Source organism: Plecotus auritus (assembly GCF_963455305.1).
Source record: "Plecotus auritus genome assembly, chromosome: 6".
Taxonomy (NCBI): domain Eukaryota; kingdom Metazoa; phylum Chordata; class Mammalia; order Chiroptera; family Vespertilionidae; genus Plecotus; species Plecotus auritus.
The window spans coordinates 153,941,598-154,012,759 of NC_137773.1; the positions used below are offsets into that span (position 1 = coordinate 153,941,598).

Below are 71,162 nucleotides of genomic sequence, written 5' to 3' on the forward strand. Positions count from 1 at the left end.
AGCTCCCTAGCTCTGAGTACCCAAGTGGAAGCCACAGTTGAAGCCTATTGACTTTTGTTTTGAGAGATCTTATTTTCCCCCATGTTGGGCAGATGATCAATAATGAGAAGCTCTTGCTCTTACTATTCACTGGGAATGTTATTTTCCTTTCCAGTCCACTCTTTGAGAATATCCTTGACTACTCCCCTTGTACAAAGCTCTAGGTGGTGAGTTGGTTTGACTGGTAGTAGAGTCCCTGACAATGACATCCCCTCACAGATGGGTTTGGGCAATGGCCCTCCCAGTTGACCAGGCCTCCAGCACCCTCTTCCAGCCCATCTGCCACTTCCTTGCATAGCCTCCTTACCCAGCTGGCCCTAGCCTAACAGGTGTGATCCAGATAGAAACGTGACATATGTTGCCTTAAGATGACTCTTGTCCTACATTGTATTCAATATGGCTTATGATGGAATTATATTCCAAACTAAGAAACAGGCTTTTTTTTTTTAAAGCGAAGTTTCATGACCCATACTTCCTTGTTTCCCCTTATTACCTACCACAGGGCTGGATGTTTCATTCTATGGATTCTATCATGAAGGAGAAAAACAGGAGTTGAGATAGAGATGAATGACATTTCAAGAGCTGGTGAAAAATCAAGTTGAAAAAAACTTTGAACACTAATTGGGCAACAGACAATAAGACCGGTATGAACAAACATATGTACCCACCAACAGAAAGAAAAGTAATAACAAGCACAAGTGTTGAGCCCTTTACTCACATTATTTCTTCTTTTCTTCACAATAGGCCAATTAAGTAGGTACCAATATTATCCTTGTTGCATTATCCCATTCTATAGTTGAGGAAAGTGAAGCTTACCTACATAAAGCCATTTTCCCAAGGCCATACAATGAGAAAGTGATGTGCCTGGGTCACAAACACAGGCCCATCTGGTTCCAAGGCCTTTACTTTTCATCTCCACAGGTTATTGCCTCCTGGTGTTTGAGTGGAAGAAATAAAGTGAGACAGTGACCTTCCTAATAAGAATGAGTGAAAATAAGGGCCTTATTGTTTTAGGATCTGCCAATATTAGATGCATCAGTTCAGATGAGTTTAGGTGCAAGTAACAGAATAACCAATTCCTAGAGGCAGAGGAAACACTGATCTTTAGCTCTCCACATGCCCTCTTCACAGCTAGGTAGCTCCATATTTGGTGTAACAGCTCAGACATCATCCATAACCGGGCTCTTTTTAACCTTCCAGCCACCATCCCTGTAAGCTCTGATTCTGGTACCTATCTCTTCCTGGGTGCAAGATGGCCATCACAGCACCAAGCGTCACATCATTGCCTCAGAATCCCAAATAGGAAGGGAGGCAGCAGAAGGAAGCTCTGCTCAGACATCTGTCTTTATTGAGAAAGCATGCTTTGTTCCTGAAGCCCCCCAGCAACTTCCCCTACTGTCTCATTGGCCAGAACTGTGTCACATGGTCATCTTTAGCAGAAAGGGAAGCTGGGAACGTGTCTAGAAAGGTACCCTAGCAAATGGGGAGAGGGATGAACACAGCGGGTTCTGTGAGCCAGGAACATGGGAGGTTGACTGAGGTTGGCCAGTAAGTGTCTGTATACGGGGATGACTCCTCTCGCAGGCAATACTGGGCTCTGCTTCTATTTTTAAAAAATATTATGAGATGACAATGGCAGGACCCTGAGACAGAGAACTATAAATTCCCATGCTAACAACTCCCAGATGTTATCCAATCAGCTCCCACCCTCTGCTCAAAGGAGGAATCTTCAACTACCCCAGAACCAGCTCCATTTACACAGGGAAGGTATAGAGTGCCTGCCATCTGGATCTCATCCACTACCACCAGCGTTGGTCAAACATTCTAAGAAGCAAAGGTGTTTTTACCTCTTTTATTATGCACCTTCTGGGAAAAAATGTGACCCCCAAGTACCATCCAATAAAATTATTTTTCCTTTATTTCTGTGAAAAAGCTAGTAAGTATGGTTTCTAAAAGCGAGAGGAGGGAACTTCCCATGGGATCTAGAATGATTTTTCTTCCTTTATTGTATGTCATATGGGAGTATCTGATATGGGAAGTTGTTTGGGAATTTTTCTTAAAACAACAGTTGCAGCCTGTTAACCCCATCTGCTTCCCATAAGCGGGAGAACCATTGCATGACAGTGTCAAGGGGCCTCTGAATTTTCTCAAAGCTTTCCCATAGGGAAGATGCTTAAAACAAAATCCTCCAACCTCTTGGTTCTAATCCGCCCTCTCTTAGTCTGGTCAGTAACCACAGAAGGTGACAGAATCTGGCTGATACCCAGGAGAGCTGAGTTAGAAGAGTGACCAATTCCAAATTTCAAGCTGATCTTGAGGAGGCCTGCAAAGTACAAAGTCAAGTTCCTGAATGATATGCTTACTATTAGCAACCCAGATGATAATGCTCTTTCTAGAGTGAATTCTAGACTCTGAGGGCCACTTTTCAAATTAATAAAAAAACAACAACAATAAACATTTATTGAACATCTATGATATTCCAAGGATATTTCTAGGTCCTTGTCCCAAGTGTTTTCTGAGCTCTTAGCTTGGATGACCTTGATGAGTCACCCATAAACCATAAAAATTGCAAAATATCATCTTCACTGCATTATGTCAGCACAGACTCAGACAGAGTTGGATATGTGCACTCCGGTTTCTGGGAAGGCAAAGATATTTCAAAAACAATTCCAGGAAAGCCAACGAATATGTCTTTTGATACATTTTCCAAATGGGACACAAAATAGGCCTAAATTTGTAAACAACAATTATTTTTCTAAAATTGCTATGGGAACATGCCCAGCATTCAGTGACCCTTAAAATACGTATTTGTGAAACAATAACCCACCTATTTCCCAATAATTGCTAGCCTTGACTCCTCCCTTGAACCTCAGGTTCATTCATTCAAGCACCTTCAATCTACAATCAGAGCCCAAGGGATCTGGCTAGAGTGCTCCCCTTCCAGAATCCCTTCCATGCTCCCCCCATCACCTTCAGAATGATGCCCTGGCTCCCGGACACAGCCTGCCTACAAGGTCCGTCCTGGCCTGGCCTTCACCCTCTGGAGTCACCTGCTGCCACTCATTGCACATCTCTAAATACCTAGTCCCTAAAATAACACTCTTCTTTTTTTTTTTGGCCAATCGTTCCCCATTATATGTGGGGATTTATTTATTTTATTATTATTATTATTTTAATAAATCTTTATTGTTCAGATTATTACAATTGTTCCTCTTTTTCCCCCCCATAGCTCCCTTCCACCCAGTTCCCACCCCACCCTCTGCCCTTACCCCCACACACACTGTCCTCATCCATAGGTGTATGGCCTTTGTCCAGTCTCTTCCCACACACCCCACACCCCTTTCCCCCCGAGAATTGTCAGTCTACTCCCTTTCTATGCCCCTGATTCTATTATGTTCACCAGTTTATTCTGTTCATCAGATTTTTTATTCACTTGATTTTTAGATTCACTTGTTGATAGATATGTATTCGTTGTTCATAATTTTTATCTTTACCTTTTTCTTCTTCTTCCTCTTCTTAAAGAATACCTTCCAGCATTTCATATAATACTGGTTTGGCAGTGATGAATTCCTTTAGCTTTTTCTTGTCTGTGAATCTCTTTATCTGACCTTCAATTCTGAATGATTGCTGGGTAGAGTAATCTTGGTTGTAGGTTCTTGCTATTCATCACTTTGAATATTTCTTGCCACTCCCGTCTGGCCTGCATAGTTTCTGTTGAGAAATCAGCTGACAATCATATGGGTGCTCCCTTGCAGGTAACTAACTGTTTTTCTCTTGCTGCTTTTAATATTCTCTCTTTGTCTTTTGCTCTTGGCATTTTAATTATGATGTGTCTTGGTGTGGTCCTCTTTGGATTCCTTTTGTTTGGGGTTCTCTGCTCTTCCTGGACTTTTAAGTCTATTTCTTTCACCAGCTGGGGGAAGTTTTTGGTCATTATTTCTTCAAATAGGTTTTCAGTATCTTGCTCTCTCTTCTTCTGGTGCCCTCATAATTCGGATGTTGGTACGCTTGAAGTTGTCCCAGAGGCTCCTTACACTATCTTCATATTTTTGGATTCTTTTTGCTTTTCCAGTTGGGTGTTTTTTGCTTCTTTGTATTTCAAATCTTTGACTTGATTCTTGTGATCCTCTAGTCTGCTGTTGTATCTCTGTATATTATTTTTTATTTCAGTCAGTGTATGCTTAATTTCTAGTTGGTCCTTTTTCATATCCTTGAGGGTCTCACTTAATTTATCGGCCTTTTCTAGAAAATTCTTAAAAAACCTTATAACCGTGGTTTTGAACTTTATATCCAGTAGTTTGCTTTCCTCCATTTCTTTCATTTGTGACCTGTTTCTTTGTCTCCACATTTTGGCTGCTTCCCTGAGTTGATAGAGTGGCTTTGTGTGTTAGGTGTCCTATAGGGCCCAGTGGCTCAGCCTCCCCAGTTACCTGAGGTGGACACTCTTGGTGCACCCCTTTGTGGGCTATGTGCACAGTCTTGTTGTAGTTAAGCCTTGATTGTTGTTGGTATCACTGGGAGGAATTGATCTCCAGGCCAATTGGCTGTGAGGATCAGCTGTGTCTATGATGGGAGAACTTCTGTGCTGGAGATACCCTTATGAGGCAAGACTTGCTTCAGTGGGGCTTTGGTGCTCACTGAGTCTTCCCCCTGAGTGTGTCCCTTATAGATCCGAGGAGCTGTAATCTGGATGGTCCTATTCTGACCCCTGGGTACACTGGCTCTTGGATCTCCAAGGAGGTGCTAATTTAGCCTCTGCCTGAGGCCACCCAGCAGGAGCTAAGGAGAGATCTGCAGATTCCTCTTCTTTGTTTGGGTTTTGGAGGTGCCCAGATGAGGCCCAGCTGTGAAGCAATGCAAGCTGCTACGGGGCCTTGGGCCTTCTTTTGGATGTTTTGGGTCTCACGACTCAGCTGCAGTTTGTTAGGTAAGTTTAGATTTCAAAGGACCAGGTCATTCATATGCAAAAACCTCCGAGCACAGTTTGGATGGGGCGGAGTCTCAGGGCGGAGCAAACAGCAATGGCTTCCTGTCAGCCCTGCCCTAAGAGGCCTGGGGTCTCAGTGTCCCATGGTAATTGCTGCAAGCACCTCTGAAAGAAAGCCGCCCTCAAGTTCCACCCGCTGCCAGACAGTCCAGTTTCTCCCCATATGAGTTTGGGTCCCCAGAGTCTTGCCCTGAACTGGAGTTCAGAGCACTCGGGAGCTTTTGTCTCCCTCCTGCTTGAAAAAGACAGCCGTGTACTCAGTTGCCAGCCCTCTCCGCACGTGCCTCCGTACCTCTGCCTTCCGTAGCTCCTCTGAGTCTCAGTTTGCTTTTCTCTTTCCTTCCAGTTGTAGAATTTCCACTTAGCCAGCCTTCCTGTGGTTCTGGATGATGTCCGTTTTGTCTTTTAGTTGTAGTTTTGAAGTTGTTGTGCGAGGCAGCAATTACAGGTGTTTACCTATCCCGCCATCTTGGTTTCTCCTAACAACACTCTTTTTATGGTCTCTGCTTTTGCCATGCTGTTCTCGCTGCCCAGAATGCCTTTTCTTCTTTCACTATCACACAGGAATTAGTTCATGTGTCATCTCTGCAGAGTCTTCCCTGAACGCCCAGGCTGGCCTAAGTGTCCCTCTTCTGGGATATGTGTATGTAGGTCTACTGAGCATGGACCACTCTCGATTAAAACTATCACTCACGTGTCTCCTCCACTAGACTAAACAAATTCTACACATCTTTCTACCCAGAGTTCCTAGCACAGTATTGACACTTGTTAGACACATAAAACATGCTTCTTGAACTTGAACTAAAGAGATAACATTTTTTGGCCTCAAGTCAAGTAGAATGAAAGCAAGAAAAGTTACAAACTTTAAATTCAGACACGTCACCGATCTTATTTGAGGTCAAATTTAGGAGGACCTGGTCACTTTTCCGTCTTCCAGAGTTTTTAGACTAGGGAAGGAGAATTCTCAGTAAGTTAAAAATCATTTTTTAAAAGAATGTACAAGTCTAGTTCATTGAGATCAAAAGTAATTTTTTTTTTCAAAAGCAGAAGCAAATATTTAAAAAATTATGCATAGACCCAAATCGTGTAAGCCTGAGTGAGTTGCTTAGAAATGGACACTGTACAATTCATTACATAAGGAGACTAAGGGGAAAATGTGCGCAGTCCCTGGAGCCATAGCCATGGAAGCTAGCTGTGTGTGCAGAGGGCAGGGAGTAAGTCCCCACCTCCCACACAGAAGGCTCTGCATTCTACTGGAGCCTGTGGGTTTCAAAGCAAACCAGGAGGTGGGGGCATGCTGAGGACATTGGTTAAAATCTGGGAGGAATGGATTCAATATGAGGTGTGAGGTCTTTCTACTGCAGCCGGAGGGAATCTAGTCCCCAGATTCAAAGACATTTTCATTTTAAGCTCCCCAGTGGTAGGTGGCAATGCAGAGCTCCTTCCCTGCACTGGGTCTGAGCCTGGGGCTTGGACAGGGCCATGGCATCAGGGGCTGCGTGGGCACCCTACTCAGGTGCCAACAGAACATGTTCCAGATCTGTTTGCCTGGGGAGCAGCAGTCTGGGGCACTTTCCCACCAGCTCTCCTCCCTCACTGGTTGAGGGTTACCCTTGGGGGCATTAACTCTCTCCAGCCCACCCTGCAGGCTGTATTTGCAAGAGTGACCTTGTCTGATGTTGGTGTTCTGTGAAATTGTGTGTTAAGTAGGGAGGGACTCAGCAGCCTAGGTGCGGGTGCCAAGCCTAATGGTGCCTTTTTCTTTCTCAGGCTTCCTATGATGCAGGCTCCGTGCCCTCATAAGAGTGACAGGTGCCCTCATTAGCCCAGCTGCATAGTTCTAAGCAACATTCAACTCGGGAGTGCAAGGGGCAGAATAGGCACAGACCGATAGGGCTCTTCTGTCTCGTGGATGCTCCTTCTAAGTGTGTCTGGAGACATTTAAATAGATTTTCTCTACCTCCTTAGTCACTCAGGTGAAGTCACAATTCTCTTGGTTGGACCTTGGAGTGATGCCAGGAGCAAGGAAACTGACAGGGCTCCCCGATCCATTTCCTGTCATTTGTTTGAGGGTGACCGAGCATGGTGGTGACAGCTCAGATAACCTTCCTTAAACCACACGGAGCTATCAGGGCGGAGAGTGACAGGCATTGCACATATTGCAGACCCTGCTGCTGGCTGCACCCATCACAGGAGAGTTTTTCTTTCTTTCTTTTTTTAAAATATATATATTTATTGATTTCAGAGAGGAAGGGAGAGGGAGAGAGAGAATCATTGCTTGGCTGCCTCCTGCACACCCCACACTGGGGATTGAGCCCAAAGCAGAGAGGGGAAATTGCCATTAAAGTTCTGTCAAAAAAGAGGTGGTTTGGGGGAATAATGGTGGGTTTTCAGAAGGGACAGCAGGGTAAAATAATAATACTTTCTTTAGGGAGGAGGCATCTACCTCCCATTTTCCTCTCCTGCGCACGTCAACTCTCCGGACATTCGCTTTAAGTAGGATGCCCCTTGGGAAAGAGAACACAGAGGCCCGGAGAGGTTTTAGCAGCACATGCCCTTCTGCAAGCTGTCCTGCGCTGGGGCTGCCAACAGTCTGCCTAGTGGCGCTCTGGCTCCCCCTACAGGCCCGGAACTGTCAGTTCACAATCATTCTAGAGAGGGGTCCTTTCTCCTCCTTCGCCTCCCGGTCATCTCTGGGTTGCCCCTTCAGGCAGGCCAAGCAGGACAACTTCATCAGAAAATAGGAATAGTCATTTGCTGCTCAAAGTCACATCAGAAAGGAGCTGAGAGAGACCTTCAAAATGATTTCCTCAAACCCTCCTGCTTTACAGATGAGAGACCAAAGCCTGGAGAGTGACCAGTTCCATCCTTGGCCTCCTTGCCCAGGGCCCTGACCCACTGAGCCCACAGATGGTGCAGGAACACGTGTGCAAGGCACAAATCCCAGAGCCATCTGGCGAGGTCAGGTGCTCCTTCTGCCTCGTTATGTCCACGTAGTAATTCCTTAAAATTAATGATGAATAAGGGGTATGTTTGGCAAAGAGAACAAAGTTGCCAGTCATTAAACTGCCAACACATACATTTGGGTCACTTATTGATTTTAAAAAATCCATCCTGTTCTTATAGATTCTCTGTAATATAACCCTGTATTTTAAAATCCTCCCTTCCACAGCCAGGCCCAGCTTTCATAAACAAAATATTCTTGGACCATATTTGCTGATTGAATGACACTGCTTATCCATCTTTGGGGTGAGTAACTATTAATAATCTTTATAATTTTCCAAGCAGAAAGTCCTCCTTCACGTCTAACTTTCCTGGTCCTCCCCGCAGCCGCCTCCAACACAGCATGGTGTAGAGAGTAATGAGCCAAGCCAGATGGGCAAATCCCGAGTAGGCCACATTTTGCTGAGAACATATAAGCTATATTTGGCAGACTTGTTCAAGGTCCAAAGTTCAAAGTTCCAGATATGGCCATGCAGACCACATCAGATGTGGAGTGAGGGCTGCTCACCTGATTTGAAATAGTCTGCCTACAAACTGTTGGGTACCATTGAAATGTATTAGAGAATTGCCATAAAAACACTCACAACGAATCATCACAAAGTTCAGCAACCTGGAAACAGACATGCAGTAAGGTGGGTAGTCAAAGTTCCTATGGGCATCACATCTCACTTTTAATGACACCGTGTGAGCATCTGGCCCCATTTCTCTCTATAATTAGAGCTAATAAATATCTTCAAGTGGGTCTTTTTGACAGACTGTGGAAATATGAACCTATTATTACTAGAGTTGTGTGGTTCTGAATTTGAATATGAAAAACATAGTCGAAGCCTTCTTCAACTCAAAAAGCAAATGTAGCAAAAATTAATCCCACGGGGCTACTGTCTGATGCTTGGCCAGCAAGATGAGGGTGGCTGACTTGTTTTAATGTTTCTACTGCTTCCATTTTATCATTTGGGAAGGTTTTCTGTTATTCAAACACTGCCACACAAGGAGAAAAAAAGGGATTTGGAGTCACAAGTGTTAGGATGAGATTCAAGTGTGCCATTTAATGACTGGAGTGGTAAGGTTACTTTTCAGAAACATTCACCCTTTCCTCCCTCCACTTCCATGCACCCTTGACTTTGGGCCACGTGACTTGTTTTGGCCAATGGAACGTTGGCAGACATGATGCACAAGCAAAGACTTGACATGTGCCATGTACAGTGGGAATTGGTTCTTGCACCTCTGTTCTGGCTAGTCCGCTGGTCTGAGGAAGAGGGAAGGATATGTGAGACCAGACCCAGGCCCAGACTGCAATTTAGAGCCACCCAGCCAAACCCACAGACACATGAGAGCATTTTAAAATAACTACTGTTTTAAACTTCCGGGTAGTTAGTAATGCAATGCTACCTGGTTGACACATGGGCAGAGACTGGGTTTCAGTTAACCTGGGCATAAGAATATTAGCATTGCCCTAACCAGTTTGGCTCAGTGGATAGAGCATCGGCCTGCGGACTGAAGGGTCCCAGGTTCAATTCCAATCAAGGGCATATACCTTGGTTGCGGGCACATCCCCAGGAGGGGGTGTGTAGGAGGCAGCTGATCGATGTTTCAAACTCTCTATCTCTCTCCCTTCCTCTCAGTAAAAAATCAATAAAACATATTTTTAAAAAATGAGTATTAGCATTAGTGTGATCTAAATGATGTCATGCTATTATCACTTTCTGTGTTTTAGAACAAATAGAGTGTCCCAGCCCTTCTTCGGTGACAATTTAGCTAAGCTTGGACTACAGAAGATTTTCCAGAATCCCTTTCCCTGAGTGGTTCTGGGGTAGCTTTGACCACCAGAGAAATTCTGTGTGGTTCAGAAGACAGAAGCAAAGCCGCAGATATTTTACGCTCTGAAGGTTGGAGCAGGGCACTAGAAACTGGGTGCTTAAGCACGTTGTGGTGGATCCGCTCGCTTGCCTTGTTCTGGGTCAAATACTTATTTATACAACTCCAAGGGGAGGGCACCATCTTCCCCTGGACGTCACACACATCAAGGAAGTGGTGAGAGACAGATGTAGGTTCCAGTTTGTATTTTCTCTCATTCACACACGGAGCTTTCTTTCCCAACTATCAGTTCGGCTGCCCTACAGCTACTTTAGGCTCAAGATCAGATGTAAGGATAACAGCCTTGCCTTAAGGCCACCACTGGCTCCCACAATGATGCAAAGTTTAATCCTTCAAAACAAATCCTTCATTGTCTATCACTTACGGTTCTTCTTCTCTGGACTAGATTCTGACTCATATGGCTGAGTCCATTGTTGTCTTAACCTTTAAATTCAGGCAAGTTCTCCAGACCATAATCTCGAGGCATTTCTGATGGAGCAAGAAATATGTAAGATTAAATTATTGTTCATTGAGCCCTCATTATGTGCAAACATTCTTCTGCTTTAATTCTTTATCTCATTCGATCTCATTAAATGGCCCAATTCCCCATCCATGCTCGTTCACTCTTGTCATCATTACCAATTAGTAGTTCAGAGATACCTGCTAGCTATAGTAATAGTTCAAGTTCTTCCACTGGGGATTGTAGACTTGGACCCAGTCCCCTTTGGGGTGACTCTAGGTGGCCTGTGCTGCCCTCATGTAGAGTCTGAATCACAGAAGGTGCCCGTGAAGGGTGTGTTTTCCCCCCTTCCCCACCCTCAACCTTGGCATTAATCTTTGTCTAAAGGTACATCCTTTGACCCTACCCAAGAACTCAGTTCCCCTCTAAGACTGAAGTCTGGCCCTAAATCTTTGCCTAGTGACTGGGTCCTGCTGCCATTGTCAGGTCTCAGATAGGCACTGCTTGTCCACCACAGTCCCTAGTATTGACCCTCCTGGTCTGAAGCAGTGCCACTTACTAGACATTCACCCCTAATTGAGAGCCACTTCATATTGAACCTCTTGGTCCATTCAATGCCCTTCATTTGCCATCTAGGACCAACATAGCTGCCTTCTTTGGCTTCAGCCCAATGGACCCACCTGTGCCTCTGCTCTCTGCACTGGTGGCCAGGCCAGTTTCCCAGCGTTTGTCCTTGCTCAGGAAGCAGGTGTTATAACAAGGTTTGCCAGGTTGTACAAGGATAGTTTGCTGGGGCTTCTAACCAAAATCCTCAAGTGGGTTTGGAGGTTTTTCAATATCAATAACTCTGGTAGTTTTGTGCTGCATCAACTTGGCTAAGCTGGAACAATGTTTCCCAGCATTCTCTTCCTACATGGTCTGGGTTGCATTTGGCTCAAAAAGAGAGATTTGTGCAAAATTTGGAAGGCAGAAGGGAAGCAGCAGCTGAGACTCTGAAGATTGCTGAGGTTAGAGGTGGTAAGACAGCTGGTGCCGGTGGTTACCTTGTCCTCTTTCCTGCTGCAAGTTAGCTCTCCTTCCTGTCTGCCAGCCCTCCTGACCAACAGCAACCGCTGTTCATCACCAAATGCTTGGCTGTGAGCTCAGAGGTAATAGCAACATAGAAGCAATGACCTCCCCAGACTTCTTCCTAGCCCTTCCCTGGCTTCCCCTCCAACAGCTGGATGTGCCTAACTCAGCTTTCCCTGCCAGCTCAAACTTGTCCCCCAGCACCAGCGCTTGGGGAAGACTGGTTAGTGACTTTTCTTCCCTAATTTTAGGGGCAACCAATTTTCTTTTGAAAAATGCTAACATGCACCCAGCTGGTGTGGCTCAATGGTTGAGCATTAACCCACAAACCACAAGGTCACAGTTCAATTCCCGGTCAGGGCACATGCCCGGGTTGTGGGCTTCATCCCGTGTGGGGTATGCCGGAGGCAGCCAATTAATGATTCTCTTTCATCATTGCCGTTTTTCTCTCTCTCTCTCCCCCTCTCCCTTCCTCTCTGAAATCAATAAAAGTATTTTTTTTTTAAAGAAAAAATGCTAACATGCTTTCCTAGAATTAGACCAATATTAATCCTGAATTCTACTAGGAATTGTGTGTTTTTGTCCCCTGAGTTATAGGGCTCTTCTGCTAGTCTTTAAAGAAAGGTGGAGATTTTGCTGCCTCCCTACCCCTCACCCCCCATTGTATGCATTCTGTGAGCTGGGGTTAGTATTTTTAACTCTGGTTTCTTTTTCCTATGTCCTTTGTTTTAAACCCTTAACAAGGAAGAATTTGGAAAATCGTTTCCCAGTCTAAGACGTAATCATGAGCAATTTGTTTTATAGGAAGTAGGGAATGGCAGGCATCCTCAAATGGAGTTAAAGAAATCCTAATTACTCACACCTGCAGAAGCTGTCACTTTTGTAAGGTGTGTAATTAACAGCCAGCGTGTGTTGTTAAGAGTGTGATTGCCTGTTAAATAGGGGGCGTAGCCCAGAGGCTGCCCATATTGGGGCTCTCCCACTGTGTTCATTAGCCCAGTCCTCTGGTCACTCAAAGGCCGACTGCATGACTGAACACAGTGTGCCACCAACTGAACCCACACACTGCTCCCCATGCAAAGCAGGTGTGACCACTTTAAGAAAATTGAGTCTTTTTACTTTGTGATTATGAATTTTCTGCTTTTCTAGCCTAGTGGTTCTCAGCTTTGACTGCACATTAGAATCACCAGGGAGATTCTTTTAAAATCCTGATGCTCACACAGCACCTAGGCCAATTAAATCAGACTCTCTCTGGGGTAGCAATCGTTTTAAAGCACCCCAGGTGATTCCAATGTGTTGCCAAGTTCGAAAACCAGTTCTAGACCAGTGGTTCTCGAACTACAGCTGCATCAGAATAATCTAGAGCAGCGGTTGCCAACTGGTGGTCCGCGCACCACTGGTGGTCCATGAGGTCCAAAAGGTTGGCGACCACTGGTTTAAGGAAACCTTTGGGGCAGCGGTCGCCAACCGGTGGTCTGCGGACCATGGTGGTCCGTGAGGTCCAAAAGGTTGGCGACCGCTGATCTAGAGGGCTTATTAAGCCCACCCCAAGATACTCAGTAAAGGGTGGCGGCTGTCCAATACTTCACACTTCTCATACTTATTCTAAGAATGCTGTCAATGCTCAAAGCAATGTTGAGTTCCTTTTGAAATTACAATGACCTTTTTCTGCACATATGACAGGTATTATGCTGTTTTTTATAGTCATTACCTCATTTAATTATTTTCACAAAGCTGTCATTCTCATCCTTCAGGTCTCAGAAAAAGCGCCAACCGGACACACCTTCTGTCTACCCTTTACAAAGGCACCTGCCGCAGTGACCATCACATCACCTGGTTTGTTTCCTTCCAGGCCCTGACCACTCTGTAACCTTACCTGGTATTTCCTCTCTAGATGCAGTAAGCTCCATGATGACAGAAACACCTGCTTGTCTTTGTCTCATGCCTAGCAGACAACAGGCACTCTGCAAACACTTGCCAAATGAATGAATCCACAGAGCAACTCTAGGAAAGAGGGACCAATATGGTCTGTATTTCACAGACCAGAACATAGAAATACAAAAAGACTAAGTGGCTTGTCGAAGCTTACAGTGGAGAAACTGAGATTCAAATGGACAAAGGCTAGGCTTTCAAACCATTTAAAGAACTGATCATCAGGCTTAAATAAGCTTCTCCCCACCCCCCACCCCCGTCCCGCCCGCAATAAATTGAATTACTCACCTAACAATGTCACCTTTGCCTTGACTCAAAACTATGTATATTTTTTTCAAATAACAGTAAAATTCCAGAGCCCAAACCCATGTGGCCAGACTGTAGAAACAGTGGCAATTTCTTTTCTATTTAAAAACTCCACTGTTCACAGCAGAAACCTCTTACAATGCCCCAAAGCAAGTTAAAAATTCCCACCTCATATAACATTACATCAAATACAAAATGCTATTATTTAGTGGAAGAATATCCACATGAAAACAAATAGATTTGAATTATCTGACTTTATTGAGCATGCCAATACAATTATTCTGGTAATAAATTAATATATACAGTTATAAAAATGTTGAGGGCTAAGAAAATGATTTTAAATGTGTAAAGGATATGCATAATCATTGACACAGTTGACTTCACAATTTTCAAACTCGGAAGTGTGGTAACATCAAGTTACTGAAGAATGAAGCCTCTTTCTTAAAATTCATGTTTTAGACAGTTTTGAGTTTATAAAGGTTTCAATGACCATTTCAGCTCCTGCAAGTTATGAAGCCTGAAGTGACCATTTAAAACTCACCTGATTCAGTCTCCTCCTAAGTATGCAGATAAAGAATCTACTGCCTTTGCCAAAGATTACAAAGCTAGTAAGACAGAGGCTGAATTACAAATTTCTGAGATGCTCCAGAAAGGTCTGCTGAATTAAATAAGGCACATTAAATCACACACAACTCTAGTCATGTCTGAAAGACCCTGGTTTTACTCTCTGCTTTACAGAAATTTAAATTAAATCCTGATGTGTTCTATTATAGTTAACAAATTTAGTGACTCAGTTGCTTTGGAAACAAAATCATTCCCATGACTGCAGCTTACCACTGATCACTGATAGCCGTTTAGGCTTTTCTCTAGAAAAGCTTGGACTCGGGCCACTTTCCCCCTGCTCGTCTGTGCTCATAGACCTGTATCAAGGGTCCCTGTTCTTTGAAATTCATCATTAACCGAGGGAGCTAACATCATTGGTATCTACAAAGCCATCAACATTTGCATATGGGCAGTTTATTTTTGTTTGCAGCTCATTTCTAATCAATTCAGCACCTGCTCTGTTCATCGGAGCCATCATTGATTCCAAAGCAAGTGTGGATGACTTCTGGGGTGCCAGTGCCCCAAACAGCAATGAGATTTCTCATCACATTAAGAATATGCCACATAACGCTTCATGTAATGTACCAAGTACTTCCGGCACACATTTCTGGTAATTTATTTTATGTCTCAGCTAATGGCTACACATGGCCATGCTGCTGGCTGGCAAAGAAAAAAAAAGGCCACTCACTTGTTTTAAATCCCAATGAGTGTGTGTAGCATGTTTATCAACCAGTAATACAATGTTTACATTCTGGCAGGAATTTTTCTCTTTACTTGTAGGAGCCATTCCCCACACACTCTGCCAGACATCAGTGTTCGTTTTTTTTAACTTTATACACACAGCAAAATTGTGTATATAGAGAATTTTTGAATTTGCATGTAAGTGATTCTAGTTTCTTGCCACTCAGCACTGCAGCAAAGGAAGACTGATAGACTGTCTTTGCATATTTCTTTTTCTCCAGGGCAACATTTCTCTGTAAGAGTGAATGTTTGGTTTGGTGACAACTTGTAGAGGCTTATTAGATGTGCTCTCGGGGGCATACTTATTGAGAATAGGCATCTCATTTTCAAGTTCTTCCTCAGAAAATGTAAGATTTGTAAAAGCTTTACCTTTAGGAGTAGTGACTTGATTTTGCGGGAATGCTAAACATTCTGCCACCAGCCATGAAGACCTGACATTAACCCCTATCTAGAATGCACTTGCATTAACCATGTCTACAAGTAACAAACAAACAAGAACCCAGATACAGAAATATTATTTGCTCTGATCTGGCGACAACATTCAAGCATTTAATTTACTGAGCTGCCTTGTTTTTCTCCCGTCATTCTGTTGCCAATTTCACTTCCTGGGTTGTTTTCCTTTTAGTCTTATCCCGATTTTCAAAGAACATGCAAAATATTGACAGGAAACTCCATACTCTCTAACTTTTAGCTCTGGAAAAAAATGTGAGCTTATTATAGTATCTCTAAAATACTGTGACTACAACTCAGAGCACAAAGTACAATGGAAAAGACATGCCTAACAAAACAAGAACGTTTTGTTAATGGCCGGACCCAGAAGACTGGCTTGGAGTGGGAACGTCAGAGCAGTACTGACATGGCAACTCATTTTCTTAGGTTAGAATACCAAACCTGATGTCAATTTCAAAAAGGCCTAATTTTAATAATACTAATAACCAATTAAATAAAATCCTTTTTTAAATGAAGGAATCCAAATGACTCTGAGGTAGACGATGCTATCAGATAATAAATTAGGTATAAGATAAAATAACAACACTGAGGGAATGAAAGCACTGACTGGAAATTATCTTCCTTTAAATTCATGTGGAAAATAAAGAACACTTCTTCCAATTCAAAGTTCTAAGCATGAAATCCAGGTATGTCATGTCATGTCATGGACTTGCTCCTTTAATTGGAGATGAACTCGGAGCGGATGGAAAGAATCCACAGCAGCAGACTACACAGTGGTTGTCCCCACGAGGAAGCCAGGAACTGTGCCTTGATTTTTCCAGCTTGGCTCATTCCTGAATGTTCAGGATTTGGATTCCGAAAGTCTTTGTTTAGCATTTAACTAATTCTTTGTTGGTGGAAGGGGCTGGGACTGTTTCTCCACACATAAACTGCTCCTAAGAACGAACAGAAAATTACCTTAACCACTGAGTGTGTCACAAATGCATCAATAGTAAACTTTCATCTTGTAGCAAAATCAATCCAGCTCTGAGTTTTTCCATTGCTATATCACTTCATCCTTGTTCAAAGTGTCAATGTCAGCACCAGATTTATAAGCTTAAAAATGAATCCCTTTTTAGTCATGATTCATATTTAATACAAAATATCTTATAAACAAACATGCTTATCTTCACTACAGAGCACCCACCTCTCAGAAATCACATTTATAAAGACATTGCCACACCTTTTAAGTTTCTGTGTTAATTACTACTTACAGTAAAAGTTCTCCACTTCAGTATTTGGCCATTCAAATGCCTGTCTTCTTCAAAATTATTACTTCTTCCAACTAAAGGCTATATGCTGATAACTCTCAAATTTATAGCGCCAACTGATCACTCTTTGAACTCCATACTTACATATCCAATTGCCTTCTGGCCAGCTCTACTTGGATGAAAAAGAGACCTCTCAAACATACTATGTCCAACTCCTGCCCCTAAATCTGTTATGAAGGCCACAAATGTTGATATCATTCTTGACTCCTCTCATATCCTTTATCCAGTCGGTAAAGAATCTGTCCTTGCCCTGGCCAGTGTGCTCAATGGTTAGAGCATCGGCCTGCGCACTGAAGGGTGTGGGTTCCCTCCCCGCTCCCAGGTTGGGGCGTGTGCAGGAGGCAACCAGTTGATGTGCCCCTATCACATTGATGTTTCTCTTTCTCTCTCTCCTCTTCCCAGCGAACCATCCCCTCCTTTGATTAGTCTAACATCCTCCTACCTGGTTTTCCTGTCTCTATCCTTGCTCCTATGTAGTCTACTCCGAACTTAGCAGCCGGAACCCCTCTTTTAAAACTTGAGTTGGTTCATGGCACTCCTTTGTTCTAAAATCCTCCATTGGTTCCCTATATCACTCACAGGAAAAGCCAAAGTCCTTAGAGTGGCCCACACACACCTCTGTGATCGGCCCCACTCTACTAATTCATCTTGGACAATTCCCACCCTCATTTACTCTGCTCTGGTCACACTGGCCTCCTTGCTGTTCCTTGATAAAACCAAGCATGTTTCTGCCTTTGGGCTTCTTCGCAGAAAGTTCCCTTTGCCAGCCGCTCTTACCCCTAATGTGTACAGAGCTCACGCCCTTACCTCGTTCAATTTCTGCTCAATAAGGCCTGCCACGATCTCATACCAGCACTCCTGATCTCAATTACCCTGTTCTCTTTTTGTTCCAGAACACATTTTAATACAAGAATAATCAGTAAACTTCTAACTGTAGTCTAAATTATAGCCTGCTTTTCTCTTGAGGCAAAGTGCCTTGTTCCCACCTTCCCTATAATCACATTAGAGGTCATCCTTAAAAATGTCAAGCTGTTCCATGTCAATTATATCTTAAAAAGAAGTAAGAATGTTAAGCTTCTACTTAAGACTTTGCTCAAAGTACTGACCAAAAGCTGGGATGGGCAATAACAACATTTATTTAGTTTTCTATTTTCAATGTCCTTGGAGGAAAAACAACAGGACAACTAAAGACTAAAATGAAATTGTAAAACTGAAACTATGATTATATCTCAAACAATATAATGTAGAGTTTTATCTAAGCCAGGTAAGAAATACTATACAACAATTCCCTTCAAAATAAATCTAGGTGCTCTGAACAATTTTAATTACTTATTGTTAAGAAAAAAACCCCATTGAAACATGTAAAGAATTTTTGTGAATTTATTTGAGCCAAATTGTTGACATATGCTGGGAAGCAGAACCTCTAAGAATTGAGATAATGCTCTGGAGAAGGGCGGGTTACATCTGTATACATTGCAATGTTACATCAGTATTTATACATTGCAATCAAAGAAAAGGACGTAGGTGGGTTACATGAAGTCCAATGGTGATAGACTTAGAGAGGCGGGAGAAAGCAAAGTGGGGAAACATCTGGGATTAGATAAAAAATAAAATGATAGATACATACTTGGGTGGGTGAAGGAACAATTAACATGATAATGAAGGAATTTGTGGTATTTGTCCTAGCGCCCAGCACTTTAGGTTGTGCCCCAAGTACTACCTTTTACCTCTTTGCACACAATATGCCACAATTGCCTAATCCTCACAGCTTCCAACTATGCGGTAACACTTAGTCTAGTCCAGTGGTCCTCAAACTCATTAAGTCAACAGAGCGGCAAACCGCGGATCTCGAGCTGCATGTGGCTCAAGAGCCGCAGTTTGCTGACCACTGCCCCAAGGGGTCCAGAAAAAGGGAAGTTACAAGTTACCCAGACATTTCAAAGGGTATGATTATTATAGATGCAAAAAGACAAATAGGCTCAGTTAAGGTCAAGGTTGATCTTGTCAGTGAAGCTACTAGCCTAGGATATAACTACCCACCATCACTGCTTTTAGTTAAAGTTTAATTTCAGACCATCCTTTGTGGTTACTTTAGGTCTCTGAGTTTGCAAGACCGACATACAACTTCCCTGAGCTTGTCAGTGGCCCCTTTCGTCCACATTATTAAATAAAGGAAGAATAAAGACTGTCAACTAAATAGCTTTTATAATTATTTCTTTTATTTAATTAATAATTTCATTAGATAAAAGCAGTTTTCTTTACTGTCCTGTCAAAAGCTAAAATCAGCTAATTTGAGCTTTTTAAGATTTTAATTTACGATACGGCTGTTCACTAATGCTTTTTAAAATTGGTTTTAAAAAACATAGCATTTACCTAACACTGTTAGAAAACATTCTCCTGCACTTACATATTATAGATAGACTGCTCAAGGTTCTTGCACCACAACCCATCCCTCGCCCCCTTTTAAAATTGGACCCTTACTTTGTCATAAATCACTTTTATAATGAGAGAGCAGCTAGGACACGTTGCCACGTCTTCCCCGTTCTCCAAATCTTCCTACAACAAAATCAAACATGGTGTGATCAGCATTGCCTTCCCTTTGCAAACTCCTCCTCCCAAACCCTCCCACCGCCAGGGGCAAGCTCCTTTGTGATCTGCCTCCCCCACAAGGTATGGAGGGTCAAAGAGGCCTTCCCAGAGAAATGCCAACCCCAATTTTCCCTGGAAGCGTCACCCGGGGGAAATATTCAGGAAGGTTAAGGTTCAGTCGCCTCAAAATCTTTGGGAAGACAAAACGCGTCCCTTCCTCCAAATAAGTATCGCAGGAAGGTGAACCCGAAGAAGGATGCTAAGAGGGGGGAAATGGCGAAAAGTCGGATGCTCCCGGCCATCCAGCCCCTCCCTCCCTTCCTCCCCCACTAGGCCTGACTAAAGGCCAGAACGAAATGCCCACTGACAACTGAGACTATCAAATTTGGGGGGATTCATACACAGGATAAAAACAGCATGGATAACTGGAGCCGCGTGGACTACGGGGCGGCGGAAGAATCACCGTAGAGCGAAACGCGCCTGCTCTAGTGAGCGGCCGCGGGACCTGAGGTTACCTTAGTGATGCAAAAGTTATCGCCACAAGGGCAGGGGTAGAAATACGTCTCCAGGTCCTCGTCATATTGGAAGTCCTCGATTTCCACCTCGTCGTGAAACACCGCCATTGTTCTGGGGCCTGACAGGGGGCCACACCGGCCGAAACCGACCCGGGTCGGCCTAACTTCGAGGACGCCGGCCCCAGCACGCCCGGGCGCAGGAACGATCGCTTCCGGCGCCTAACAATGACGCAACTGCGGGCTTGGAAGCCAAATGGGTGACCCGGTACCTGTCACCATGGAGATGGCTGAACTGCCCAAGGAGACAGTGGAAGAGTTTGCTTGCTGCTCAGTGGTGTAGAGTACCGCTCCGCCCATTGGACGGAAGTGACCAATAGAATGTGAGGTTCGCGCGCGCTGCAGCTACGTCACGTCGGGGACACCGGAAGCTTCCTGGCCCCGGCGGAGTTTGGCTCTTTTCTGGAAGATAGGTACCGGCAGTGTCGGCGGCGCGGAGGCATCTTGCTGCCGGGTTGTGGTTGCCGGCCTCATGTCCCTGGACCTTAGGCCTTAACCAGCCCCCGCTGAAGGCCGCAGCAGGCCGGGGTAGCACAGTCTGGGCCCTCGTCGCACCGGGAGAAAGGACCGCAGCCTCGCCTGGTCTTCGGCGACGGGAGACGCTCTGCCTTCTCGACCTATGTGCCTTCCCGGAGACCGACGAAAGGCTCCCTTGGAATTTCGATTCGCCGGGTGACCTTGCGCTCTAGGTGACGCCTCGCTTGTAGTTCGTGGCTGCTCTTGGCTGTTCAGGTATAGCCCCGTCTCGTCATCACCCCAGATTATCGTCAAATGCCCGAAATTTGTGTTGCTGAAAGGACCAAGACCTGGGAGGCAGATGGCGTTCTAGTTCTATGTTTGCCAAGCATATGACATTACTTACTAAAATGATTTATAATAACAGTAATAACCTTTTATTACAGGGAGTTCGCTTTGTGCCCGGTATTGCACTAAGTATAATTCTTCCACCAACCTTGGGAGTTTAGATGTTATTCCATATTATTAATCTTCATACTGGGATACGGAGAGTTGGGTATTTTGACCAAAGTCATACACTTAGGAAATGAAGTCCTCGATTTCCACCTGGCCCCTATCAGGCCCCAGAACAATGGCGGTGTTTCACGACGAGGTGGAAATCGAGGACACATTCCAACCCTGGGGACACATAACTTATGTGAACCACAGTTTCTTCTTTGTGCAAGGAATGGATGGCATCAACCGAGTTAATACTATCTTGAGGCCTCTTTATATTTGAAGCGAAATGCAAATAAAAGGTGCTTTGCCTTGGAAACGGTACCAGTGCCTGTTTCGGTACAACTCATTGTATGCGGTAGTGTTTCATTGCTAGGTATTAAATCAGGTCTTGGTAGAGAAGGACTGCTATGCTGTGAAAAAGGCGCTATGGAGAAGCTGATCTGGGTCCAGAATGTGACTGTTGTAGCACTGGGAACTGGATACTTACATTCTTTGAGCTTTATTTCTTGTGACTAAAAAAGCGTTGGATTAGAGATGATATACAAGATCCCCTTCAGATCTTAACATTCTACTTCTGTGTAGGAATTAATGAGTTTTACTTGGTTCAGCAATCACATGTCACATGTACCATACTTAATTTTCACATAATATGTACACATCCCTATGCATATTTATGTGTACACACGCAAATGTTTACACGAAACTTCTAATTTTGTGCACACAAGTGAAGTTTCACCTGGGTTTGAAAATCTAGAGGCAGAGAAATCTTTAGGAGAAAATCCAGAAGTTACATCAAAGGAGTTGTAGTAGATTATTTCAAATGCCTCACAAATAGTCCACTCTGGGTAACTGAAGATCTACCCAGAAATTAGGAAACATCTTTAAACCTTTCATGGGTTAACTGAGATGATTCTGCTCTGTCTGAGCAAAGGAGAAATTCCAGCCAAGCACCTGGCCCAGGCCTGCTCCCTATATCTCTGTAGACCAGATACTTCCCAGGTAGCCTCTTGGGGTCAGGAGGCCAGAGGAGAATCTCCAGTGTCTTATTCTGTCTTATTCTGTAGTTTCAGTGAACATTTTGAGGTTGGGAACCGTCCTTCGTTCTTCAGTGCTTCTGAAAATACCTAAAAATTAAAGATGACCCATTTTTGAATCTACACAAATGGGTGCAGTCATACCTGTTTAATGGAGGTATAAATTAGTAGACCTTTTAGAAAGCTATTTGTATCTATCAAACACAATTATCTGGGGAATCTTCAGATCTGAGGCTAGTAGTCCTAAAAGTTACAGGGTAATTTAAAAAATAATAATTTCTTTGTAATTTTCTAACTTTTCTTCAAGTATGTATTACATAAAATGAAAGAAGCAAAACTAATGAAATACTTAATAATAATTGGCACTCTGTGCCAGGCACTGTACCAAATGGTTTACATGCATTATCCTGTACAATAAAAGCCTAATATGCTAAGTGTCCAGTTGTCCGGTTGGCAGTTCAGTGAATCAAAGCATAATATGCTAATGATATGCTAAGGTTGCTCAACCGCTCGCTATGATGTGCACTGACCACCAGGGGGCAGACAGTAGACCGGTCAACCAGTCGCTATGACATGCACTGACCACCAGAGGGAAGATGCTGTGACCGGTAGGTTAGCTTGCTGCTGGGGTCCGGCCGATTGGGACTGAGCGAGACGGGCCGGACATGCCCTGGAGCCCTCTCAATAGTCCCTCCCTGGCTGGCCAACCTCCCGCGTCCCTCCCCAGCCTCAATCATGCACGGTGGGGTCCCTTGGCCTGGCCTGCACCCTTTCATAATCCAGGACCCCTCTGGGGATGTCAGAGAGCCAGTTTCGGCCCAATCCCGCAGGCCAGGCCAAGGGACTCCACTGGTGCACGAATTCGTGCACTGGGCCTCTAGTGCTGTTATATAACAGTCCAATGAGGTATAGGTATTAGTCCCATCTTCAACATTGGGAAACAAGGTATAAGGGCTAAGGAGACTTGCCTAACCAGGCAAAGCTGTAAGTGCAGTGGCTATGGTGAGAACTCAGATCTGTCTGACCCCAGAACCTAGGCTTTTCATAACTTCAGTGTCATCTGTGATATGATGGTGTTGAAGCAGAGCTAGATTAAACAAATGGCCCTGAAGCTCTTCAGACTGCTGAGATTTTCACTAGAGCAGTGCTGGTTCCCTTGAGACCTAGATTTCGGGGTCTCCTTGGCCTTACATACTGTTTTCATCCTGCTGTTTATTGGCCATACCCCTTGTCTGGCCAGAGGTGGTTCCCAGTTTTGAGTTCATACTGTGCGGAAGAAAATAAAACCTTAGCCAAACACGTGATGCAGTTTTTTTTAAATCCCCACAGCATTTTAAAATAAAAATTACAATGACTATTAAACTTTATCCTTAAAAGGTAATGAAAACATTCTGTTATGAGACATTTTTGGACCCCGAAAGCATGACAAAAGCAGACTTACTAGTTGCTATTGGATCATTTATGGTTAAAATTTTTTTTAAAATTATAAAATGTTAACATTACTGATCTGGAAAATAGCAGTGATCAAAATTCTTAACATAAGATCAAACTTAGAAATAAGTCACAATTATGTAATAGAAACTGTATTTTATGAGTGCCTGTTGTATTATCAGGCTAAAGGGAATTGTTTATTAGCAGTCTCAAACCACTCCCGCGCGAGATTGTTTGGCAGGGAGGGGAGGGGGGTAATGAATTTGGCTTGTTTTTTTGTAATACTCTTGCTTGGCAGGTACTTCCCATAGAACTTTATTTCTCTCAGCAATCCAATGAAGTGGTGTTGGCATTTCCATTTAAAAATGGTAAGAGGCAACTAGCCCAAGGTCAAAAAGCAGGAAGGAGTCAGATCTGAGCCCAGTTCCATGGATTCCAAGTCAAGTACTCTTAAAATAACTTGTATGCCGCTAGGTTCACTTGCCAAATGCCAAGAACCCCTTTGCTTCCTTCTTCAGTGGCACCTAGGATTCTAAATCAATGGATACCATAATATTTCTATGAATTTACTTGATTTCAGTGCATTAATGATCTTTAAGGCGTTGGCTTTTCTCTTTCTCTCACTGCTCTCTTACTTGAAACTATCAACAAGTCTTAGGGCTTTAATTCTAAAATATATTTTATGTTTATCTACTTCTGTCATCTTTGTAACTTAATCCTAGAATAGAGCCTTCTAACTTGACTTCCTGCTTCAACTCTTGCCCCTCTATGATCAGTTCTTCACATAGCGGCCTGAGCAGTCTTTTAATGTAAATTTGATCATATCCCCCTCCTGGTTTATTCAAACTATTCAGTTGCTTCCCATTGCCCTTAGAATAAAGTCCATACCCTTACTATAGCCTGATGTGATCTGGCTCATCTGTCTGCTTGACTTCATCTCACATCATGCTCACCTAGCTCACTGCTCCTCAGTCACACTGGCTGTGGTTCCTTAACACACCGGTGTGATTGGCCTCTGCCCAGATGCTCTGCTCTTAACATCTGCTTGGCTGCCTCTTCCTCATCATTCAGGTTTCAGCTTATGTCTCTTGAGAGAGGCCTTTCCTGATATTCCCCACCCACCCCACTACTCTTTTTTTATTACTATTATTGGAGAGAGAAAAAACAACATTGATTTGTTGTTCCACTTAATGCATTCATTGGTTCACTTATTAATGCAGTCTTGTTATTTCGGGATGACACTCAAACCAACTGAGGTACTCATTTCTTTTATCTTACTCATTGTAATCAGTAATTGTCTCATCAATTATCTGTTTACTATTATCCGTCACACACACTGTAATAAAAGCTTCAAGATGGTGAGGACCTTGTGTTTGGTTCTTTATTGTGTTTCTATGGCCTAATGTAGTACCTGGCACCCCAGTAATTGTTTAATAAATTGAGTATACTTACTGAACAGAAACCAGTACAGGTCATTTTAAATCTTTAATCTGCTGCTTGCAGTAATTTTTTTATTGCTTATATGGATATGTTTTATTTAGCATTGTGATAATTTTCTCTGTTTCAGAAATAGAGTTACTTAAGATTTTGTGTGTGTATGAGGTAAGGCCTTTGAGGATACAAACATTTATGGAATACTCTTGTTTGTATGGTTTTAAAAGTTACTTAATCTATATTAATATTATATGGTTAATTAAATTGAATATATGAAACTATTGGACATATTTCAAAAAATAGGTAGTTTTTTTTTAAAAAAAATACCTTATTGTTTTGGAACGCCCTTTGAACACAATTTGATTTTAAAAAATACCCTGTATTTACCAGTAGGTGGCACTCTTGGTCATGGTTATTATTACAAAACAAGATTTTAGAATTTTAAAGAGAACAGCTTTTAAAAATTGACATGCCTTTGTTTTCCAGTTCATTTGAACAGCAGACCATTCAAACAGCATAATCACTAAAAGCTGTATCTTATGTGAGGACTATTTTAGCAATAATTGTCCTAAGCAGAGCAATGTTTTCATATTTAACTCTATAGCAATTAAATTTTATTAGGGAACTTGGCCTTAAATGACACTAACTGTATCATTCCAGCCATTGGTCTGGGCTTTCATAGGATGGAATCAGAAAAGAGGAAAAAAACAATCAGAAAAAAGAAAAATAGAAAGATGAGAGGAAGACTTGATGGAAAGGGGGAAATTGAGAGTAGTTTTACTGTAAGGCGATGCCTGCTGATTATAATGAACCTTTTCGTTTGCAGCTAGAAGATAGTAGTTCTTTTTAACAGTTCCCCAAAATATTGTTTTTATATGTTGTCTCTGTCATTGCAGGAGCTTTGTGAGGATTTCATTGTATGGAAACACTAGTCTGGGTTCCAACCAGTGTGTATCCGAAGGTCTCAGTATAATACCAGGACCAAAATATTGCATATCCATCAGCTGGCCAGCCATATACTTAATGACTCCTAAAAGTCTCATGGACTTCTAAAGTAAGTTCCTTTCTTTCAGTGATTAACACCATTTTTGGTTTAGCATATTTAAAGGAGAGAAACTACATTTAGTAGTTTTGCATGAGGTAAAGAGGCATTATACTTTTTTCATTTATGCAAAAGAAAAATAGCAAGTAGCATTATTTACCCACAGTGATGCTATATCATACTATGGCAAGAAATAGATCTTTTACCTTATCTAAAGATTAGTTATGAAGCAGTGGCTCTTTTATACGATTTGGTTATAACTGAATAAATTACATATGACTTATATCACCACCTGATTTATTTATTTTTGTCTATTTTTTGTCTCTACCTTTTAAAATATTAGCTCCCTAAGAAGGCCTTGGTTTTGTTAATGTCTGTATTCCCAGTACCTGCCACATAATGGGCTTTTAATAAGTATTTGTCAAATGAAGGGCTGAATTAGTGAGTATGGAGTAGGAACATAAGCACATCTAGTTTGAATATTTTTCTAACACTAAAAGTATTACAGTTAGTTTATGTAGCGCCTTCCAGAGAGCTTAGAAAAAGAGTGTTCATATACATCTTTATTTATTCTCAAGCTGACTAAGATAGGCAATATAATGTGTTAAAAGTGGCCATCTTAGTCAAAGAAATATTTAAAAATTAGCCAAGGAAAGCAGAATACATAAAAAAAATCTATCACCTGACTCCCAGTCAGTGCTTTTCTTGATAGGCCAGTAGTTTTTAGACATGGAAATGTTGGGGATCTTTCTGGGTTTTTGTTTTTTTAAACTTTTTATTCAAATATAACTTACAAACAGAAAAGTACATAAATCCTAAAAGGACAGCTTGATTAAATTTTTTTATTAAGATAATTTTTTACAATAGTTTTAGGTTCAAAGCAAAACTGGGGAGAAAGTACAGAGATTTCCCATATACCCCTGCCCCTACGCAAGCATAGCCTCCCCCATTATCAACAATCCCCCATTATTAACATCTCCCACTAGAGTGGTATTATACAGTAGTTCCAGTTGGTGAACCCACATTGACACATCATTATCACTCAGAGTCCATAGCTTACATTATCGGTCACTCTTGGTGGTGTATGTTCAATGGATTTGGACAAATGTATAATCCTATCTAATAAAAGAGTAATATGCAAATTGACCATCACTCCAACACATAAGATGGCTGCCCCCATGTAGTCAAAGATGGCTGCCCCCATGTGGACACAAGATGGCCAGCAGGGGAGGGCAGTTGGGAGGGACCAGGCCTGCAAGGGAGGGCAGTTAGGGTGATCAAGCCTGCAGGAGAGGGCAGTTAGGGGTGACCAGGCCAACAGAGGAGGGCAGTTGGCGACCGAGCCTGCAGGGAAGGGCAGTTGGGGGGGACCCAGACCTGCAGGGGAGAGCAGTTGGGGGGGACCAGGCCTACAGGGGAGGGCAGTTAGGCATCAATCAGGCTGTCAGAGGAGTGGTTAGGGGGTGATCAGGCTGGCAGGCAGAAGTGGTTAGGGCAATCAGGAAGGCAGGCAGGCGAGCAGTTGGGAGCCAGCAGTCCTGGATTGTGAGAGGGATGTCCGACTGCCCGTTTAGGCCCAATCCTACCGGGATCGGGCCTAAACAGGCAATCAGACATCCCTCGAGGGGTCCCATATTGGAGAGAGTGCAGGCTGGGCTGAGGGACACCCCCGTCCCCCCATGCACGAATTTCGTGCACCGGGCCTCTAGTGATATATATTTATCATTATGGTATACAGAGTGTTTTTACTGCCCTAAAAGTCCTCTGTGATTTGATGGAATTTTTACAAAATGAGAACACCCATGCAATCATCATTCAGATTAAGAGATGACATTATCACTGCTGCTTCCCAAAGGGTAACTGCTAACTTGATCTCTAGCTTCATGGATTAATTTTGTCTGTTTCTGTACTTTATATTACTGGACCCACCAATTGTGTGCTCTTTTGAGTGGCTGCTTTCATTCTTTTCATTCACTTTGATATTTGTAATATTCATCTGTTACTTCATGTAGTTGCAATTTGTTTATTCTCTTTGTTGTGGATCTCAGTTTGTTTCTCCCTGCACTTTATCTAACAGGAAATATTAAAGGCTTAGTGGTGTTCTTTGGTTGGACTACAGTTATCAAGCAGTTAGAAAATCTACTCCCCTGTAATAGTGTAAGATTAGTCATGTGAACTTGGTCAGAGATTTTGGAAACTAATAGGGAACATGAATATTCTGTGGCACCAATAATTGCATTCGTATTTATTGTGGTGATCAAGTGAATCAACTCTGAATAGAGGCAGAAATTTTGTCAGTGTGAACTAGGCCCTTAATTGCTTTGTCATTAGATCAGCTCATGACAGCACCAACAGAAATGTAAACTCTTCCTCACTGGCCCCTAAAGTAGTTTGATATCTCCTCACGTTTTCTTAACGTTTTTAACTTTCAGTCTTCCGTTTGCCCAGGAGGCACCATGGCCTGTGCTGCTGTCTTGGTTCCTGGGTTGTTGCGAGGCTCTGCTGGAGCCATCTGCTCCCAGGCTGCTTTGTTGAAAGCGACACGTGGCGCTTTGCGCCACCTTACTCTGACCAGGTGAGTTATTGACCTCCAGTGCCATTTGAGGTTGATCTTCAGAGAGACCTGACCTGCGATGGTCATGGGAGGCATATCAAACTCCTGAAGCCATAACATAACACGCTGCTTAAATGTACATGGCATCAGTAAATCGTTAAACTTTAGTTAGATGTACAGATTTTTATGGACCATTTTCTAGGACCCAGAATATTATATTGTATTTTGTATAGTTATGATATTACAGGGGAAACTAATTTAATTCTTTCTTAGGATAATACTTACTAATCCAATTTTACTCTCTGTTACAGCATAATGAAATCCAAAAGGAAAACTGATCACTTGGAGAGAACTGCAAATGCCCTTCGACAGGAGGTCTGTATCCTTGGGCTGTGGCAGGCTTTTCTGGGCAGGATGGTTTGCACACAGTTACGGCTGGCTTATGGAGAAGGTACTAGATGAGCTCTATCCCTTCGAAGGATAGTCAGGGAAAGTTGGTAATTTTTCTGTTTAGAACTTTCCTGTACGGGCCATGTGACAACTGATTTGAAAAAATGACAGTGAAATACTCAAATTTTTCCCTTTAAACTTGGGATGAATAGATTACTTTTTTGATGAAGGAAGTATTCTAGCAGCAGTTGAGGGAACTGTTCTCACAAGTATGATGCATAGGGTTATATTTTAGGGCTAGAACTTCTTTTAGAGCCCACATCTTATGAATAGCTTACCTTTCCTTTTTCTTTCTTATTTGTTTGACACCATGTCTCAAAGTCCTTGTTCTTATCCCTACTTTAGAACAACTTATTTCATCAAGGGAGAACACACTAACATCTGAGAAAGGAAGGTGGACGAGCTCTTATTACATGGGCTGACCTTTCCCTACCATATTCAAACTAGAGAAAGCTAACCCACCACCTGAAGGGGTCAAGGGCTGGGAAATAAGGATCCTCACCCTTTACCTCAGTGAGTAACCACATTTTCTTTTAAAAACTTAAATTGGATATTTGTTTTGCTTTTTGAGTGATTCTTTATTTGGATATATTTAGCTTAGTGTTCTAAATTAAAAATATTTAATATAAGGAAGGATTTATACACTTTCATAAGCATGGTCAGAAATTGTATTGTTGCAGTAGTTGAAATTCTAGAATACATAGTTGGGTGCTCTTTGATGTAATAGAATATTGTTTAGGTCCCACTTTTCAAGCTGGTTCTCGTTTCAGAAAATTGCTTTGGGACTGAAGACGGTATGCTTGTGAATTCAGCTTTAAGCCAATGTTTTTCTGAGAAGCCTGTGTAAAATTAGTTCAGCGTAATAGATATGGATGTGTAGGAAGATACACTTTCCCACTGATGATAAATCTGAAAATACCTTTTCTAGGTTTGTCCAACACACAAAAAAATGCTGATTCTGTAAATGTGAGATTTGTTAGAATTTCTTTTTTAAAAAGCGAAACCTTGCCAGTTTTGAAGAAGAAAAAGTGGGTTAACAGTCTTGGGCTATGCTTTTTCTGTTATATTTTGAGGCAGGTAGAACTAGAGCAGAATTTGGCAGGTTTTCTGTAAAGGGTCAGATAGTCTTCGGCTTCATGGGCCAGTCTTAGCCCCAACTAGAAAACTCTGCCTCTACAGTGTGAAAACAGCCATAAACAACACATAACAAATTGGTGTGGCTTTATCAGAACACCGAGATATGGTCTGTGGGTCATAGTTTTCCAATCTCTGAATTAGGATAGCCGTTTCAGAATTTTACAAGACAAAATTATTGAGACTTTTGGTGAGGGGGTTATTTTGAGCCAAGTTTACAAAGATTAATGTAAACTTTAATCCTGCAATTGAAAAGTTGAGAATTTTAATGCTGAAAAGTCAGAAAGTATAGGGCTAATTTCAAAACCTTGGTGGAGCCAAAACCGGTTTTGCTCAGTGGATAGAGCGTCGGCCTGCGGACTGAAAGGTCCTGGGTTCGATTCTGGTCAAGGGCATGTACCTTGGTTGCGGGCACATCCTCAGTGGGAGGTGTGCAGGAGGCAGCTGATCGATGTTTCTCTCTCATCGATGTTTCTAGCTCTCTATCTCTCTCCCTTCCTCTCTGTGAAATATCAATAAAATATATTAAAAAAAAAAAAAAAAACCCTTGGTGGAAGAATTTTCCAATTGCAACTCTTCTCCTTCTATTTCTAATTTCCCCTTCTGTTCCAAACAGAATGAGATCAGGGAGCTGGGAGGAGCTGGATGAAGCTAGATGTATAGCCTCAGCAGTGTAAGGTCATCAGGGGCTCATCCCAGTCAGACCTTGGACTTGTTGAAATGTTGGGCCATTATAGAACTGGCCCGCTACATGGTCTCGTCTACCATTCTTGTCTTTAATTTGAATTGCAAGTATACTTTACAAAACTCCCCATATGCCATTTACTCTTCAGTTCAAGTCTTTGAGGTAGCCTAAGGATAGGATGGCATCTGCATTTTACAAAAGAGGAAGCAGAGCCTAGGAGATAGCGAATGGCTTCTCCTAGGGCCAGAGGGAAGCTGCAGCACAAGTCTGTGATTCTTAAGCCTAAGGACCCTGCTGCTCCTCCTGGGTGGGTGAAGAATGGACCATTCGCCCACCCAGAAATGTCCTTTCCTTACTAGACATTGGGTTCCCTATAGAGAACTTACCGAATGAGCATATTGTGATGTTGATGCTTCTTTCTTGAGCTGTAAAGTAACCAGTCTGAGTCATGCTGATGCAGGAAACTGAGCTCTTAAATTGAATGGCATTTGACTGTGTTGAACTCACAATTTTTCCTCAAGGATCAAAGAATAAGCAGTCTGGGTAGCCTTAGAAATGTCAAAGAGATAAGAGTAGAAATACTGTAATGTAATAAGGATTGTTCAGGCAAAACTTAAGTTTTCACTGGAGGGGTCACTCTGTGCCTGGCTCTGCAGAGGGCTGGCCCACTGAGCAAGATGGACTCTGTTCATCAATTTGATGGGAGAGTTTGGTAATGAAAGAATAGTGCCTATGCTACTGCTTTTTAACTATGCCCAGAACTTAACTTGTTCATGTCTAAATGTATGGTATTGGTGTGTTTTAATAATTTAAGTGACCTAAAAGGCGAGGTTCCCCAGGAGACCCAGTCAGATGAAGTATTTTATTTTAAATTCAGCAGATATGTGTCAAGTGCCTGCTGTCTGCCCAGCCCTGTTGTAGGTACAGGGAACTCAGCAGTGCATGAGGCAGGTAAAGCCCCTGTTGTATGTGGAGCTTCATTCTGGTGCAGATAAACTAGAGAATGTCAGGTGTCATATACACTGTTGTCCGAGTACTTATTCTTGAACCCTGCTCACCCTGCTCGCTGCACCAGTTGTCAGTGAGTTTCTCCTTGATCCTGTTCATGACACCAGTCGTCAGGAGCACTTGCTCCTGAGTCTGCACGTCCTCCTGAACCCTGCTCGCTGCGCCAGTTGTTGGGAGTACTTACTCCTTTATCCGGCCCAACTACACCAACTGTTGGGTCCGAACCCCTCTGCCAGAGACTGGACCTTCATGGATGCCGGGTATTGGACAGAGAAGATAGGAGAAGTCACAGACATATAAGAGAGTCTTTATTGCAGAGCAGGTAGCCATTGCTAACAAGGAGCCATCACATAAAGCAGTCCTTCAAAGTAACCTTAGAACGGAGCCGCACAAAGCAGCCCTTGCTAATACAGTAGCAAACACAGGAGTCATACTAAGCAGCCACGCACCGGCTGGTCAACAGCACATCTTTATACCAACTTGGACAAAAGAGGCTTCTTGCCAAATAGTGACATCAGTACTTGGGCTACAGAAAGGCACACCTGCACATTGCGTACACTATAATCGCCGTGTCCTTGCTTTTGCACCTGCATATGGCAAATTGGCCTTGAACATCCGGCATACTGTGGACAGGGCCCCCACACTCAAATTAGCCTTGAACATCCAGCCTACTTTGATCAGGATTCCCACAACTTTGAAGGAAGTGAACCAGGCTAATGATTGGAGTCAGAATGCTATTTTAAATGGTACCATTTGAGCCGAGACTTGAATACAGAAAGAAGCCAGACAGGTGCACAGCATTACTAGCAGAGGGACTAGCAGGAGCCAAACTTTGAGTCAGGGACTCGCTTGGCCTGTTCAGAGGAAGGTAGGATGAGGGATAGGTGGGGCCCAGGTTGTATACACAGCTGTGGGCTTGGATAAGGAGTTGGGATTTTGTTCTAAGAATGAGGGATGGTTTTAAGCAGGAAAATGATAGGTAATTTACATTTTAATGGGTCACCTATTTGCTTGGTAGACACTGGGTTTTTTGCTGTGCTTTGACACCAGGTTGGAGGCTACTGACAGAGTCCCAGAAGAGGTGATGGTGGCTTACAGTAGCTTGGTAGTGATGGGGATGGAGAGCAGTGGTGGATCTGGGACAGAGGCAAGGCTAATGGGATTCACAAATTGAGGTGAGGGTGCAGTTAGTGAGTGGAGAGGAAACCAGGCGATTTCTGGCTTTGGGATTTGAACTCTGAGTAGATGATGATGGTGGCGTGTATTTGCTGACGTGGAGGAGGGGAAGTAAAGAGCTCAACTTTGGGATAATCTGGGGTGGGAGGATGGGAAGTGGATGGAGTTACAGATGAAACAAGATTAGCCATGGGTTTTTATCAATTCATACCATGTTGACTTTGGGACATGGGTTCATGAACGTTCCTTATACTATTTTTACTAGTTTTGTATATGTTTGAAATTTTGCATAATAATAAAAAGGAAGACGTTTTGGGAGATAAAATCATTCTGTGTTGGATGTGTTGTTTGAAATGGAAATTCATATCAGCAGTTGGATGGAAAAGTTTGGAGTTCACTGCTGGAAATAAAAAGTTTAAGCTGCATAGAGAGTAAGGGAAGAGGGCCCAGGCCTCAGCCCTGGGGTGTGCCAACATTTAGAGGTCAAGCAGCAGAAGAAGGGCCATGTGGGGAGAGGAGAAGGTGGGGCAAGAGGGAAGTCTGCAGGGTGTTGGTAAAGCCAGGAGAAGAGTGTTTCCAGGAGGGAGGGACGCCTGTGCTGGATTCTGCGAAGAGGTCATCATTGGGTTTAGCGGAGTGGGGAGTGGGTGACCAGAATGACTGGCGTTAGTCCATTGCTGAGAGTGAAAGCCTGGCTGTCTTGTGTTGGAGAGAGAATGGGAGATGAGAAAGTGAAGCCAGAAACACTTTTATGTGAATGTGAGCAAAGAAATGGGGTGATAGCTGGAATAAGGGAGAGGCTTGTTTGTCGGTTGTATTTTGAGAAGCACCGAAGCACAGCGGTCAAGTGCCTGGATTCCAGTATCTGCTTTGCCACTTACCAGCTGTGAGACCTCACGTTTTTTCATATGTAAAATGGGGATAGTACTAACCCTTGCCTTCAACAGTTTCTGTGACGGTTGAATGAATTAATGTGTGGAAAGTGCGTGGCACATGGTAAGCTCTGATTATAGGTGTTTGCTCCTAATGTTATTACAGGTGGAAGATCTGAGTGCTTGCATGTGTTCTCATGGAGAAAGGTGATGAATGAGAAAGGATACTTGCTCCACTGAAGGCTTGAGAAGGCAGAGAGATCAGCCCAGGTGGACAGGTTAGCGTTTGGTAGGAGAAAGGAGAATTCATTTGCCAGGATGTAGTATGACAGGCATAAACCACTTGAGAAGTTGTACAGTTGACAGAATTTTGTGCTCTTTCCTTGTCAGTAAGCCTCTTAAGTAAAACCAGTATCTTTTCATCAGGTTCCTACTCATCAGAGTGGTATTCTGCCTCAGTTGACTGATGGCTCTGGGCTTTGGTGTCCTCATGTGTAAAATGACATAGTATTTTTTGATGATGACTAAGTTTTTCTTCAACTCTGAAATTCTCTGTGCCTCTTTTGTTTCAGTTCATTGCTAATCTTGGCTTTGTCTAAATTTTTAAGCCAACAAAAGAATGAATGGGAATGAACAGAGGAAGCCATTTAGGTTTCCCAAAGAAAGACCTATTTCCTGTACAGAGACTGTTGTAGCAGCAGTAACATCAAGATATCCTATATAAAACCAGCTTTTTAAAATCAGTATGATGGAATTTCCTTTTAGATGCTGACTTCGTCAAAGCCTTAAAAATGCGTGCTAGTAAAAGTTGGCAAATGCATTGTTATTTTATTGAACAGTAGAAGAGTCTAAATGTTATTTTATGGAAAACTTCATTTCCTGCCATGTGTTTTAACTTAGGGCATGGCTAGTTGAGGTTTCAGTTGCGAAATCTTTTGATCCGTTAAGTATGAGAACAAGTACAAATGTTAAAACATAAAGTTTCTCCATCATGTTTTACTTATTCAATCAAAGTAAAGGAAAAAATGGCACACAACAAGGGCCATGATTACAGATCTTAATCATGTGAGACTAGCTTCAGAATAAAATAAAGATGCGGCCTTCAAAAAGATTTTGCTAATGTTTTTAATCCACTTTGCTAGAAATCTTTATATAGTGTACAGTATTTGTATTAACGAAATAAAACAGTATTAAAGATCATGAATTGTACAAGATACTGTGTGTGACCACTTCTAGCAGTTGTGCCAGATTGTGAGGACTAATGGCAACAGGTATATTAGTGTGTGAGTTACTACCAATAGGCATAAAGCATCTGATTAACATTGTTGGTCATAGGGACTATCCAAATGAAAATAGGACTTTTTCAATAGAAATTTAGCTTCTTTCCCTTCTTCGTTGAATTTTGTATTTGGACATTGGCAAATGATTGGTGATTTCATTTCACATAGAAGAGCATGTGATTGTGATTGTGATTGTGATTGTGAAGCATGCTTATGTTTCAGTTGAAATTCTGTGTTCCTCTTTCTCCTCCAGCCAGTGATTATGAATGTTGGCTTTTCTGCTACCAGGTGACCCTTTGGGATGTGTTTAAAGCTTACACATATCTAGCTCTGTTCATGAGTCTGACAGATGCTAGTTAAGTTGTTATAAATGAAACTAGAGGCCCGATGCAAGAAATTCATGCACGGGGGGGTGGGGGGGGCGGTTTGTCCCCTCAGCCCAGCCTGCAACCTCTCCAATCCAGGACCCCTCAGGGGATGTCCGACTGCCGGTTTAGGCCCGATCCTGAGGATCGGGCCTAAACCGGCAGTCGGACATCCCTCTCACAATCCTGGACTGCTGGCTCCTAATCGCTCGCCTGCCTGCCTGCCTGGTCGCCCCTAACTGCCCCTCCTGCTGGCCTGGTCACCCCTAACTGCCCCCCGCTGCCAGCCAGATCACCCCCAACTGCCCCATTCCTGCTGGGCTGGTCGCTCCTAACTGCCCCCCTCTCCCTCCACTGGCCTGGTCACCCCTTACTGCCCCCCCTGCTGGCCTGGTTGCCCCTAACTGCACCCCCATGCCGGCCTGGTTGTCCCCAACTGCCCCCTCTGCTGGCCTTGTCACCCCCAACTGCCCCCCTTGCTGGCTTGGTCGCCCCACACAGCCTGCTGTTCAGTCGTTTGCTCGTCCCTCACTAACCCCCCTGCCGGCCTGCTCGCCCCATGCAGACTGCTTTTTCAGTCATTTGGTCATCCCTCACCCCCCTGCTGGCCTGGTCGTAGGCAGCCATCTTGTGAGGGTGTGATGGTCAATTTGCATATTACCTCTTTATTATTATGATAATCTAGCTCTTGGCTTTGTTTCTAAAGATTATCATATTGAAGGAAAATAATGAATGTTTACAAAATAAACATTTCTACAAACCTAAGAAAAATGAGAGTAATCTATATATATAAAAGGCTAATATGCTAAATGTCTGACTGGTCGCTATGATGTGCACTGACCACCAGGGGGCAGACGCTCAATGCAGGAGCTGCCGAGCTGCAGTGACTTGGCAGTGGCGGTTCTCGGGTTACACACCCCGAAACCAGAGAATAGGGAGCCTGATTCCTCGCAGGGCTGAGCGATTCCACCTTTGGCCGTGGGTTATGCTGTTGCTGGATCACTGTTGTCCCCAAATCTGGTTTACTGCACACTTGTGTCTGCATTCTACACCCTGTATGACAGCAACTTTGCAGAGTGCCCTCTTGCACTCTGGGACCCCTTGGGGGATGTCGGAGAGCCAATTTCGGCTCAATCCCCGTAGGCCAGGCCAAGGGACCCCACCTGTCGGAGGGACCCCGCTCACTCCAAGGGACTGCGGGAGGTTGGCTCCAGGGCATGTCTGGCCCTTCTCTCCCAGTCCCACCCTGCCGGCCACCTTCTAATTAATTTCCTTTCAATGTACACAAATCCGTGCACCGGGTCACTAGTAATGTAATGAAGGAGAACCCTCTGATGATTCTTATTACTTGTCTTTGTAGTAAGATATTTAAAATCAGCTGTGTGGCAAACAGAAGATTCCTGTTTTGTTGAGACCTGCCTTCCCTGAATTCTATGGTTTTGAACATGAATCTAGATTTTCTGTAGTGTTCCCCCCCACCTAACATTTTTTTAAGCAACAAAAGGCTCCCAAACTTCTAACTTTTGTTCTAGAAGCCAATTTTAAGTGACTTTAAGTTAGAGTTTCCATTTATTCTGCAAATATTTACTGAATCTTTCTGTATGTCAGGCCTGGGAAGCTGGTATAGATACAAATTCTACCCAATATCTGATCTCAGAAGGCATGTGGTCAGTGTGAAAGACTTGTTCCTGGGTATTTATAATTACATCAATATGGGCTAAGTATGATAATAAAGGCAGATAATTTTATGGGTAGAGTTGAGAGGATGGAGGGAAGAGGAAGAGGTCTGGAAGGTGGGGTAAGAGGTTGATAGGCAGGACTGAGCATGTGCCACATGCCAAATGACCTAGGCAGCACTGGGGAGGTAGACAAGTGTCAGGTGCCTTTGAGGACCAGCATGCTGTCCAGTTTGGCTGGTAAACCAGTAGCACAAGGATCCAAGAGGAGCTTAAGCTGGTATGAGTTACGAAGGCCTTTAGCATTCTTTTATGTTTGTAGTTGAGTGTTAGAGAGCCCTTGAAGGTTTTTGAGCTGGAAAGTAACTCAGTGAGGTCAGAACACTAGGAGTATTCATCTGTTTTGTAGTTACTTTTAATTTCTGAAATTTGTATGTCATGGACTTCTTGCAGGTTCAGAACAAACACAGGTTCATAGCTAACATGGGTCTCACTTTGCGTAGGTCGTACTCACAGAGAATTTAGATGCCAGGTGGGTGGCTTACAGGGCTCCATTCCCTGAGCAAGTCTCAAAGTGCCCAGCCCGGTGCATGGCACGTGCTAGACTCGCAACAAATAAACACTTGCTTATTAAACAGTCCCTTCAAGAGATGATTTTTGTATGCAGAATAAAATTCAGTTAGTATTTTTAAAATGTGTTTTATTGTTTATTTAGAGGGAGAGGAAGAGAGAGGGATAGAAAGAGAAACATCAGTGAGAGAGGAACATCATTGATTGCTGCCTCCTGCACACACTGCACCCTACTGGGGATCGAGCCCACGACTCGGGGCATGTGCCCTGACTGGGTATCGAACCAGCGACCTCTTATTTCCTGGGTCAGTGCTCAATAGCTGAGGCACACTGGCAGGACTCAATTAGTATTTTAACAAGTCTCTGAAAAAGAAGATAATTAGAATTTGTTCACCTGGTGATAGGCAGCATTTTAAAGCAAAGCATGCTTTACCTTGTTTTGCAATTTTAAGAAACCACATCTTTGTAGATTTTGAAAAAACCCGAGTTACCAGAAAGCCACAGTTTGTTCCTCTCATTGTGTACACACTAACCTTAGCCAGTTCATCTTTTGACTCAAGGTCGTGACGGCAGCTAAGGTGTGTGGAACAGCCAATGAGTCACCCTCCGTGAAGAGGCTCCGCCTGCTTGTTACTGATCAAGACTTTTCCTTTAAAGCCGGCCAGTGGTGAGTGGCTTTTCTGTTTCTAGGGGTTGTGTGTGTTCAGGAAGATGCCACCAGATAGAAGGGCTTGTTTTTCTTTCTGGAAAGGACGTCTGTGGCCCGCTGTTTCTCCTGAGGGGTAGGAATCTAGACCACCTCCATTCAGGGTGAGCCCTCCTTGACACGGAGAACCAGGTTTCTTTCCTAGCCTCAGAGCTTGCCTCGGTTTTGAGCCCAGACCCTCTCAGTCATATATGAAAATTGCTGCCTTGAGTTTTTCTTATTAAAACAAAGCAGCTAATTCTGGTCCACGAACCTGGCAACTGTGATAATTCTGTCTGTAAGATGATTACTAGTAAAATGCACTGAAGTAATCTAATCTTGAGTTATGTGTTGCCGGGGATTGATGTTTTCAAAAATTAGTGTTCCTTACATCAATTACAGAGGAAACAGCAGTCTGGAAAGAAGAATAACCAGTATGTCACAGAGCTGACCACCTTCTCAACCAAGTTCCTGCATCACTCTTATCTCGTCTGGGTTGAGTTTATTATCAGTGCTGAATTTATTATCAGGAGCCCCAGGCAGGCCTAGCACACACTACACTCATGAGTCGGCCCGTTGGGCTCTGAGGACTAGTCAGTATGCTGACAGGGTAACAGCCCAGCTGTCCCGTCTTGTCCCACTCCCTGCGAATGGCCTCACGAGCTGCAATTCATGTTGAATTGTAAATAAAGCAACTTGTATTTCCTTAGGAAAGGTGTGTTTGGGTGTATGTTTCCTTTATTTAAATAAAGCATTCACTTCTAAATGAATTTCTGGCATGTCAGTGTGGTCGCATTTCTTAGGAGTCACTTGACTAATTTTGGCAGTCCATCTGGAAATGTGGTTTTGTTAGAAGGAGGATGTGTGATAATAGCAAGTGTGATAATAGCAAGAGTTAGCAGTCTTGTGTTAATAGTTTGCCTTTGAATTTAGAACTAGAAAACAAGATGCTGATTGCAATAATTTGCGTTTGTGAAGCAATTTACTGCAATCTTTGCACATGTTCAGTGATACATATTAAATGCATTTGGGCTGTTTTAGGGGGAGGTGGGCAACATTTTTACCCTTCAAAAGTAGTTTAGCAGTTATTACATTGGAAAATGGAAACTTTAATTGTAACGATCTGTCTTTCCACATTTCCCTTCTGGGGAAGTGTTTGTGTCCTGTGCACAGCATTGTCTCTGTGCCTTCAGCTCTGAATTGTGCCAAGACTGTCCCCAGTCCCCTGATTAGAAAAACCCTATGCATTGGTTTATAACGCTGCTACCATGGTGTGCCTGCAAGTGTATAAGCACTTGCAAACTGTGGTTACCTGATGAGAAAATGTCATAATTCTCCAGTGATTATATATATATATATATATATATATATATATATATATATATAAATAAAAATAGGTTCTATTGTGATCTCAAGATAAAATTATTGAGGGTTGGTGTTATATATCCCATATCAATGAATGGATTTAGTCAGGTTACTGATGTTAGGACTGGTTTTAGTAACTGGCTGATCTGGCTTCAGAGGGCAGGTATTGAGGTGGTCATCTCTGGCTGGTTAGCGATGACCCTTTCCCTGCCAGGTGTCACTCAGCACTCATTCCTGGCACCTGGATCCTCCTCTTTTAAAAGATTGCTCCCTTAGCACTAGCAGATGGCATGGCTGTAGGGGCTGTGAGTCCCTTTGACTTCATGGGGACAGCATGGCCATTTGCTTAGGTTGGTGGTGTCCACTCCTTCAGTGCTGTTGCTGGGACGGCTTGTGCTCTAGGCTCTCTTAGAGCATCAGCTCGGTGGTAACCTCCATGGAGAACCTCCTTGTTCTTTGGAGAAGAGGGCAAGGTTAGGGAGAGAGCGGGTGTGGATGTGGCTGCCTTGCAGTTTGTGCAGTTAGAGTTTTCAGAGTGGAATGCTGTTTAGAGATAAAGGAGAGGGTTGCTAGTGGGCTTATCTTTGGGGTGGGAGATTTCTGAATTCTTGACCTCCTTTGATATCTATCAAACTCTGAGGGGCTCCAGTGCTCTGAAGCTTTTAGCACTGAGACACCTGTGCCATAGACCTCCAGGGCTCTTCCCATACTGCACTGTGTTCTTACTGGGCCCTCAGAATGGGCTGGTTCTAAGAAGTCAAATAATCCAACCCAGAGAGAAAGGCCAAAGAGGAAACTGCTGCAAAACCACTTTTCACATGAGCAGGGCTATACCTTCTGGAGCTACCACTTAGCACCTAACCACTCCCCCCAAATAGATTTTTAAAAGATAAAATGGCTTTATCAGTAATTTCCTGATAAAATCAGGATCACATATGTTAGAGCTGAGAAGGAATCTATACTAAGTACAGTATTTCCAGACAGACCTCAGATGATGAGCATTTTCTCTCTCTGCCAAGCAGATTTTGTCATAGCTCATTTAATTGTATTTATTTGTTAACTTTCCTATCATTAGGGGTTTACTGAGGGCAGGAACCAAGATATCCTTGCATCTGGACATCCACCGTGAACCACACTGTGGTAGGCGGGTTCCGTCTGCAGTGTTTGCGCAAGGAAGGGTGAGGGGCTCTGAGGACTGTTGCTGAGGACAGAGTAAAGCACTGTCATTTAGCCATGGTTTGCATGCTTGGCGTGTGCCGGGCACTGGGACTGCAGCTGGCCAGGACAGGGCTGCCTGGACAGTTGGACATGGATATGTGTGGTTCGCTACGGAATCGGGCTCTTTCTCTCAGTTCTTCATATACTCACGCATCTGGAGGTGTGGTAGGTGGCAGCGCAGTAGGTGCCTCATCTCAACTCCAAGAGTGCTAATCTTGCAAAGGGGTTACTGAGTGTATGTGTTTAAGACACTTTCTTGGACCGATGTTTTATTAAATAAGTATTGTGCATATTTTCTTAAATCCATTCAGATGAGGTTTTTATGCCATTTGAATTCTTCGGTAGCATTTAATGGAGTCCTTTTTTCTAAAGGTGTCTGTCTTTCCAGTTTTTAGAGAAGAGGGATTTCCTGTCATTCACCTGAGAATGGTCTTTAGCAACATCAAGCAGCAGAGGGCGCTATAATTCAGGCGATGAAGCTGCAAAAGTAACTCATTGATGTATTTATTTTTTTAAACATGGAAGCTGTGGAGATGCTATATACCTTCTCTGAGAAAGCATATAGCATCTGTGTTAATAAGTGTTAACTGTAGTTTTTAAAAATTGCATCTTGCCTGAAATGAAAGGGAAATTAAGGTATTCATGGGAAATGGTCAATTAAATATAGGCAAAAGTAGGCTAGGGACCTTTTCTGGAGTACTTCCAGTCCAGAACTGGTTTTTAAAGACTATAAAAAATGACCGGATATTTAAGGTCATAGAGCAAAAGAGAACATCTTTTAAGGTCATAGATCAAATCAGTAGAGAACATTGTGTGCTTTTTGTGTAAGTCTACTGGTAGGAAAACAGCTGGGGAAAATGATTCTATTGCTCTGTGATGGCTGAGAAACATCAAGATTGGATGTTTACATTTCCTAGACATGGAGATGAGAAGCTTTTGTGGACCCAGATTCCAGTAAATTTTCCTTTTCTTGGTATGTTACTAGGTTTGTTGCATTTCGTAGACCCGCCCAAAAAGGGTTTCTGTGGCATAGAATTACTGAAGGCTCAACTTCCAGGAGTCCTAGCCTATAGGAGTGTGGTCGGAAGAAAAGAAAGGAACATGAGATTTCCACAGCTTAGAAGGCCACATCAACCTGTTTAGTTTGTCAAATACCAGTGAAAGAGTTTCCGTTGCCTTTTTTTTTTTTTCCACCTTTTAAAACTGTTTGAGATACACTTCACAAATCATAAAACTCACCCATTTTAAAGTATAAAATATAGCCACTTAAAATGGTTTTTAGTATATTCTCAGAATTATAAAACCATTGGCACAATCAAATTTAGAACATTCTCATCGTTCCAAAAAGAAAAGCCAGTTATCATTGACTCCCATCCTCCTCAGACAACTACTGTCTACATTGTGTATATATGGATTTGCCTATTCTGGATATTTCATATCAGTGGGATTATGCAATATGTGTTTTTTTCTATGATTGGTTTCTTTCACTTACCATATAATTTCCAGTGTTCATCTATGTTGTAGCAGGTACCATTACTTCATTCCATTGTATGGTTATAACCTATTTTGTTTATATATTCACCAGTTGATGAATATTTAGATGGTTTTCACTTTTAGGCTATTACCAATAATGCTACTATGAATATTCATGTGCATGTTTTGAGTGGACATATGTTTTCATTTCTCTTGGATATATACCTAGGAGTGGAATTGTTGGTATTATGATAACTCAAACATTTTCAGGCATTGCCAAACTGTTTTCCAAAGTGGCTGTGCCATTTTGCAGTCCTACCAATTTCTCTAGATCCTCACTAATGTATAAGGCTTCCAATTTCCTCACTAACACTTGCTGTTGTTTGTTTGATTAGCCATCCATCCCAGTGAGTGTGAAGTGATAGTTTATTGTAATTTTGATTTGCATTTCCCTAATAATTTAAAATGTTCATGTGTTTATTAGTCATTTTATATATCTTCTTTGGAGAAATGTTCATACAAATCCTTTGCCCATTTTTTTTTTTTTTTTATTGAGTTACTAGAGGCCTGGTGCACGAAATTCATGCATGGGGGTGAGGGTGGGGGTGGGGTGTCCCTCAGCCCAGCCTGCACCCTCTCCATTCTGGGACCCCTTGAGGGATGTCCAACCGTCCGTTTAGGCCCAATCCCACCAGACCTAAACGGGCGGTTGGACATCACTCTCACAATCCAGGACTGCTGGCTCCCAACCGCTCACCTGCCTGCCTGCCTGATTGCCCCTAACCACTTCTGCCTGCCAGCCTGATCACCCCACTGCCAGCCTGATCGACGCCTAACTGCTCCCCAGCCAGCCCTATTACCCCTAACTGCCCTCCCCTGCTGTCCTGGTCACCCCTAACTGCCCTCCCCTACAGGCCTGGGTCCCCCCCAACTGCCCTCCACTGCAGGCCTGGTCCCCCCCACCACTGCCCTCCCCTGCTGGCCTGGTCTCCCCCAACTGCCCTCCTCTGCTGACCCGGTCTGCCCTCCACCAACTGCCCTCCCTGTTGGCCTGATCGCCCACAACTGCCCTCCCCTGCAAACCTAGTCTCCCCCAACTGCCCTCCACTGCAGGCCTGGTCCCCCCCAACTGCTCTCCCTTGCAGGCCTGCCCCCCCCCAATTGCCCTCCCCTGCAGTCCTGTTTGCCCCCAACTGCCCTCCCCTGCTGACCTGGTCCCCCCCAACTGCCTTCCCCTGCAGGCCTGGTCCCCCCAACTGCCCTCCCCTGCAGGCCTGAGTCCCCCCTAACTGCCCTCCCCTGCAGGCCTGGGTCCCCCCTAACTGCCCTCCCTTGCTGGCCTGGTCTCCCCCAACTGCCCTCCTCTGCTGACCTGGTCACCTCCAACTGCTCACAACTGCCCTCCCCTGCCAGCCATCTTGTGGTGGCCATCTTGTGTCCACATGGGGGCAGCCATCTTTGACCACATGGGGGCGGCCATCTTGGAGTGATGGCCAATTTGCATATTACTCTTTTATTAGCTAGGATAAGAATTATTTACATGCCGAAACCGGTTTGGCTCAGTGGATAGAGCGTCGGCCTGCGGACTGAAGAGTCCCGGGTTTGATTCTGGTCAAGGGCATGTACCTTGGTTGTGGGCACATCCCCAGTAGGGGGGGTGCAGGAGGCAGCTGATCGATGTTTCTCTCTCATCGATGTTTCTAACTCTCTCTCCCTCTCCCTTCCTTTCTGTGAAAAAGCAATAAAATATATTTTAAAAAAAAAAGAATTATTTACATATTCTGTATACCCTTATCAGATGTATGATTTGAAAATATTTTTTCCTATTCTGTCAGTTGTCTTATAATTTTCTTGATGGGATCATTTATAGCACAATGTTTTTAATTTTGATGTGGTCTAGTTTCTCTATTTTTTTCTTTAACCTTTGTGTTTTGGTGTCTAGGTAACTGTTGCCATGAAGAGTTACTCCTGTGTCAGTCTTCTAAGAGTTTATAATTTTAACTCTTACATTTAAGTCTATGAGCCATTTTGAGTTAACTTTTATATATGGTGTGAAGTAGGGATCAAACTTGGTTCTTTTTATATGTGGATATTCACTTGTCCCAGCACCATTTATTGAAAGGCTATTCTTTTGCCTTTGAATGGTGTTGGTACCCTTGTTGAAAATTAACTGACCATAAACTTAAGCGTTTATTTCTGGACTCTCAGTCCTTTTTCATTGATCTATATGCCTGTTCTTATGCCAATATCACAGTGTCTTCATTACTGTAGCTTTAATAGTAAGTTTTGATGATTCTGGGTTCCTTGAATTTCCATATTAATTTTATGGTCAACTTATCAATTTCTGCAAAGAAACCAGCTGGGTTTTGATAGGTAATGCATTGAATCTGGAGATCAGTTTGGGGAGTATTGCTATCTTAACATATAAAGTCTCAATCCATGAACATGAGATGTCTTTCCATTTATTTAGATCTTTGATTTTTTTTCAACAAGGTTTGGTGGTTTTCATTATACAAGTCTTGTACTTCTTTTGTTAAATTTATTCCTAATTATTTTATTCTTTTTCTATTACAAATATAATTATTTTTCTTAAATTTACATTTAGCTTATTCATTGCTGGTTTATAGAAATACAATTGATTTTGTTATTGATCTTGTATCCTGCAACCTTATTTGACCTGTTACTTAGTTTTATTATCTTCATAGTAAATTCTTAGGAGTTTCTATATACAGCATCATGTCATCTGCAACTTCTTTCTCTTTCTCTCCTGTCTGGATGCTTTTTATTTAATTTTCTTGGTTAATTGCCTTGGTTAGAACCTCTAGTCAATGTTGACTAGAAGTGATGGGAGCAGACATCCATGTCTTGTTTCCGTTCTTGGTGGGGTAGAGGAGGGGCAGACTTTCACCCTTTCACCATTACATATGGTGTTAGCTATGGATATTTTGTAGCTGCCTTTTATCAGGCTGAGTAAGTTCCCATTTATTCCTAGTTTGTTGAATATTTTTATTATCTAAGGATGTTGAATTTTTTCAAATACCTTTTCTGCATCTGTTGAGATTCTCCTTTATTAAGTGGTGTATTTCATTGGTTGATTTTCAGATGTAAACCAATCTTGTATTCCTGGAATTTTTGTGTATGTATTCACAAGGAATATTGATCTATAGTTTCCCTCCATGTGATACTTTTCTCTGGTTTTTGGTATCATGGTAATAGTAACATTGGCCTCATAAAATGAGTTGGGAAGTGGTCTTTTCTTATTTTTTGGAAGAGTTTGTGAAAGATTCGTATTATTCTTTAAATTCTTGGTAGAATTCATGAGTGATACCACCAGAACCTATCCTTTTCTTTGTGGGAAGTTTTAAAATTAGTCATTCAATTCATTTGTTATGGGTCTGTTCAGATTTTCTGTTTATTTTTTTAGTCTAATTTGGTAGTTTTGTGTCTTTCTGGGAATATGACTATTTCATCTAAGTTATCTAATTTTAGGTTAAATAGTTGTTCATAGAATTCCTTTGTAATCTTTTGTTTTTGTAAGGTTGGCAGTGATGTCCCATCTTTCATTCTTGATTTTAGTAATTTTATATTTTCTTGTTTTTTTTCTTAATCTAGCTAAAAGTTTGTCAGTTTTGTTTACCTTGCTGCCCACTTTTTAAATTGCTTCAACAGTAATAACTTATTTTCCTTTCCTTTTAGGATTGATTTCTTTATCCCAGGAGTCTCTGTGGTTGGTGGGTTCTCAATATGCTCCAGCCCCCGACTGCTAGAACAAGAGAGAGTAATAGAATTGGCAGTGAAATATACGAATCACCCTCCTGCTGTCTGGATTCACAATCAGGTGAGCAGATCTCTGTTTAAACCTGCAGATTAGGGCATCTCTGCCTCCCAGTTTGTGTTCAGCTCACTTAATCTAAAACCAGGTTTGTGTGAGGAGGGAACATGCTCACAAAGAGCTCCTTTGCATCCAGAATTCAGGCTCCAAAAGGCCAACGAAGCAGAGTCTTTTTGGTGCATTAAAGATGACTCGAAGATACTTTGGGATCTGGATATATCTTCCGAGACACCAAACAGTATTTAGTTGAATACTACCATAGGAGTAAAGCATTTTGCTTTATATGTAAGGTTGTGAAAATTGGCTCTTTGTATGTCTTGTAAATATTAAATCTACACATCACATTATTTTATCCTAATCATCCTAAATAAAGGGAATTAAACTTCCATTCTGTCATCATTTGGAGGGAACACGGTCCCTGATCACATACTGCTCAGGCCCAGAGCTGAGCACCGCTAAATCTGTGGGGTCAGTGCCTCTCCATGGCAGTCTCTAGAGGGCTCGTCACACGGGGTTCTGAGAGGGAATCCACGTTGGCTGCTAATAACTCGTGCTTCCTCATGGGACTGAAACACAGCCCTACATAAGCGGCATGTTCATTCCCTGCTAGAAGTCTGATAACAAGAAGGGGCTCAAGCAGGTCAGCAGGTCAGTTATTAGTCATCTTAGGTTTTGACCCTTGTGCTTTTTTTACTGCCATCACCTTCACTTCTCTAGTGTGCCTACTTTATTTACCAACAACCTATCCCATCCCAGGCATTCTCTTAATCCCCTTTACCAAAAAGGAATGTACCAGTACAAATATTGCATATATTTTTAAAATTTATATCAAAGGGCAAAGGAACTTGAATAAGACAGTTTTGAAAAAGACAACTATAATGGGAGGAATTGTATTACTCAAATTTAAGATTAAAATAAAGCTACAGTAATCAAAACAGTGTGGTATTGGTATAGGGATAGACACACAGCTCAATGGAACAGAATAGAGTTCAGAAATAGACTGATATCCATATGGCCACTTAGTTTTTTTTCATTGATTTTTAGTTTTAGAGAGAGTGGAAGGGAGGGGGCAGAGAGAGAGAGAGAGAAACATCGATGTAAGAGACACATCAGTTGGTTGCCTCCCACACGTGCCCCCCATCGGGACTGAGAATCGAACCTGCAACCCAGGACATGTCCTTGATTGGGAATGAAACACACAACTCGTTGGTGCCCGGGCTGACACTCTAACCACTGAGCGATGCCAGCCAGGGCTGGCCACTTGATTTTTTTATTTTATTTTATTTTTATTTTTTTAATATATTTTTTTTTTATTGATTTCAGAGAGGAAGGGAGAGGGAGAGAGAGATAGAAACATCAATGATGAGAAAGAATCATTGATTGGCTGCCTTCTGCACGCCCCCTACTGGGGATCAAGCCCGCAACCCAGGCATGTGCCCTTGACTGGAATTGAACCCAGGACCTTTCAGTTTGCAGGCCCATGCTCTATCCACTGACCAGCTAGGGCTGGCCACTTGATTTTTGACAAAGGTGTTAAATTCAATGGAGAAAGGATAACCTTTTCAACAAATAGTGTTGGAACAATTGCCTATCCATACCCAAAAAAAGAACCTCTCATACTTTTTATTCAAGATTAAATCAAAATAGGTTGTAGATCTAAGTATAAAACATGAAACTATATGTTTTAGAAGAAAGCGTAGGAAATATTCAGAACTTGAGCGTGGGCAAAGATTTCTTAGACATGACACCAAAAGCAGGATCCATAAAAGTTTGATAGATAGACTTAGTCAAAATTTAAAACTTTTTAATGCAAAAGACACTATTTACAGTTTTTTACAAATAAGCTGAAAACTACGAGAAAGTGTTTGCAATTTAGATATCCACAAAGGACTTGTATCCAGAATTTGTAAGTACTCTCAAAAATCAGCCAGAACAACAAGCATAATTTCAAAATGGTCAAAGGATTGAAGAGACACTTTATTTTAATAAAGGATATAAGGATGGCAAATAAGCAATGAAAAGATGTTTAACATCGCTAAACATTAATTATTAGGGAAATGCAGAGTCAAACCATAGTAGTGGGATATCTCTTCAGATCTATTAGAATGACTCAAATGGAAAATACTGATAATGCCAAGTGCTGACAAGGTTGTGGAGCAACTGTAACTATTATATTGCTCACAGGAATGCAAAGTTCTACAGCCATTCTGGAAAGCATTTTAGCAGTTTTGTATGAAATTAAATACACACTTAACCTAGGACCCAACAATACCAATACTATAGCTGTGAAGGCTCTGTTCCTAGAAAAGCCTGTACATGAATGTTTATAGCAGTTCTGTTCATAATTGTCAACAACTAGAAACACCCCAAATGACTCAGAGTAGGTGCATGGATAAGCACGTTGTGAGGCTGTAGGTGCGTGGATAAGCACGTTGTGATGCTGTATTGTTATTCAGCAGTGAAGGCAGAGGAACTATTTATTGATGGCACACAACAACTTGGGTGAATCTCAGAGGCATTGTGGTGAGTGAAAGAAGCCAGTCTCAAAGGTTATGTACTGCCATTTATGTCACATTCTGGAAAACACAAATACAGCGCCAGAAAACAGATCAGTAGTTGACAAGGGTGAGGGGTGGAGGAGGGGGTGAGCATAAAAAGATAGCACAAGGGAGTGTTTTGGGCTTGAGGGAGATGTTTTAGATCTTGATTCTGGTGGTAGTTACACAGTTCTGTGTGTGTATTAAAATTCATAGAACTGTGCACAAAAAAAATTGTAAAATAATTTAAACAATAAAGGATTTTTAAATCTGGGAGCATAAAAGTAAATGGCCTTCCTATGGTTTACATGTCCATTTGTCTGTTCATAATAACCCCTAGCTGCTCGCCTTAGCATTTCCATTGTAAACGGATCCTGCCACATTTGTCCTCTGTCCTGAGTCCTCCCTTCGGTGTGACCTCAGCTGCATCATTCCTTTATAGATTCTCTATCCATTACTATCTCCAGGCTACATTTTGAGTTTCTATAATATGCTGCAGGGGTGGGGCCGGCAAGGTGTTTATGTGCCCCGCACTCACTGTTAAAATGAGCCTAGCCATCCCAGCCCCTAGTGCCAGGATCCCCTCCAGTTGTCAGCCTCCCACGTGACCTGACCTGGTGCTGGTCCATAACTCTCCCGCTTGGTTTCATGCCTCATTGGCATTTCAATGAAGAAACTTATTCTTAGAGGCTATAGAAAATCTCCGAGTGGCATTGCTTGAATGCACATCCTAATTGTAGTGCTTGTTCCACTCTGCCCAGTGGGAGCTGCAAACGGCCTTTATGAAGTCAGATTTTTCTTGGAACCAGTCTCAGGTGCCTATATCCCTCCTGAGAGTTTGTCTTATTAAACTATTCAAGTGGACAATGGAGGCACGTGAGTGTCTGGGTGGCAGCAGGCTGCTCTGCTGGGACATGGAATAAAGGGCCATAAATGTCTTCCTTTATTTTATCTTCTTTGGCTCAAACTCCTGGCAGGGTAAAGGGTTCTAGACAGCTATTGTTTGTCTGCTCCCGTGGCTGAGGAAGAGTTGTTTGTTTCACAAGTAGAAAATCTATACCCAGATTAGATACATTGCTATGTAATTGAAGGTAATATCCTTTTACTCACTTCCATATTGTGCTGTACGGACTGCGAGTCTTGTGCTCATGCTACCCTGGCAGTTTTTATTGATCAACAAAAGACAAAGATGGCTTTGATTCTTTCCAGATGCTAGCAAATTAGAAGATAGATCTCCTGAAGATTATTTTGTCACTAAAAAGTCTTCTTGAGTATTATCTTTCCCTGGGGCACGGTTTCTTGGCAACTTTAGGGTTGAAAATACTGTGGTTTCTAAAAACAATAACCTGAAGGCTTTGTTTGTTGTCATTACTAAGCATGCTGGAGATGACCACTGGAGAAAATTATTTCTTAGTCTCTTTTACTCTTAGAGATAAAGAGATAAGTGTACAGGCAAACAAGAGGGGGAAGCACGGTGCAGAGAGATTAAATTCATTGTCATTGTTAGGCAGACACTCTTGTATCATAAATTCTGTTTTCAAGACTTGAAAGGAAGGAGTATTTTAAAGCACTTTGGTAGCCAGTCTAGTGACTCTTACATTTTAGTTACTACTTACAGAATGCCCCCTTGCTGCTAATTCCTTTTGTCAAAAATGAAAACCACTTATCCTCATGTAAAACTCTCCTATGTATTTAAAATAGTTCAAGTGTGTGTTTTTCCCTCAGAGAAAGAATTTCCATTCATTTAACACTTCTTTACCAAGAGACCTTCTTTGTGAAATTCAAATAATTTTTCATTTTTTTCTTAGTTATTTCTTTAACTTGTAGAGCCCCAAATTAAATGGATGTCAGAAAGGATTGCCTGTCATGCATGGTGCCAAGGTGTGAGTGCTCAAAGTTTGGTCTTCAGAAAGCATATGGTACATTATTACTTCTGAGGAGGGAGTTCATTTAGTTGACTTATGTCAGGAGCATGTAATGGAACATACCTATTCTCTCAATACAAATTTCTTAGTTTTAGGCTCTGTTTCTTAGTGACGGGAAAGAATGAAGCTGGCACCCCCGGGCTTTTTCTCAGCCGCAGTGACCCCCAGCATCCTCTTCTGTGGAGCTTAATTCCAACAGGGAGTTTCCCCCAGAGTGTCTTGTAATGCCCCCACAACCCTGAGGGTGAGCAGGCCCACTGCTGGGACCCATTTTCCAGATGCGGCTGCAGAGGCTCAGAGAAGTAAAGGGACTGGCTGGATTGCATAGGGGCTGTGATTAAGTCTTCTGACTCCTAGGTTACTGCGTTTTCCTCTAAACTAGGTGTTCTCAACCCTGTCAGATCCAATGGCCCCTTTCTAGATCTACCCTGAAATGAAATCCAAAGTTAATGTAATCAACGTAATTTTTTAACATACTTCTCCAAGTGTAATACAAAGGAGAAATAAAGGAAAGTGATTCATAACTAAAGACTGTATTTCAGTATGTAAATGCTTGGGCATATTTAGAGCTAGGAGATAGAATGAAGTCGTCAGACAACTGTCCCTCGATGTAGAATCACATGAATACACTGTCTGCAAGTGCAGGTATGCAGGTTGTATGTTGAAAGGACCACACACATCTTACCATCTGCGATGCAGTTTTCCGGAACAGTGAATGAACATGCTTAGTAACATTCTGCACACAACGAAGTACAGTCTACATGGTGGTTAGATTCTCGAAAACTCAAACTATGTTAGATCCGTGCGAAAAATAAAAATCTTCTAGTTTTTTTTGTAGAATGAGTTAGAGAGTCTAGTCTCAGATCATTAGAAACCTGTTTTCAGCTATGCATGTATGGCCCACAGGCCATTTGGAAGTCAGCTGGGCAGGCCTGTGCATTGCAGGTAATGGTGTGCTACTAAACCGGTGCTCTGAGGAAGAAAGCTCTGATTTGTAGCCTTTGCTGATTTCTGTGCTGTAAACACTCCCCAGTGGCTGATCTCACACTACCAGTAGGTACTCACAGAATTCCTGCGCATTCTGCCATCGGCTTAGGAGGAGCCAGTGCCAGAACACCGCTAGCTGCACAGGACGTTAGCACCTCTCGCCCTGCCCTCTAAGTGCCATTTCCAAATCATTGTGACAGTGAAGATGTCACTACAAGTCTCCAAAACATCCCCCTCGGAGCAGTCTCGCCTCTGGAGAACCAGGGCATTCAGTTCTGAGTCTGGTGTGACTTCAGGGAGCAGTAGGGGCTTTATGTGTGTGTGTGGGGTGGGGGTGGTACTCACTTTATGGTGTGAAGCCTCAGGCTTCCTGTTCTCACTGCTCCGGGGAGAAAGGAACAGTCTGAACAGCACTATAGTGGTGGCCACTGGCCTCAGTCTGTGGAGCAGGCCTGGCTGTGCCCTGCTGGCGACTAGAAGGAAGCCCCCAGTGCCCACACTTCTCAGCGCCAGAGTCCAGGGCAGCCACAGTCAGTGACACTTGCCCGTCTGGCCTCTCAGCTCCATGGCTTTGATCAGAACAGGAGTGCCACTCAGAAAAGGAAACTCATACTTCAGAGGTGTCTCCTGTGCCTCTTTTCACAACCCAGGCCCTCACCTACGTAGTTAACAAATGGCAAAGTTATTCAAGCGAGTCTCCTTTTCTCAATAGTGGAGCAGCTGGGAGTATAGGTCCCAAAGGCAGAGGAGCAAATTGCTTATGTCATGGACAAGTGGAATCAATTCACAGGGCCCTGGGAAACTTGAGAGCAAGCTGTAAAAATAGTCCTAAATACTGACAGACACGCCGGAGGCAGACAGTTTCCTAAGAAAGAACATTTGGTTTTAGACCTGTGCTACCAAGGACTCAGGATCTTTCCTTTCCTGCCTAGTGCGCACTTGACTCTGAAGTGGCCGTGAGAGTGGGAGGAGAGTTCTTCTTTGACCCTCAGCCTGCGGACACCTCTAGGAACCTCGTGTTGATTGCAGGAGGAGTCGGAATTAACCCTCTGCTTTCCATCCTGCGGCACGCGGCCGATCTCCACAGAGAACGGGCAAACCAAGGAAGTGGATATGAGATAGGGACAATAAGACTCTTCTACAGCGCAAAAAACACCAGCGAACTCCTGTTTAAGGTAAGGGGGAAAGTATGTTCCATAGCTTGCTGGGAGCAGACCTGTCATGGTACTAATTGTCCACGGAACTTGCCTCTCAGCAGTTCAAACAAAGGGCCCGACAAATTTATTTAAAAAAATTTTTTTAATCCTCACCCAAGGATATTTTTCCATTGATTTTTAGAGAGACTGGAAGAGAGAGGGAAAGACAGAGAGAAATATCTATGTGAGAGAAACACATTGATTGGTTGCCTCCTGCACGAGTCCTAACCGAGGTACTTGCCCTTGACCAAAATCTAACCCATGACCCTTTGGTCTTCAGGCCGACACTCTATCCACTGAGCCAAACTGGTTAGGGCAGCCTGACAAATCTTAATCTGATCTTCAAATGAGAATTAGCCAACACATCTTACCAGGATAATTACAACAGCTGGTGTTGAGGCTCCCAGGGGCGTGATGGGATACGGGCAGGTCCAGTGGGCTTGCATTGGAGGTGGGTGGACAGAAAAGTCGCCATGGACCTGGGACTGTAAAGAGTCAGGAGAAGCACAAGCGGGCTCATGTGTTACAAGAGGAGGTGAGAAATGTGTGCTTGGGACCCAGCTGGGTACATGAAACCCCCATCAGCTGCATCTGTGGAAACTAAGTACATTTGATGGAGAAGGCTTTTACCGGATTGCTTTGCAGCTGCAAGGATGAACAAAAGAACAGTAACAGTTAAAAAGACAGAACTGTGGTCAGTGAAACTGATGCTTAATTGCCCAGGCTTGAGAAAAAGGAAAAAGAATAAACTCCCGGAGAGTTCGTAATATGCTTGTTAGCATATTCAGATTTCAATTAAAGCCAAATAGCCTCAGTACTCTGAGAGCTCTGGCCTGCTCGGCTGCAAACAATATCTCTGTAAGTAGAGAGCAAGAGCACAGACGTGTGCTGAATGGGAGGCGAGGTTCGGCGTCAGTGGTTGTGCACATCTGTTTTGATTTTTTAAAATTGTAGTGTGACCAAATATGTTTGACATTCCAGAAAAATATCCTCGATTTAGTAAATGAATTTCCTGAGAAGATTGCATGCAGTTTGCATGTTACAAAGCAGACTACACCAATCAGTGCAGAACTCAAGCCATACATCACGGGTGAGTCCCCTAAAGATGTTTTGACTGTCTCCCCATAGTTATGTGGTGGACATGCCAGTTGGTTGAGTGTAGATGCTTTATTGTTTGGATTTGCTGGCTGGGAATGTCACTACCTGGGGAATAGAGAGGTGATTCATCATGGAAAAATAAGGAGAGATTAAGTTGGATTTATTTATTATATACTGTGTTCCTACGGCCCATATTAAAAATTTATTCTCCACATTTTTTAGGGGACCTTTGCATCATCACTGTAGCATGCATGCAAAGAATTTATATTCCAGCCTCGGCTGAACCGATGCCATTTGCCATTAATGGTAATTTAAATTACTTGTGGTTTCCCCTGCCTGGAAGGATTTTTCACAAAACAGTTTCTTTACTGCTAAAGGCACTTTTGAATCTCTCCCAAAGAGCAGTAAGTTCACTGCCCGTGTCTGAGAGCGCATTGCGATTGGCTTCCCACTTTACTTGCCGTAAGTTTAGGAAACCAGAGATGCACTTTGCTGGGGCCTGGCCCAGGTGCCAGCAGGAGCCATCGTGTGAATGACTCAAGACTGGACTCACTAAGCTCCAGTTACTGAAAATAAACACTGTTGCTGCGTTGTGGTTAGTCCTTCTCCTTTCAATACAAACATGTCTGGCTCAATTTGGTATTTATTCTGTTTCTTGGTAGAAGGAAGAATAACGGAGAAGGAGATAAGAGAGCACATTTCAAGAGAGACTTTGTTCTACATTTGTGGCCCACCTCCGATGACAGACTTTTTCTCCAAGCAACTAGAAAACAGCCATGTTCCCAAAGAACACATCTGCTTTGAGAAGTGGTGGTAGGGAGCAGGCACAGGTAGAAAGGAGAGGGTTATGGGATTTACCCAGGACACGATTCGAGGCAAGATGAAGTTATCTACACTCCGTCTTTTCTTAAGGCTGTGGGCAGAGTGACCTGCTGGAGAAGAAAAGAAAAACCAGCTGACAAGACTTAAATGATCAACTTTTGGCAAAGACTTCATTGAACTATTTTTTACTGTATTGACTTTCTTTTATTAGTAACTGTTTGATTATCTCATGATGTACCTTGAATTGATTTTCTTTCCCCTGAGGGAAAAAGAAGACATATACTTACATTTAATCATAAGAAAATGAGGTTTTGTGTGTGAAATGCAGGCTATCTTTAAATTATTTGACAGCAGCCTATATATCTTATATTCAATAAACTTATAATTTAAACACATTCTTAATACTGTTTCTCTGAAAATCCTTTATACTCAATGTCTTAGTTGACCTTACCATGGCCTGCAGCCCTGCTTCCTCACACCATCCAAGCCGGGTTTGGAAACAGAATATTGTTAGGGAAACTGCTTTAAGGAATTGAATAGCCAGCAGATTAGCTTAATGTGAATGAATATCCGAAGTCTGTATCCTGACTGATTGTTAGTTTCTTCTCAAATGAAACCCTTTCTGTGTTCAGTGTCCTGGCTGCCCGCCTTAGCGCTGCGTGTAGAGGCGGCTTCTTGCTGGGGACAAAGGCCTTGGGGACCGCTGTGTTCCATGTGGAATCTGCCTTCGTTGGCCGGGCTGGCTGGCTGTAGTCATGTGCTTAGGATTGATTAGGGGGTATAGAGCCATTTCCAAATCCCGCTTCTCTGCCTTTTATTTCATCTTTTTGCCAGGGCTGTCTCTGGCAGCAGCAGCTCCTCAACACATACTTGTTGAGTGACTGAAAGAAGCAACTCACATCTGACTTCTCACTAAGGCCAGGTGGGGAGGCCGTCCCAGGACGGGGAGAGGGAGAGGGAATGGTGCAGCCTCGTTCCAAGGCTGCCCTGGTCAAACTGCTAGAAAGCAGACTGGTTCTTATCCTTGTTTAGATTTTTTAAAATCCAGAAGAAATCCATTGGCCGGGGCCAGGCCACCCTTTCTGAGACAAGCAGTCTCGGGCGAAGGCTGCCTCCTGGGAGAGCGCTGAGGACACGGAGTCTGGGAAGGACAGCTCAGTGCGGGAAACCCAGGAGCTGCAGCCGAGAGAGTCCGTGCCTGAGCTGATGGAAAGCAGGTGCCCTCTCATCTCTGGCTGCAGCCTCCCAGGGACCAAGGGCCGAAACAGCCGTGATTTACGGGCTGACGGTGGCTGGCATCACCAGTCTAGCCTCCACCCTGTGTTGAATTTTGTCAAATTTTAAGCAGAGATCATTTGTCAACTATTTCCTTCCCCCTCCCCCCAATTACAGTTGACATTCAATATTATGTTATGTTAGTTTCAGGCATACAGCACAGTGGTGAGACATTTATATAATATACAAAGTAATCCCTCCAGGCAGCCTAGTACCCACCTGGCACCATGCATGGTTATTACAATATTATTGACTGTATTCCCCGTGCTGTACTTCCTAGCCCGTGACTCTTTTGTAACTGCCAATTTGCACTTCTTAATCCCCTCACCCTTTTCCTCCAGCCCCGCTCCCATCTGGCAACCATCAGTTTGTTCTCTGTATTTATGAGTCTGTTTCTGTTTTGTTTGTTCATTTATTTTGTTTTTTAGATTCCACATATAAGTGCAACATATGGTATTTGTCTTTATCTGACTTATTTCATTTAGCATAATACCCTCTCGGTTCAATGCCAGATATGAATTCGGTGGGAGGAGAGGGGCCATTGACCGGATAGGAATATTAACATCCATCAAGGCAGAGATCGTCAGCATTTCAGAGATGAAGGGAATGTGAGAAGCTCTGACCACTGTAAGAATTCCTGACTCGGCTAACCCCAAAGTGTCCAGGCCGAGGGCTGGGCTTTAGGGCTGGGTACTCGAGAGCACAACAGTGTAGCACAATGAGATTCAGGGACGTGGGAGCAGCAAGGGGCTCTTCTGCCAACTGGCAACGGCATCTGGCAGGGAGGAGCCTCGAGGTATAGAGGAAGTGGCTCCCAGGTCTTTCTGTGTTGGGAGCGGAGGTGCAGGGTGAGCATCTTCGTGTAGCGTGGGAGGAGTGCCACCCACTGCCTCTGTCCACCCAACACCACAGCCTGTGCGCCTGCTGTTGTCATAGAGCGAGGGCCATCTGTGCTGGAGATCCCCGCTCTGCCCACCACCCTGCCAGTGACTCATGATCACCATCTGTAAACCACTGAGATGGGCCAGGTCGTGACCTTTGCACGGACTGCGGTTCCTTCCAGCTCTGTCATTTCTGGTGCTGAGAGCTGAACAATATTTCTGGTCTGCTGGCCAAGAATGTCCTGTTGCCCTTGCCTACCAGGCCAGTCAAGATCTCTTTGGTACTCACACCTAGCTAATTCCATCAGGGCGTCCTGGAAATTACAGTGTGGTGCCTGGGAATGTAGACTGGAGAGAGCCCTCGAGCCAGACTGCCTGGGTTCAAATCTCAGCTATGCCACTGACTAGGGAGATGACCTTGAGCAAGTCACTTAACTGCATCAACCTGATCCATCCAGTATGAAGTTCTCTACCAACCTTTCACCTAATTATTTTAGTAGCTGTTGATCATTGCCTATACCTACCATTTCATTAAGGATTAATTGTCCATTTCTATCATTTTCTTGCATTTATTTCCCGTGATTGTTCTATAAAGAACTTAGCCTCATTCCCTTTGCCCTGAAATGAGTATGAACAGGAAAGACAAGATCAATGCTTGATTCTTTCTCTTTTTTAAGTCAATTAGCCTACAATGAGTTGGTGCCCTAGCAACCTCCAAAGATAACCAGATTTTTTAAAGTATCATTATGGTATGAATTCATGGCTTTTTGGTTTTGTTTTGTGTTCATCCCTTGCAGTCCATTTTTGATAATTCAACTTGTTTCAGGCTTCCTCTGCTGTGTTAGTGATCTACACTAAGTTGTGGGAGCTGATGGGGCTTGCGCCTCTTAGAGTTGTGAAAAGTGCTCTTATAAGCAGGAAGGGGAAAAAGAAGCTGCCTGTGGGTGAGGCAGCCACAGGGAAGTGTGTCAAGGAGGAATGACTAGTCAGCTGTGACGCGCTGCAGATGTGACAGGGAGATGAGTTCTGATGAGTTTGGTTTAGCAACTGGGAGGTCACTGGTGATCTTGACAAGATGGATGTCGAGAGTGAACACATTGGGGTGGGTTTAAGAATGACTGGGAGGAAATAAATGGTAATGAGTGAATATAGGTTATATTTTCAAATAATATTACTATGAAGGGGAGGAAAAAAATGGGATGGTAGGTAGAAAAAGAAGTGGTGTTAAGAGAACTTCATTTTTAAAAATTTGTTTTGTTTTTAAAACTATTTTTGAAATAATTTTAGATTTATAGAAGACTTGCAAAGAGAGAACAAGGTTCCCACCCACATACCCTTCACCCAGCTTTCTTAAATGTCAACATCTTACGTAACCCTGGTATATTTATGCAAACTAAGAAATGAACAGTAGTTAAAATGGATGCAATACTATGAACTAAACCAGTTTTTTGTGTTTTTTTTTTTTTTTTTTTTTTTAAAGATGGGAGAGGTAATCGACTGATTGTATGAAAAACTGTGGAAGAGGCATTCAGTGAGACTCCAGTTGGGGAGGAGAGGACTTCGGCTGGAAGATGATAAACCTATGAAGGGTCATCTATCGAGCATCTGTGATGTTCCGTCCCTGTGGTAGAAACTGAAGGTAGGAAAGGATAAGACAAAGGTTATCTCGAGGAGCAAGTTAAATACTTTGGGGAACTATTTTTTTTCCTGAAGCTGCAAAGTGATAAAAGCTATCTTCTCCGAAGAAGTATATTGAATACTAAGAACATTTCAACACAATTGAAAGTAAAAAACACTCTGGGGAAAATACGTAGTTTTGCAACAATCACTAGTTGAAAGGGAAGCTGAGGAAGATGGATGTCTGGGCGAGCCATTGAGTGCTGGCGTCCTACGAGCCGCAGGTGGGAGGGGCTGTGGGAAAGGCTGTTCTCATGCTCTGGAGACAGTGCTCGGGAGATTGTTATTATGGGATGCATAGCTGCAAGTGTGTATACATGCATGTGTGTAAGTACACACGTGTGTGCATGCAGTGATTGTCAAATGGTACACAATGTCATGGGCCTCTGCCTGAGGGTTTTTTATTTATTTTTCTTTTTGAATGGAAAACAGCAATTTCCTTTATTCCTGGATATTGCAGATGATCATATGCTGATAATTTAACCCAAGAGCTGTTATTTCATTTTATTTTAAATGAAACTCAAAGGAGTATACTGTTCTCATCTTAGAGAAATAGTGAGATTATTACTCCTTCCTAATATGCGCATATTCAGCGAGCGTGGTAATGACATATAAAGATACATCCTAAGACATGCATTTTAAAGCGGGTTGTGCTCAGGAACGCAGACTTTCCTAGTTGTGGAGAGACATCTTGATCAGTCTGTTCTGAATTATTATAAACCCTGCTGGTGCCCATGAGCCTAACCTAGTCTCTTCCATCTCATCCCCAAGTCCCATATTGCTGTGCTTGAGCCCACCAAAATTTTGTCTGTCCCTTTGTTCTTTTTTAATGACCTGATAAATAGGATTGTGAAAAATCAAATAATCTAAAAGCATATACACTAACTGCTGAAGTCCTCTGTTCCCCCGCCCCACTCCCTCACCTAGGATGAACTTATGTATAAAGAGCTTGCTAGGTATCCTTTTATACCAGGGGTGGGAATCGTCCGGCCCGTGGGCGGTATGAAGCCCGCGAAATCATTTGGTCTGGCCCTGCCAAGGCATTAGGGGTGAGTTAATTAAATGTTTGAATAAATATAACAGGCTAATTTTTAAGTTGATAGTTTTGTATGGCCTGCGAATGATGTTATAAATATATGGATATTTATAACATCCAAATCTTGGCAGAAAAAGGTTAGACCGTTTACATTGTATTGATCTTGTACACATTGGACAAGTATGTGTGCTTTACTCTTTTAACTCTCCAAATAATGTACCATCATGTATTTAACCATATTTCTGTGATGGACATTTAGATAGTTCCTCGTTTGGGGATATTACAAACAGTATTGCAGCGAACACGCTTGTTCACATACTTTTTGTGTTGTATTCCTGTAGAGTTTCCAGAAGTGTCATTTCTGGAAATTGACGAGTATTGCCGCATTACCCTATAAAATACCTAATCAATATATATTCTAATAGGACATGAAAGTACTCATTTCCCCACCTCTTGGCAACATTAGAGATTTAAGTCCTGAAACTGTTTTTCCTAGTATGTTGGGTGAAAAGATGATTTTAAAAAAAATTAGTTTTCTGATTTCAACCTAGCATGTTTTTTCCTAAAGCGTTTTAGCCATTTCTCTTTCTTCTTTGGAGAATGGTGTTTGTGCATTTTTATGTCCACTTTGATGTCTGGCTGATTTGTAACTCTTTATAGAATAGAATGAATGCTAATCCTTTGTTATGCATATTGCGGATATTTTTCCCCATTCTGTTACTTGTCACTGAATTCTGTTTGTTCTAACTTATACTGGAGTTTAAATTTATACATAATCCATTATGTCAGTCTTTCCCCTGGCTTTTATGGATATATTTTCTTTTGATATTTTTACAGGTCTTTTATCCATTGGGGATTTATTTTTGTGCTTTAACCGGAGATAGGGATCTGGCTTTTGCATATGGCTCTGCCATTGCCTGACACTATTTATCAAATATTCCACACTTTCCCCAATGATTTGAAATGCCTCCTTTATCACATATTAAATTCTCACCTACGAGTGGATTTTCCCCTCTAGACTCTCTACTCTGTCCCATAGGTCCCCTTCTTCGTTGCAGGTCAGATATCACATTGTTTTAATTACTCTAGCTTTTCGGTATACTCTGTATCTCCCCCGTCCCCTTACATACACACTGTTTTTCACCTCCAGATTATTTAAACACAAACAGATCTTATGCATAGTGATACAACCTCACTTTCACAGGGAAAGTTGGAAAGGAAAAGTGATAGGAAATAGTTACTCTGGGGTTACCTGCATTCATTGGTGATCTAGATTATTTTGGCTGGGGTACTGTTATCAACTGAACATTACAGCATTGCTTGGCACTTGACAAGTCCTGTGTTTTATCTCATTAAATTACTCCCCAACCATTATGTGAAGTCGGCAGGGTGGCTGCTGCTGTCCCATTTACCAGTAAGGGAGATGAGACAGAGCGGATGGCCTGCCCAGGTTCACACGGCTGGGAGTGACAAAGCCAGGCCTCCCGGACCGGTCTCCTCCCTCTCCCCGTGGAGGACTTTCCTGCCCAAGACTCAGCCTTGGGCTTGTTCCCAAACTCTCCTCACCGCTGAAGAGGCGGGCTCACCTCTGCTGTTGTTTTTTTTTTAGAGACACTCAGTTACTCAAACACCCTATCGCCAGAGCATTCCAGTTAGAAGATTTAAAAAATCCAGTGAGGCCTCCCTGTTCTTAGAGACTGCAGGAGCCTAGCGAGAAGAAACAAGGAGTGAGACGGAGTCGGTGTGGTGTGATGGAAAGAGCACGGTGCTGAGGCTCCAGAGACCTGAGTCAGCCCTGTTCCACAACTTGCTTCCTGCACGACTCGTCCGCCTCTCGCTCTAACCAGCTTTCCTTGCCTGTCACGGGGGTGGGGCTGTGAATTTAAAATCCCTTTTAGTTTTACCATTCGACAATTTCATGATGGAAAAACGGGCATAGCGATCCAGGAGAGTTGAGGTAGACCAGTGGTCGGCAAACTCATTAGTCAACAGAGCCAAATATCAACAGTACAACGATTGAAATTTCTTTTGAGAGCCGAATTTTTTAAACTTAAACTTCTTCTAATGCCACTTCTTCAAAATAGACTCACCCAGGCCGTGGTATTTTGTGGAAGAGCCACACTCAACCGAAGAGCCGCATGTAGCCCGCGAGCCGCAGTTTGCTGACCACTGAGGTAGACCATTCTGATGAGAGATGACTAAGGAGTGCCTCAGCTGCCTTCAAGCATTTGATTGATGGCTGTAGTGACTGTTGTTAGCATCTCCATCGTTGACAGAAAGAGAAACAGCCTTGAACGTAAGCAAAGGAAAGTTAGGTGTCACGTAGAGGACTTTGGGACTACGCTGTGGATTAAATTCTAGAGTTGGGGTCCTAGATAAATGGTGGATTCAGCATCAATAAGAAAACAACCTGGTAACATTTGCCTATTAGGGCTTCAGGTGGGCTGGACTGAAACAGGCGAGCTGAACTGGTAGCTCCCGGCTTCATGAAAAGGAGGAGTTTTAAGACAGTTATTAGGCATTTTGTGGATCCAGAAACTGGCGAGCTTGCTGGTCGGCTGGTTGTCCTTCCTTCCAAGATGATTTTCTTGTTATTTTCATTGAAAAGTCAACAAGATATTAGGTACACAGGACCGAAGGTTCACAAAGACAGAGGTTCATTCTGGGAAGCATTTTAATGTTTACCCTGATAAGTGAAATATATTTCTTATCAACATTAAGCCTTTATATTATTTAGAGGCCGCAGAAAAAACCAGACCCATACTGAACTTAATGACCAGTGAGCAGCACATTTAACTATTTTAGTGTAAAATTGACTGCATTATTTACAGGGTGAAAAACGTTTTTGTTTTCTTTTTTCACCAGTCACCACCACTAGGACCTGTGTTTTGAAACCATCTTTGGCGTGAATGAATCTGTTAGCCTGTTTTCCAGGCAGGGTCCCCAGCTGACAGCCATGGCCCTGATGGCCAGCATCGCCGTTAGACATTGTTTTGGGGCTAGAACTCGGGTTCTGTTCCTCGGACCCAAGACAGACAGTTTCCTCTGCACAACCACACGCCGCTCCTGTGGCATCTCCCCACCAGCTGCTTCTGTTTCCCAACAACTCCCTCCAAAAATGAAAGACCTAGTTCTTTGAGTCCGAAGGATGGAATCAAGACTTAGGTTTCAGTGATTTTTGTAAAATAATGTTGAATTGTTATTCAAGAAAATCTGTGAGACTGGTTCTAGAAAACTTCCAGACAATGCACCTGTTTCTGGTACGGCTGGTAGGTTCAATATCTCCCTCATTTGACAATGGCAAAATTGTCAACATTTGCTCCCGAATTACTATCAAATCTGCCCCTTCTCTCCCTCTCCACTGGGGTGGAAGCCACCAGCCCTCCCACCCGACTGAAGCGCTGGTCGCCTGACGGGCACCTCTGTGCCCTCTGTGGGCCCCTGCACACCACCCTCTCCTTCAGCAACGGAGATCTTTTACAAAAATCTTATGTTAGTTCCCTTTTTAAAACGAATCAATGGCCTCCCATTGCTTTCATTAGCAGGACTAGAATCCTCACCATGGTCCCTAGGCCCTGCTGCATCTGGCCCAGTCTCATCTCTGCTCCTCTCTGCTACTTTACTCCTGCCCCGCCACACACTCTGCAAAGCTGCCTTGATGGACATCTTCCAGTTACTTGAACATGATAAGCTTTCTTCAGATCCTTCCCTTTTCAATTCTCCTTATCACCAACGCTTCACATAGCTCTTCCTGTGTACTAGCCATTCTTTCAGCATCCTGCATATACTAACTCATTTAATTCTCACAGCTATTATTCCCATTTTACAGATGAGGCAACTGAGGCACAGAGGGAACAAGCAACTTGCGCAAAGCCACCTGGTAAGGGGTGGAGTCTGGGTTCTAGCTAGGGAGGCTGGCCCTCGGTCTACGTGCCTGGCTGCAAGCACACTGCGTCCCTGTGGACTGCTCACCTGTGCTCCTCTCTCCAGGCTCAGCCTCACCTGACTCCCTCCACAAAGCCTTCCGTGAGCAGGTTGCACCTTCCTGTTCTGTGCCCTCACGCACCCTGCACTTCTCCACAGCTCTTACTACAGTACTAGGGGCCCAGTGCACGAATTCATGCACCTTGAAAGGAACTGTGGGCCGTGAAGCTGCAGTGGGCACAGGGGTGGGTCTCGGCCCATCCTCCATGCCCTTGCGCTGATGGCGCTGGCCCCACTCACACCCGCTGATGACACAGAGCGTTTGGGGCCAGCGCCAGCAGCAGGTGCAAAAGGCGGCTGCCAGCCTCGATCTCCCCTCAGGAGCAGGGGGAGGTGGAGAAGCCCTGAGGGGCTATTGGGGTCGGCGCCGGGCACCGGCAGTGGGTGCGAGCAGTCACTCCAGTGCCGGCATCAGGTGCAAGTGCTGGGCAGGACCGCGGTGCGTGGGAGCAAAGAATTTTCAGTAACTACCAGAGGCTCGCCCCGATGAGATGACAGCAACTGGCACCCCTCCTTGGTCTGGCGTGCCCGCTCACCTGCTCCACCATCCCGCTGTGGCTGACGCCTGCCATGTTCCACGCTCTGCCGCCTGCTGCCGACGCCCGCCACATTCTGCACGTGCACCCTGGTGGTCAGTGTACATCATTGTTCCGCCATTCAGTCTATTTGCATATTAGCCTTTTATTATATAGGACTGGAGGCCCGATGCACGAAATTCGTGCAAGGGGCTCGGCCCTGGCAGCGGAGGCACTGGCTTCGTCCAGAAGGTCGTCCGGAGCCATCCAGTCTAATTAGCATATTATGCTTTTATTATTATAGATAATTGCTGGGGTCACTGCTCATTGTCATTTGTAAGCTCTAAAGGAGCCAGGGCTGGTCTGTCTCTTCATTGCTGTCTTCCCAGCACCCAGCATCTAGCACCCTGCACCGTGGTGTAGGCACTAAAAACTATGTATCCGCTGCTTCTTTCCACCCTGTGAGGCCACAACAAGGAAATGGCCATCCATGAGATCAGGAGGCAGGTTCTCACCAGACGCCAAATCAGCCAGTGTCTTGATCTTGGACTTCCCAGCTCCCAGAATGTGAGCCATAAACATTTGTTGTTTAAAAAAAAAAATTAAAACTATATATCTATACAGTGAATGATGCAATCCCTCATGCTCACATAAACGCACATGTTTCCCACGTGGCCTGGCTGCCCCTGCCGGAGGGAAATGCCACCCCACCCCACCCCGTCCTGCAGGGGCTGGGGAGCAAGCACCTGCCGTGTTCAGTTAGCTTTCGGAGCCTGGCCACAGAGATGATCATTATCAACAGGAACCTGTGGTGAACATCGCTCTGCTTCCTTCTCTGGCGACAGCCATCTCAGAAATCCCAGCCAAAGGCTTGTCAGGTCTTGTACTTAGAGCTAAAGTTCACTTGCTTCCTTGTTCCAAACTCTGGGGGCCAGGTCCAGGAAGCCCAGGCTCTCCGGGAAGCGGCCTCGGTCGTTTGGCAGGTCACTGAGCGGGCCAGGGGCACACCCTGCGCTCATGCAGGCAGCTCCCAGCCCGTGCGGGAGGGCTGCTGGAGACAGGACCTGCGCAAACAAGTGGGGAGTCCGTGCTGAGCTGCCTCTGGCTGCCTGTCTGCACCCCAGGCCCCCTTTCCCATCCCCCTCTCGCCAACCCTTTCAGGACTTCCTCTGTAGTCCCAGCTGCTGCTCTTGGCCTGCACAGGCTGTGAGCCCCTAGCACAGAGCCGGCTCTGCTGCCCCCGGCGGCCCCCCAGGGCCAGCACTCCCTGCGCTGGGGATGAGCCCAACCGAAATGTGTTCCAAAACTGATGAATTTGGGGTCAACATATTCCTACTAATAAGCACCGTGACATCATCTGAGAGCTATTCTCGAAAGATGTTTTGTGGTTTAGGAAAGGCCATAATTAACATGTTTAGAGTTCTGATAAAATGTTCTTCATAAGAAATGAATTAGAATGTCTCTTAATGTTTTTGTTTTTCTTTTTTGAAGTTGGTCCCATTACGCATAAATCCAGGGAAGTGTGATCAATTTGGAGATTTAAAAAAAGTTCAGGCAAGGATTGTTACATATAAACCACGAGTAGATTTTATAAACATTACGATATGTCTATTAGTCAGGATGGGCTATCCTGTGCTTCATTAAGAGATAAACCTCCAACTCCCAGTGGCTTAGCACAGCAAAGGCTTCCTTTTCCCTCATGCTATGGTCCACCTTGAACTATGCCAAGGGCATTGGAGACGAAGAGAGGGCTGGGGTTGCATGGGGTATTTTTAAAGACCAGGCTCAGACCTGGCTGATATCACATCTGCTCATGTCCCACAGGCCAGAAGCCAGTCACACGGCTCCAAACTGCAAGAGGGGCTGGGCAGTACAGGAACCCATGGGGACTGGGCGAGCACCGACCATCTCCGCCACATTTATTAGTACTACCTATGGGCATTATGATGAACTGCTGCCTACGAACCAAGCACCTTACCACACCTTATTATTCCTCACAAAAATCAGACGAGGTGGGCGTCATTAGTCCCATTTCCCTCAGGAGGAGATGGATGCTTGTAGGTGTGGAGAAATGAGCTTGAAGTTACATTTGTAGGTTGTGAGGGTGCTAACCAGCTTTGCCTGATCCCAAAGCCTGGCTGGGCTTTCTGCTGAATGAGCGTGGTATAGAACAGCCCTCCTGTTTCATTAAGACAGGTGCCCGAAGACCCTCCAGTCCTCACTACTTTGACCGTGTGGCTGTGGGCACTGGAGCAGATTTAAAATATATATATATATATATATATATATATATGTATGTATATATTTTTATTGATTTCAAAGAGGAAGGGAGAGGGAGAGAGATAGAAACATCAATAATGAGAGAGAATCATTGACTGGCTGCCTCCTGCACGCCTGCTACTGGGGATCAAGCCCACAACTCAGGCATGTGCCCTTGACTGGAATTGAACCCAGGACCCTTCAGTCCGCAGACCAGTGACACTCTATCCAGAGCCAAACCAGCTAGGGCCAGGTACGTTATTTTCCATTCCTTATAAGGGCCTCCATTTAGAAGCCCCAACTGGGAATGGAACTGTGACCTCCTGGTTCACAGGTCAAGGCTCAATCACTGAGGCCCACTGGCCGGGCCAGGAATTGCGTTTTTAAAGTCCCCCCAGTGATCCTAAGGTGCAACCAATTTGAGAACCGCCTGCAAGATCGGTATTTTGCCAGATATAAGCACGGGTGTGGAGAAGTGAGGGGGAAGAACAAGACCTTCAGGAATGATTTGTTAGTTTGGCTCTAGGGCCCAACTTCCTGAGGAATTCAAATTTAATTTTTTCCCCCTCATGACACCTTTAGCAACACGAATGTCATTTAATTACTGAAAAATGTACCCAACCCTCCGTGGCGCAAGGCTGTCCGCTGGGGGGACGAAGCCTGGGATCATTCATGTGCTTTTGAAAGCCATGAAAGATGAGTTGCTTTTGTCCCAGGCTGCTGCCAACTAGCATGTTTTTAAAAAGCGGTGATCCTCTAGGATATGGGTGAAGAGATAGTATTTTTATTAAATCAATATGTCATGTAGATATTCCTGAGTATAATTATGGGAAATGCCATTTTAAATCGTTCTCTTTGGACAGAGCCTTCAACATTTCCAAGTGAGCGCTAGGGGTCAGGCGGGGGAAGTCAGCGCCGACATCAAGAGGAAAATGACTACGATGTGGCTGTACAAGGGCCTTCAGTTCCTTATACAAACGTATCACAGGTGTGTTTTAGTCTAGCAAACTTGCAAAGAGGGAAAAGACTTGCCTCATTAAATGATTTCCTTAAAAGCTTGGAAACATGCTTTTTGGACAGAAACTGGTGTGGGGCTATTTGTTTTCAAGAGGCATTTCCTCCATCACCCCGGGGCCACGGGGGGTGGCTCTGCCCTGACTTACTGGCGGCACCTGAATCCCACTGTCTGCATTCCTTCTACAAAGGACCAGGAGGCACCGTGTGTCCAGCTGGCTCCTTCGTTTCCTGCAGGAGCGTCCTTTTCTCGAAGGTCATCATGCTGCCGGGAGTTAGTCACTTAGGAAACGTGTATGAGGGATGTGGGCTGAGTCCTTGGGACATCAGGCCAGGGCTTTCTGGTTGTGACACAATTAATACTCAATACGCACAGTGCTCTAACTCATAGATGATTTATTGCTTTAAGTAACTAAACAAGAAAAGAGACAGGCTGTTGTTTTGGTCAAGACACCAGTTGCATCTACGTAAAGCCTTAACGATACTTTCTGGACAATATAAACACGTGATAGCATACATGGGAAACAACTTGGCCAATGACGCACGGATTAAAATAGCACACGACAAGGGCACCCAACCCGCCAGGCTGCCCCGAAAAGACGGAAAGAACGCGGGTTCACACGATGTGCTGGATACAAAACCTTTAAAAAATTTTTGGCATTAACACTAACACAGGATACTTCCTTGGACATTCTGCAAAAGCAGGCGCACGAACAGAATTACCTTTTCATCTCCCGATTACCAGTGTCTATGGGATGCTAGAGAAAAGCCAGGAGGTGGGGCACCTGCCCGCCCCTAAGGTCCTTTTCTTTGCCACAGCAGCAGGGTCCTGGGCTTTTAGGTGAAGAGCAGCTGACAGGGCCCCAGGGGGTGTTACAATCGCCAGGGAGCTGCAGAGAACAGCAGAGGGTGGACACTGACCCAACAGCCTGTGCGAGTGAACCCCACACAGCCCTGGTTTGTAGCTAGGGAGGCCCATGGACTTGACCGAATGCTCCCTGGAGGCCTGGGGGGGCCTTCACAGGCACTGGTTGGTCCAGACCCTCCCACTGAGGAGTGTGGAGCCGGGGCTGGGCCTTCCACCCTGAGGTTGAGGAGAAGTAACCTGACCTCTTGCATTCTAACACGGGGGCATTATGACACATTTCAAATGGCTGTGCAGGAGCCAATGGTCAGGAAGCCAGCCCTGCAGGGCCCGGGCGGGCTCACAAGTGAGGACAAGCCAAGCCAAAGGGAACACAGGGCACCAGGGCCGAGCAGCCCGACCCGGCTGCTGGCAGTGCCTCCGGGTGGCCAACTGGTCTGGCTGCAGCACCAACTGCTGGGACTCAGTAGTCTTCTGCTGTCTCTGCAGCCACTTCCTCAGAACCTCCCTCCCCGGCATCCTCTCCAGGACCCGAGGGCCCCTCATAGCCCCCGGCCGAGGCCCCACAGTGGCCGGCAGGACCATTCTGCACGGCCCCGCCCTCCACACAGAGCCGGCCATCAGGACACAGCGGCTCTCCGGTGACCTCCTGGACAGGGCCCTTCTCCTCCTCCGAGGCTCCTTCCTCCTGCTGCTGGCTCAGCACGCAGTTTCCCACGTCTCCAGCCTTGGAAAACTGATCTTCCAGATTCCTGTCATTTTCTTCGGCTTGTCGCTTGCCTCTGGTACTGAGTTTACCCTTGGATTTCCTCATCTGCCTGCTGTGCATGTCTTCTCGGGAGAATCGCCACTGAAACTGAACATGGGAGAGGATGGAGATAAGTAAACGCAGTCTCCATGGACCCAGAGCCTCACCTGGACGCGTCGGCATTCACACCCACGTCACTTCTCTGCAGCAAGACACACAATTGCCCGCTTTCCTGGGGTGGGGCCAACGTCAATCACAGCCCCAGACACATCACACCCACCACGAGAGCCTGCTCCATGCTGTCCACGGGGTGTACTTCAAAGGCCTGGGGAAGGAGGTCCTTAAATCCTATCGTTTGAACCATCAGAATGAGGAAGGGACACAGGGCCCGCGCTTCCTAAGCACCAGGGCTCTGAGCAGGCCGTGGGTTACCCAGCACTGGGCCGCATTCTCTCACCTGAGCGAAGGCACAGCATGTGGGGCGCCGGCTCCCCTGCAGGACTGGCGGGCTTGCTGCCCCAGCTACGGGGGCTGCTGTCTGCTGACAGCACCCACCACCTCATTGAAGGTCACACTCCCTTCCTGGGGCAACCTAAAGCCAAGGTCTGGTCTGGGTGGGGTACAAGGGCCTATCCCTCCTTGCACAACTAGGGAAACTCTGAAAGGCCATCCCAGCTCCAGAGCTACCTGGAGGGGTGGCCGAGGCCACTGCTGAGACAGCATCCCAGCTCAATTCCCGGCCCACTCCTGCACCCTGTGTTCCCCACGGGTGTTCCTGAGGGCACTTCCCTCAAAAATGTCCACCATCCAGACCCTGCTTCCCAGGGAGCCTGACCTGCAACCAAGCATTTCCCCAAGGACCAGGGACGTCAGCACAGGCTCAGAGAAGACTCAGGTCGCGCAGTCAGGAACTGAGCTGTGCAAGGACCAGACCTGTCCAAGCTGTGGAGCGAGACTGCATGCGTGAGCGTCCCAACTCCACCTCTCCCTGGCCCAACTTCCCAGCCTCAGTGTCCCATCTGTACAGTGGGGACAGCAACCAAAACCAAGGCTGGTTACTCGATTTTCTCGGAAAGCAACGTCAGTTAGCTTTTCCTGTAGAAGTCAGATCCTATTTTACATTGGCTTTGCGGGTCACATGGTCGCTGCCAAAACCATTGAACTCTACCATTGATACAGAAAAGCAATCATAGATAACATGTATGGGTATGTATGTGGTTCCAATGATGTGATAATCCCTGTCATGGGTGTAGCACTGTGCCTGACATCATATAACAGATACACTTGCTGTTACTATTACTGACACCAAGAGGTCAGGGAGGCTGTCTGTTCTATTTCCTCCTGCATCCCTGGGGCAGAGCACAGTGCCTGGCACAGAGTAGGCACTCACCCTATTTGTGGGATAAACGAATGGAAGGACGACAGAGCCCAGCCACGCCGGCTGCACTAAGTTTCAAGTCCTGTAATTTTAGAGTCAAAACATAGCTTGGGGTTTAGTGAGGAGGGACCGGTGCATCTGCACCTTACTTCTGGCTGATATCCAAAAAGAGAAATTAATTTAAGGAAGAAGCAGAGTGGGAAACACGCAAAGTCCCGCTGAGTCTGCTGATGACATGAACGGGCCCAGAGGCAGACAGTGTAGCAGCCTGTGCACGTGGAATTAATCTGGGCAAATGAGTTTGAGCAGACATGGAAGCATTGAGGGGTGTTAAAAAAAACCTTGGAAGATTCAGAGAAATGGGTCCTCGTGTTTATAAATGAGGAATGTGTTCTGTGGGCGAACCACTCAGCAGAACTGCAGCCTTTTTCTTCTACTCCCCAAATATCAGGGGTCCTCCCAGTCTTGCTGAGCAAAAGCCCCTCTAACTTCTGTCCTCCTGGGGCGGTCAGTATCCCCAAGAATGCTTCACCTCAGAGCTGGGGGGCAGTCCACTCTGGGTGGGGACCCACGGAGTCAGATACCAGATGTGGTGCACCCTCAGGAAGATGGCAGCCCAGGGATCTTCTGGACGCGCCAGGCCCAGTTGTGATCGGCACAAAGAACAAGAGAGAAACCCCCGAGGAGAGAGATAGGTAGATGGGGGCAAGAGACAGGAGCCCCTGCTGCAGGGAGTGGTCTCACCGGGAAGAAGAGAATCATGGGACTTGGCCACCCTGCAGGTGCAGCTCCGTGACCCACGTGCACACAGGG

The 71,162-nt window shown here is 44.1% G+C and overlaps 3 protein-coding genes across 6 annotated transcripts in view; 1 reads left to right on the plus strand and 2 right to left on the minus strand.

Moving 5' to 3' along the window:
- Positions 1–13,890: 13,890 nt before the first annotated feature.
- On the minus strand, positions 13,891–20,072 carry DPH3 (diphthamide biosynthesis 3). The gene is made up of 3 exons (XM_080671690.1): positions 19,858–20,072; positions 19,235–19,309; positions 13,891–16,378 (listed from the first exon to the last, which is right to left on the minus strand). Exons 1-3 carry the CDS (start codon positions 19,963–19,965, stop codon positions 16,313–16,315), a joined length of 249 nt encoding a protein of 82 aa, XP_080527816.1. The 5' UTR covers positions 19,966–20,072; the 3' UTR covers positions 13,891–16,312.
- A 56-nt stretch (positions 20,073–20,128) lies between these two features.
- On the plus strand, positions 20,129–55,117 carry OXNAD1 (oxidoreductase NAD binding domain containing 1). Of its 4 annotated transcripts, none has more exons than XM_080671686.1 (9): positions 20,129–20,646; positions 25,664–25,821; positions 28,258–28,384; positions 28,675–28,738; positions 38,140–38,246; positions 46,017–46,158; positions 52,534–52,776; positions 53,779–53,887; positions 54,558–55,117. In XM_080671686.1, exons 3-9 carry the CDS (start codon positions 28,266–28,268, stop codon positions 54,710–54,712), a joined length of 939 nt encoding a protein of 312 aa, XP_080527812.1. In that variant the 5' UTR covers positions 20,129–20,646; positions 25,664–25,821; positions 28,258–28,265; the 3' UTR covers positions 54,713–55,117. The 4 variants fall into 4 exon arrangements, with proteins under 4 accessions (XP_080527812.1, XP_080527814.1, XP_080527813.1 ...); XM_080671688.1 differs by having other exon boundaries at positions 20,292–20,603; XM_080671687.1 differs by having other exon boundaries at positions 20,298–20,646; positions 28,242–28,384.
- A 12,619-nt stretch (positions 55,118–67,736) lies between these two features.
- The window catches only part of RFTN1 (raftlin, lipid raft linker 1), a 159,191-nt gene continuing 155,765 nt past the window's right edge, over positions 67,737–71,162 (minus strand). The window contains exon 10 of the mRNA XM_080673448.1: positions 67,737–69,079. Within this exon, the coding sequence (XP_080529574.1) occupies positions 68,687–69,079 (393 nt within the window). The 3' untranslated portion in view covers positions 67,737–68,686. The remainder of the gene's footprint in view (positions 69,080–71,162) is intronic.

Bases quoted from the DNA above. Each gene is read 5' to 3' on its own strand.
- OXNAD1 (XM_080671686.1), top strand. From the start codon at position 28,266: ATGGCCTGTGCTGCTGTCTTGGTTCCTGGGTTGTTGCGAGGCTCTGCT. The intron at 28,385-28,674 runs GTGAGTTATTGA...TCTCTGTTACAG, and splicing joins CGCCACCTTACTCTGACCAG to CATAATGAAATCCAAAAGGA. The intron at 52,777-53,778 runs GTAAGGGGGAAA...TTGACATTCCAG, and splicing joins CCAGCGAACTCCTGTTTAAG to AAAAATATCCTCGATTTAGT.
- DPH3 (XM_080671690.1), bottom strand. From the start codon at position 19,965: ATGGCGGTGTTTCACGACGAGGTGGAAATCGAGGACTTCCAATATGAC. The intron at 19,310-19,857 runs GTAACCTCAGGT...ATTTTGTTGTAG, and splicing joins ATAACTTTTGCATCACTAAG to GAAGATTTGGAGAACGGGGA. The intron at 16,379-19,234 runs GTAAGGGTCCAA...GTTCGTTCTTAG, and splicing joins TAAAAGTGATTTATGACAAA to GAGCAGTTTATGTGTGGAGA.